At 44.7% G+C, this 71,348-nt stretch overlaps 2 protein-coding genes and 1 pseudogene across 4 annotated transcripts; 1 reads left to right on the top strand and 2 right to left on the bottom strand.

Annotated features, from left to right (window-relative positions):
• Positions 1-5,974: 5,974 nt before the first annotated feature.
• On the bottom strand, positions 5,975-6,478 carry LOC142428020 (large ribosomal subunit protein eL27-like; annotated as a pseudogene).
• Positions 6,479-13,061: 6,583 nt separating this feature from the next.
• On the top strand, positions 13,062-38,696 carry LOC142428018 (zinc finger protein 397-like). 2 transcript variants are annotated; one of them, XM_075533173.1, is made up of 4 exons: positions 26,419-26,505; positions 27,662-28,160; positions 28,744-28,885; positions 31,428-38,696. In XM_075533173.1, the coding sequence occupies exons 2-4, from the start codon at positions 27,747-27,749 to the stop codon at positions 32,303-32,305; spliced, it is 1,434 nt and encodes a 477-aa protein (XP_075389288.1). In that variant the 5' UTR covers positions 26,419-26,505; positions 27,662-27,746; the 3' UTR covers positions 32,306-38,696. The 2 variants fall into 2 exon arrangements, with proteins under 2 accessions (XP_075389286.1, XP_075389288.1); XM_075533171.1 differs by lacking the exons at positions 26,419-26,505; positions 27,662-28,160; positions 28,744-28,885; positions 31,428-38,696 and adding exons at positions 13,062-13,146; positions 14,095-14,319; positions 18,185-23,645.
• A 2,364-nt stretch (positions 38,697-41,060) lies between these two features.
• ZNF24 (zinc finger protein 24) lies at positions 41,061-65,166 on the bottom strand. 2 transcript variants are annotated; one of them, XM_075533175.1, is made up of 6 exons: positions 65,109-65,166; positions 62,299-62,788; positions 61,328-61,475; positions 58,207-58,593; positions 50,056-50,060; positions 41,061-46,594 (listed from the first exon to the last, which is right to left on the bottom strand). In XM_075533175.1, exons 2-6 carry the CDS (start codon positions 62,716-62,718, stop codon positions 46,274-46,276), a joined length of 1,281 nt encoding a protein of 426 aa, XP_075389290.1. In that variant the 5' UTR covers positions 62,719-62,788; positions 65,109-65,166; the 3' UTR covers positions 41,061-46,273. The 2 variants fall into 2 exon arrangements, with proteins under 2 accessions (XP_075389290.1, XP_075389289.1); XM_075533174.1 differs by lacking the exons at positions 58,207-58,593; positions 61,328-61,475; positions 62,299-62,788; positions 65,109-65,166 and adding exons at positions 49,185-49,332; positions 53,621-53,766 and having other exon boundaries at positions 41,061-46,812; positions 49,812-50,313.
• Positions 65,167-71,348: the final 6,182 nt, after the last annotated feature.

The following is a 71,348-nucleotide window of genomic DNA, read 5'->3' as shown; positions in this document are numbered from 1 at the left end:
AAATTGTATCCTCTGTATTCTGGCAGTGCAAAGGGAATTGACAATTACACAGGATTCCCACCCTGACGTGGAAAGCATGTCTGTGAAGTCAAGAGCACAGGTGTCAAGAGTAAGGGTAAGCCAGTGTGCAGTCCCTACTTACACCCATCCATTCCTTGGCTTCCTGATCAGTAATGTCATCATTCAAACCTACCTTATTAGCTAGCACAGATGATCAAGTGGCCCAAAGGTCCAAAGAGTCACAGGGTTTATTTGTACTGTTTCTATGGAGAATCTGCTGAGAAGAAGGAAAGGCCATGGTAATCTCCCAGGATCTTGCCCAGTGTACAGACCTATGCTTGGAACTTGGCTGTTAAGTACTATGGATATCTATCTGGTACAATACCTAATTGTACCAAAAGAGAAGAAGTATCCTGATTCTGGTGGATACACAATGCAATTGTGTGTGTGTGTGTTTATAAATCATTTTATTGGGGGCTCTTATAGCTCTATAACAATCCAGACCAAAAACAAAACAAAACAAAGCAATCCATACATCAATTGTATCAAGCACATTTGTACATATATTGCCATCATTATTTTCAAAATATTTTCTATTTGAGTCCTTGGTATCAGCTCCTCTTTTCTCCCTCCTTGACCCCCTCCCACCCTCATAAACCTTTGATAAATTATAATTTTATATTTTTTAATATCTTACACCATCTGCTGTTTCCCTTCACCCACATTTCTGTTGTTCTTCCCCCCTGAGTGGGGGTGGGGATGCAATTGTGTTTAAAGAAGTTTCTTTTTGTTCTCATTCCCATGTTCTTTCAACCACAAAGCAGCCCCAAATGTACCCCTCAATTTTGAGACATTGCTACAACCCAGAGAGAGACTGTCATGCTTCTGACACTTTTTGGTCTAGAGAATAAAGGCTGAGAAAACAAATTTCTTGACTGCTTCCCACAATTCCTGTCCCATTTCCCCTAACATATCTCCACTCATGCTATTGTATTCCCTATTCCTGAATGAATAATTTCAAAAATAATTTTAAATATATTTTATTATAATGCAGCTTACATTGCATTCTAATATTAAACTAGTAAAACTATATACTGCAAGTGTTAAAATCAGTTACCAATAAAGATTTATCAAATAAGACTTTTACAAAAATATTTTCCAAAAACACTTTCAAATCCATCTCATAGCGATCCGATAGGGTTTCTGAGACATTCCATCTTTATGAATGCAGATACCCCCATCTTTCTCCCTGGACTGGCTGGTGAGTCTGAACTGACAATCTAACCGTTAGAAGCTCAACTCCTGCTTCACAGTGCTACCAGCGGATTGGAGCAAAAGTAATACTCAAGGAAAACTATTCACTGTTTCTAGGAGTGGCAGCATTGCGGTTGATTTATGCTTTCTTATTTTCTGTATTATTAACATTCATAATTTGCAATAAGGGAAAACGAATTATTAAGTGATAGTTGTTCGTTTCTGTCAAATTGATTCTTACTCAGTGACTTGAAGTGTGCAAAGCAAAACTGTTCCATGGAGTTTTCAATGCTGTGACCGTTTGGGAAGCAAATCATAAGGCTTGTCTCTGGAGGCACCTGTGAATGGATCTGAACCAAGTGGGAACCCAACAGGAACACCATTTAACATGAAATCATCTGATATTGTCAGCTTAGGAAGAGGCAATTTACCATCCACTTTTTTTTTTTTTACCATCCACTTTTAAGATTGCTTTAGATTTCTCATTCTCTGGACTCCATGACAATCTCACACTTTTTGGATACAAACATTGCGCCTCAATTTCCAGATCTCTATTAGGCACAACAGCTAAATGACACTATCTAGAAGGGGAATCAGGAAACCTTAGAAGAAGAAACAAACATTTCTCATAAGATTATTTGCCCTCAGCAATTGTGGGTTAATTAAAATGATCAAAATTAGCCAAAACTTAGATGAAGGGGTAATTTGACAAATATTTGTTGTTTCAAGTAACTTATTTTCTATCTGCCTAATGATAAGGTGGATGTGAGGAATAGAGACACCTGGGAAGGCATACCTTCCCTCCTTGTATTCATGCGAGCTTCCAATTCCTTGAGCCTCATGGGGCTCAGACATTCCCAGGCCTCCAAATGTAGTTGTTTTCCTATGTCCATTACCATAGCCCACACCAAAGTCTTCCATCACATTTATTCTCCTGAATGCGTCAAGGTCTCTTAGGGCATTCCTGTTCTGGGATAGGGTATCTAAGTCAGTGATTATATGTGTGTGCTTCAAAAAGTTCATGGAGAAATGAAATTAAAATGTAACAGAATTTTTCCAAAATCTTTTTGAAATCCCCTTGAACAGGGATAGTATGAAATAGCCAACACATGTGCCTGCTTCTGATCAGGATCTAAGAGGAAAGTTTCCACAATAGAGAAGGTTCATGATGAAAAGGCATCGCCATAATCTTTCTTATCTCCATGCCATTGTACAGGCGTCCTCAAACTAAGCCCCGTGGGTCACATGTGGCCCGCCAAGGACATTTATCTGGCCTGCCAGGTATTTTTGCCCCTTTTTGTTTTTTTACTTCAAAATAAGATACGTGTAGTATCCATAGGAATTTGTTCATAGTTTTTTTAAAAAACTATTTCTGGCCCTCCAACAGAGGGACAGTGAACTGGCCCCCTGTTTAAAAAGTGTGAGGACCCCTGTCATTGCCCATGCAGTAACTTCTGTCTGCTATGTTGTGCTCTCCCTGCCTCCCTTTGACCAAATCTCTACCCACCTTTAGACCTCAACTGAGATGTCATCATATCCAGGAAACCAGTAGTGAGGGGCTAGCAGAGAAAGCTAGGTACTTCTGCCATGCTTTCAACAACCCTCGATTTACCCTATCAGAGCCCTTATGACACTTTACTGTAATTACCTGTTTAATAAATGTATGTCCCACTAAGCCTGATGGTAGGGCAATGACCAAGTCTGCTCTCAATGCCTAGTACAGAATAGGTACTCAATAAATCAGCAGACTTCTATCAGCTCCAATAGGAAAGCCACGGCAGAGGAGAGAACAGACAAGGGGAAAGAAAGCGCTACCATTTTCCAGGTACTATTAAATTGATCCAGAGCACAGTTCAATGTTTTTTAACCCTCCGTTCAGGTAGTTTAATAACTCTGTTTATCTGCTAAAATGCCCCCAGAAAGCAAACCTTGTCTTTAGAGGGATCACTGCTTGGTCTCTTTCAACATCTCTGCCATCATGCTGGGTTTCCTGTATCAGAGACCTACAGAGGTTATATCTGGGTTGGTGAGAGCTCTCACATAGAAACTACAGAAAATAGTTAGGAATCTAACGAATACCTACCATCCTCTTTTGAAAACCTTCCTTTAAATGCTCTTCCAGTCATCATTTCAATCAATCACATCAAAGCATCTTAGTATGGCCCTCCTCATCCAGGATGGAATCAGGCTGGAGGGACAAACACCTTGAGATCATAAAATGATCATGAAGTGAATGTGTTTCACAGTGATACAACGCTTACCCAGGGTTAAACTCTTGCGTGAGTCCTGTGATGCTGCATAAGGCCTGACCTATGCGTTTCTACATTCACTGAGGCTTCGCCCCAGTGCCGAGCCTCTGGTGCTGATTAAGGGCAGAGCTCTGATGGAAGGTTTTCCCACATTCATCACATTCATAAGGTTTCTCTCCAATGTGAATTCTCTGATGGCTAGGGAGCTCTGAGCTGACCCTTTTCCACATTCACAACATTCAAATGGTTTTTCACCACTAAGAATTCTCTGATGTCTATCAATATCTGAGCTAACACTAAACGGTTTGCCACATTGTTTACATGAATATGGTCTCTCCCCAGTAGGAACTGGCTGATATCTAATCAGCTTTGAGCTCTGTAAGAAAGCACCCCCCATTTTTTAAATTAAAAAAAGAGAAAGCTTTTCCACAATCAAAACACTCGCAGAGCTTTCCTCCAGTGTGAATTCTTTAACATTTGAGTTCAGATGGAGGAAGGGTCTGTGTCTGAGCAATTCCTTTGGTGTTTCAACTCTTCAGGGAGTTTCTGAGTTCATGGTACCTGGAGGAGGGGGAATGTGCCGAGACTAGAAACCCAGTTTTCTAGAGGCCACTTGCCAAAGAGCACAATATTGGAAAGTAAGCTGACTAAAAGGCAGCCTCTGTAAAATGAATGTATTTACAGATGACTCAGAATGTTTCTAGGATTTAAACTAGAAAATGTTAAGTATACCTGGAATAATTTAGACCCTTCACAATAGTATTAGGAACCTTAAGTAGTGTTTATAGATCACAGAAAGCAGGCAAAAACATCGTGGTATATTATTCTTCAGAATAATATTTTATAGAGTGCCCACTTGATGCCAAGCACTAGCTGGACATTTAGCATGAATTTTATCTAATTTCCTCAATGACTATTTGGACAATCATTGTTAGCCTTATTTTCCAAATTAGGCTATTGATATTCATAAGCTGACCAAACACACAGCCAGTTCTGGGAACGATGACCTTCTCAAGATCTGAGGGTGAAGGATGGGAAGGAGAGCCAAGGAGAACTGCTGTAAAAAGATGACACCTCAGTAGAGTGTGAATCAGATGCAGGAGGCCATTCTGGCAAACAAAGGAGGCTGAAAGTGGTTTAAAGAAGCCAGAGTAGCAGTCCCCTGTGACTACACCTCAGAAAAAGTCATGGAGCACAGGACACTAATTTAGGATCTCCTTGGGTTGCCCAATAAAGGGCTAAGTAGGTTGTTTTTGCACTTTCTTAATAACATACTTTGATGCACAAAAGTTTTTCAAATATATGGTACTTGTTTTTGTTGTTGGCTCATGTTTTTTATATTATCTAAGAAGCAGGTTTGCTTCTAAGAGTTTTATAGTTTTAGCACTTAGATTTTGATTTATGACCTATTTTGAGTTCATTTCAGTTATGCTGATTGGAGTTGAACTTCGTTTCTTTGCATGGGAATCTTCAATTTTCCCAGCATCACATATATGTTAGAATGGTTAATATAAAGACAACTCTTTCCCCCACTGAATTGTTTTGGCATTCTTGTTAAGTATCAAGTTTGAGTATAAGAGTTTGTTTTGGATTCTCAATTCTATTCAATAGTGTTTATGTCTGTGTCATTAACACATTATTTGATTACTGTACCTTTGAAATTGAGAAGTATCACTTCTCCAAAGTAATTCTTTTGTATCAAGAATTATTTTTGACTATTTCTGAATGCCGAAGCATTTCTGGAATTGTAGGATTGCCTTGTCAATTATCCAAAGAAGTCAACTGAGATTTCTATAGTAATTGAGTTGAATCTGCCACCTTAACAATATTAAGTATTCCAACCTGTAAATGTGGTATGTCTTTTCATGTTTCTTTCAACATAATGAATTTTTCCACAGTTTTGAAAGCTTTCCCTATAATTGATTGTTGTACGTTGATCTTCTATCTGAACCTCTGCTGAACTACTTTATTAGTTTTAATAATTCTTAGTGTACTCCTTGGGATCTTCATGTACAAGAATCATGTTTTCTGCAAAGATTGATCTTTCTTTCAATCTGGCTAGCCTTCTCCCCACCCCCTTTTCTATCTGCCCTGTCTAGACTATGTAGTAAAATGTAGAAAAAAATCTGAAGGAATAGACATTCTTGGCTTATCCCTAATTTTACTGGGAAAGCACGAAGTCTTTCACTGTTAAAAATGTGTTAGCTGTTTTTTGCAATGCCGTTTATCAAGTCAAAGACATTATCTTTTATATCTAGGTCAAGTGTTTCTATCATGAAGGGGTGTTACATTTTGTCAGATGTGGTTTTCCGTATTTATTAAAGTGCTAATATAGTTTTGCTCTTTATTCTATTACTATAAATTTGGTTGATTTTAAAACTAAATTTCAGATGTGAAACCAATCTTACAATCTTAGAATAAACATTCATTGGTCACAATGTATAAAGAACCAATTTTTTGGGGGGGGGATGTTTTTTTAATGATTTTGACTCAAGACTTAGAATCTCAGCTTCTGGAAGAACCACTTGTTTTTGCCTGTCTTGTACCTCTCCTCAAATTTGACCTTGGCCTCCCGACGGGCCTTGCGTTTAAGAGCAGGGTCTCTGAAGACATCCTTGTTGACGATAGTTTTGTCCAAGGGGATGTCTACGGAGTACCTCGTGGGCATGAGGTGATTATAGTTATACACCTTCACAAGACTTGATCTTCGACCTCTTGGCAATTTTCTTCTTGCCCATGGCGGCTGTCACTTTGCGGGGATATCGGTCGATTCCAGCCACCAGGGCGTGGCTGTAGGGGCGGTCCAAGGTGCCGTCGTCAATGTTCTTCACGATGACGGCTTTGCGTCCCGAATAGCGTCCCGCCAGGACTAGCACCACCTTCCCGGGTTTCATGAACTTGCCCATTTCGACGACAGGCTCTCAGGCCGACAACAGAAAGGAAGAACCAGCACTTCCGTTGACCTTTCACCACGGGAAGAAATGACCTCCCCAATTTTTTTTTTAGAACCAACTTTTTAGTGTGTTGATTTTTCTCAATTGCTTTTCTAGTCTCTATTTAATTTACACAAAGTAAGTCCAAAAGTACTGTTATAAAATCATAGAAACTTTTTTAGACAATAAAATTTTTCCTTTACTGAATTTTGCCTCTGTATAAAATCATGTCAGAAAAAAATAGCAAAATGAAATATTACAGTACCAAAAAAAGAAAGAATAGATTAATACTTTAAATTACATTTTTTAAGGAGAGAAAATTTACAGCCATATAATGGCCTATTACAGTAATAAGCATTGCCATTTCCATTTCTGAGCATTAACTTCTACAAATATGTTAGTCTTTGTCAAAACCAGTCTTCTTTATATATTTATGCTCCATAGACTATATATAATCTGTTATGTTAATGAGTCTTCATTCATAGTCAAATATATGATATGTCTATAATAGTCATAAACTTTTATAGACAAAAAAAAATGTGAAGCTACTGTTTCTTGACATATCCTCCATCTAGGTCTACTAGGTCTATATACTTTTGTAAGTGATGTTTCCATCTCTCACCTTTCACTGCAAAAATTTTGTGCTCTTAAATTTACATATCAAAATCGCAGTTTCAGCAACTTCAAGGGACTGAAACTGTACTCTCTTTAATGTTCTTTGAGCTTTGGGAACAAAAGGAAGTCTGAAGGGGTAAAATCCGGGCTGGGGGATGGTTGGATGGATGGGGTAAGATGGATTGTTGCAGCATGATCCTCAAAGAATGGGCAATGTATTTTGGTGAAGGACAATTCCTTAGCAACACCTTTTTTGTTTTTTATTTTATTTTACAGTTAGCCTCTGGGCCGCATTGCACCGATCTGAGTGGGTGGGGTGCTCCCCTGACGGGGTCTTTTCCAACTGATCATCATCTTGGGTTTTATAAAAATGATAGAAAATGCATGGTAGAAAATTCAGCTCCCAATTCAAGGAGAGCTAACAGGGTAGCTGGGGGCTTCTCGGTCCTGGCACCAGGACTCCTCTGGGCCCACCCCCCAGCAACACCTTTATTGGTCTGTGCACATTATAATTTTCTTACAACTTCATAGTAAGTTTCTGTGATTTTCCTGTGTCGTGCGAAAAAATCTATCAAGATTGCCCTTCTGGGATTAAAAAAATAATAAGTCACCATAACCTTTCAAGCTGACCTCTCTGCCTTAAATTTCATGGCCTCCCAGTTGATTCCGACTCAGCAACGCTATAGGGCAGGGTAGAACTGGCCCTGTGGGTTTCCGAGGCTTTTTCACTGGCGTAAAAAGCCCCATCTTTCTCCCAAGGCTTGACCAGTGGCTTTGAATTGCTGACCTTACAGATGACAGCCCAACTGGAAACCACTCTGCCACCAGGGAGAGTTCCCTCGGTTTAAGATATTTTTAAATTTCCCTTGTGATTTATATTCTGGCCTACAGATTTAGATATATGCTGTTAAATTTCCAAATACTTGTAGGTTTCCCAACCCTCTTTCTGTAGATTTCTAATTCAATATCACATAACCAGTGATACACTTGGTATGATTTCAGTGTTTTTAGATTGAGAAGTTTTAATGTCCTGGTCTAGAGTGTATTATAGAGAATGTTTCATGTGCACTTGGAGAAAAAAAAAGACTATTTTGATGTTGGTACTTCACTCTGATGGCATAGTGGTTAGAGATTGAGCCATAATCCGTAAGGTCAGTAATTCGAAACGGAGCTTCCTACTCCCATAAATAGTCTTGGAATCTCAGAGGCATTTTATCTTGTCTTACAGGGTCACTATGGAGTTGCAATCGATTCAATAACAGTGAGTTTATGTTGTTCAGTTGCATACATTATAAATGTAAGGTCAAGTTAATTGGTAATATTATCCTCTAATTCTTTCAAATTTTCTTCCCAGTTGTTTTATCCATTATTGAAACTGAAGTCTTTAAAAAAAAATCATTTTATTGGGGGCTTGTACAGTTCTTATCACAATCCAAACATCCACCCATTGTGACAATCACATTTACACATTTGTTGCCATCGTCATTCTCAAAACATTTGCTTTCTCACTTGAGCTCTTGGTATCAGCTCATTTTCCCCCTTCCCTCCCCACTCCCTCATGAACCCCTGATAATTTATAAATTATTATTATTTTGTCATATCTTACACTGTCCGATGTCTCCCTTTACCCACTTTTTGGTTGTCCATCTCCCAGGGAGGAGGTTATATGTGGATCCTTGTAATCGGTCCCCCCTTTCCAACCGACCCTCCCTTGACCCTTCTGGTATCGCCACTCTCACCATGGTCCTGAAGGGATCATCTGTCCTGGATTCCCTGTGTTTCCAGTTCCTATCTGTACAAGTATACATCCTCTAGTCTAGCCAGATTTGTAAGGTAGAATTGGGATCATGATGGGGTGTGGGGGGGTGGGGGGAGGCATTTAGGAATAGAGAAAAGTTGCTACACTATACCCTGACTGGCTCATCTCCTCCCTTTGACCCTTCTGAAAGGGGATGTCCAGTTGCCTACAGATGGGTCTTGGGTCCCCAATCTGTACTCCTCCTCGTTCACAATGATTTGATTTTTTTGAAACTGAAGTCTTAAGTATTCAACTATAAATCAGGTAGAATATTGGTACGTATGGCAGTTAGAATTTATGTCAACTTGAATTTGTGTGACCGTGTAGGGGCGGAGCACAACCTGTAAATCAAGTGGTAGCCTGATGACATCTCCTTGGGGATGTGGCCTTTTATATAAGAGTGAGAGGCATGGGAATTACTCTCTCTTGCCCTTTGCTTTCATTCTTGCTGGGACTCTGGGTCTGCATTCAAGGGCGACCCCATGTCAACCAATTGGTCCTGAGAACTGTTGGCACCCTGCCATATTTCCACTGGCGTTGGAGACACTAGACCAGTGATTCTCAACCTGCAACCCTTTAATACAGTTCCTCATGTTGTGGTGACCCCAACCATAAAATTATTTTCATTGATGCTTCATTAACTGTAATTTTACAACTGTTATGAATCAATGTAAATATCTGATATGCAGGATGTATTTTCATTATTACAAACTGAACATAATTAAAGCATAGTGATTAATCACAAAACAATATGTAATTATATGTCGTGAAATATTTATTTCTAATGACAAATAAATGAAATGTTGTCTTGAAGCACGGTGTAGCATGAGTCACAGTCTTCACGCCCGATACTCATATGTGGGCGTATCTGCATGTGGGCGGACCCACCTGGAGAGGGATAGCAGAGAGGTGTGTTGGTTTCTAAGACCATCAGAAATATGTGTTTTCTGGTGGTCTTAGGCGACCCCTCTGAAAGGGGTCGGGCCCACAGGTTGAGAACTGTTGCACTAGACTCTCTACCCACCAGCCTGTGATCTCCCTGCTTCACCTTTTGCAGTTATCCGCCTGCAGCTATGTGACTATGCAGAGGACCCTGGCTAGCATCAGAACTATGGACTTGAGTTGGACTGGGCTTGTGCACCTCCTTGATGTAAAGTTGCTTCTGGATTTAAAGTTCTTTCTTGTACATAGATGAGTGTCACTAGTTTGTTTCTCTACACAACCTAGCCTAACAAAGAAGGTACATGGATGATTTATCTTATAAGGATCAGCACAAAGCTGGTTCCTATGAGACATAGGTTAAAGATTTCCAAATGTCCAACTTCCACAAATAGTTGTACCACTCTCTGTCTAAAATCAAGTGTGGCCCCTCCCTTCAGAATTTGAGCTCGGTTATAGCTGCAGGGCCTCACAGAACTCATAAATGCATTTATAGTCAAGTGGTTCATTAGGCGAGTAATAATGTATAATTCAGGTTCAGTAATAACCCCGAAGTAGCAGGAACAATTCACGGTACAGTTCTTGATCAGGGGAGTTTCTTTTTCTTCCCCTCAGCAGCTGAGCCTGCTCAGGGCCTTGTCATTCAGCTAGGGCCCTTCTCTGGCAAATATTACCATTCTTAGCGCTGTTGTTAGCTACCACCTTCAGTCATCGCTCACTGGCCTCCTGATTCCTATGGCCTCATGCCACTGTGCCCTTGCTACACCAATGCCACCACATTGTGTTGCAGCTTCTGTCTTCTGTGTTACAGCTTCTCCTTCTCCTCTGTGTCTTCCTTCCTACCGGGATGGGAAAACTCACCAATCTCCTCATTAGGGATTTATACGCCTGATTTCAACGGTTCTATTCTCACAAGGGTCTATGCAAGTTATTTGTATTAACAACCAACTGTCCAATACCCTTTTCATGACTGACAGTCACTTCATTTATACAGTCCCACCTAATCGTTGCATGGGAATTACAAAGACGATCGCTCTTGCCCACTGCCATCGAGTAGATATTCAAACTCATCGTAACTCTATAAAATAAAGTAGAATTGTAACTTTTTACAGGAGCAAAAAGCCCCGTCCCGCTCCCTCGGAGCAGCTGACGATTTTGAAATACTAACCTTGTGGATCATAACCACTATGGCACCAGAGCTCCAATACTGTAGCTATAAGGGTCATATTAATCATTGGACAGCAGTTGGTCTGTCTCAATCTTGAGAATCTCTTATCACTTCCCATATGTTGTAGTTACATAATCTGGTGTCAATTTGAGGATTAAGAGTGTAAGGGTGGAGTCTAGCCTGCCAATCATTGTATAACCAATGAGGCTTCTGTATGGGCAAGGCCTGCTCCTGAGGATTCTGGGAATTTTTATATTCCTCCTTGGAGGCAGGAGACACTCTCTCGGCTCACTCCCTGCGAGACATTTCTGAGGGGAAGCCACATGAAGTTACCCTGAGGCAGTCCTAGCTGAAAGCGAAAGGAACCACTTGGAGACCCCTGCCAGCACTGAGATGCTTGCAACGCCACTGGATCCATAAGACTTCCAACCCACTTGCCTGTAATCTTCCTGTATTCGGCATCACTGCATGTGTTTTGTGAGTCTGAAGAGGACTTTATAGATTGATATCGGACATATGGGCTAATATAGGATTTATGGACTTGATGTGGACAGGCTGGGATGTTTTCTCAATATTAAATTGCTCTTGTATATAAACTTCCTTCATATATACATGAGTGTGCCTATGAATTTGTTTCTCTAGTCTACCCAGACTAACACACTATACCAGCTTTGCCATTCCTAATCTCTCAAAAGGCAACTAACTTCCTTTCATTTCACTTAGAGGACCTTCTTCAGCAGCAGCTGGTATGGACCAAAGTTGGGTTTAGGTTTGTTAAACTGTTAAAACTTCAAAGATGACTTCTTAGACTGTCACAAATAATATATATCTCTGGCAAGACTCCACAAAGCAACACCTCTCTCATAATCTGAAATTATAACCTGGTCTCCTTGGCCAAATACCCAAAAATGTTGTGTAAATCATCACTCTTGAGTAAAGTGTTAACCAAACACTTTACTGTTTTATATGAAAATCGACCTTTCATTCACTTTTTATTTTGTTCCACCGAAGGCTTGTTAAAAGTGCATGTCAACTATAATCTCCTCTCTGTCATCGAGTCAGTGCTGGCCAATAGCGACCACCACCAACACCACTGTGGGTTTCCAAGACTGTAACTGTTCATGGGCGTAGAAAGCTCGGAGCTGCTGGTATTTAAAACTGCCGACCATAGATTCCCAGCCCGAGGCAGAAGGACTGCGCCACGAGGGCTCCCCATGTCAACTACATTATTGGATAACATTATTTGTGGCAAATGACTCTTCGCCCATCTTAACCAGACCCCAAGGGCATTGTGCAACACTGATCTCGGTTCTCCAAATTTCACCTTTATTTCCCCAAACATTTCCATGGACACAGCAATATTCGTTCATATCCTCTTGCCCCATTTCGGGTCCTTCTCACTCTGGTGTATCCGTACAATAGGAGGGGGGACATTGGCAAGCACCTTCGGGAGAGACTCTCTGTTGGTTGCTAAGGAGATGAACATCCAGCTCCCCAATGTCCCAGGCATTTGCAAGCTTTACTGATCCAAAGCAAGAGCAATTAGGAAGGGGAACCCCCAGCCTCCCCACCCTACCCCCAATCCACCGAGTCAGAAACCCTGGACACAGGGCCCACCAAATCAGTGTTTGAAGCGGGGCCGCCAGGGAATTCTGATGCACGCAGGTAATTCCGGAGGCGGCCACGGAGGATACGAAAATAGTCGAATGGAAGCCCACCTGAGAATCAGCGAGCGAGCTGGTTTCAATCGGGCTGGTGGGGCGGGACGAGGGCAGGGGCCACAAGGGGTCCGTAACGAAGGAGTCCGTACCACGAGGTAAACAGAACCCCTGCCCAGCCCCACAGATAACGGATCTGACATTCACCTCAGGAACCAGCAGCGAAGTAGCAAGGGATCCGTCGAGGGCCACGTCGCTCCTCACTGCGGCTCCGCAGAGGGCAACTACGCGGGTTCTCAAGAGTTAAACCCTAGCGCCCTCTACTCCCTCCGCAGCTCTTCCCGCCCCGCCCCGCCCGCCAGCACGCATACTGCGCGTGCGCGTGCGCGTCCTGGCTCCTGTGCGTCAATGCGCGCGCGCTAGCGAACCATAGAGCTGAGCCGACCTCCGAGGTTCCTAGAGCGGACGAGGCCGTGGCCACCTCGCCGACGGTGGCGCTCGGTCCGGACCCGCAGGGCTCCCGGGGGTGCAGGTTTGTGGGCCCACGGTAGGCGGGGGAACCGGAGCCGCTTCCCAGGGTCTGCGCAAGGCAGCCAGGAAACCTTTCGCGGTTTCTTAATTGTGTGGCGAGTCAGGGCCGCCCTGAGCCGGGCTGCTGGACTAGGCGGTCGGGTTGGGGGTGGTGTTGGCCTCGGGTCAGGCCTTGGACTCCAATGAATGAACCCCTAAAGCTGGGGCGGGCGGCCGCCGTCAGGAAGTGGGGGTGGAGTCACGCACGTTAGCCGACCCTTGGGGCGTCAAACAACTTGAATGACAGGGAGGAAAGAGGCGAAGTAGAGTATCTTCATGATGGATCAGATGGAGTAGAGGGTAACGCAGTGGGCTGCTAACCGAAAGGTCAGCAGTTCGTAACCACCAGCCGCCGTGTCATGGAAAGAACATCAGACTTTCTACTCTAGTGAATATTTACAGTCTGGTCGGCAACCCACGGGCGCAGTTCTATAAACTCTGAGTCGGAGTCGGTGCCACTGAGAGAGTGGCAGAGAAGCAGTATTAACCAGGATGCAATCCTGAGGCTACCTATCGCAGCCTTATCTTCCGACTTATATCGCGGGTTTGGAAGCGTTTATTTCAATTATGCTTGAAGACCTGTAGACCGAGATTGGTTGCGCGTCGTTCTGCTAACTTCAAGGTCAGCAGTTCGAAATTCGAAACCACGGGAGAAAGTTGAGGCATTCTACTCTCGTAAAGATTTACAGTTTCAAAAACACCCCGGGTCACTTCTACCGTGTCCTGTAGGGTCACTATAAGTTGAATTGACTCGATGGCAGTAAGAAAGATCCTTGAGATGCGGAATATGTGTCAAAAACAGGATAGTGACTGGCTCCTGGATGATGAGGGCAGGAAACTTAATAAAATTTGAGAAAAAGCCACTTCAAAACTAAGATTTTTGTTTTCTTCCCTTCGTTTATATGTGGAGAATGCTTCCAGTGGTCTAGTCTCAGAAACTGCATCTCGAGTCTCCCCAAGGACTCCCTTCTAAACCCAGTGGGTACCCAGGTGTCTCCAGGTCTCAGACACTTGCGTGAAGAAGAGACGTTTACTGAGGAAATGGTAATTCTCCAGTTGCTCCCTGAGGTGTCACGTGTCCAGTTGCAGCCCATGGAGATCCAGTTCAATGATGAATCTCAAGAACACCTGTCAGGTGAGAAGCAATGTAATACAGCTAGTGGCTCAGGTGAGGAGGTTCGCCACTCTTGCTATACTCGTATCGTCAGTGCTATTGATATTCATTTCCCACACTTACTCTGTTCGGCTGTACTATCCCTTTAATGATCCAAGATGAGTCACTACTTTGATTTTAGCAATTGAATTCTGATGGAGGCCTGTCCACTCTTAAAGACCTCAAGTCATCCTTTTTTCCTTTTTTTCCATCACCATAACCCCACTGTTTCTGAGGTTTAGTGTTTGCCCTTTACATTCCTGAGGATATCTTTCTCATAGCCTATCATGGTGTACATAAGTGTGTCTGACAACCTGGATCTAAATACTAGCATTAACACTTATTAACTGGTTCTGTAAGCTTGAGTAAATTACTTTGACCCCCTCACCATTCTATTGTCCCACTTGGAAACTATTTATTAATTCACACCTTGAGTGTTATTTTGAAGAGTATCCCAATTAACTTTTATTGCCTAACAAAGTACCCCAAAATTTAGTGAGCAAAATCAAGAGGCATATTTTTAACTCTTAATTTTGAATTGGGTAAAGGTTTACAGTGAAGATTATCACTTTTACATTCAAATGATTCATATACTTTCTGTTCTGACACACTCATTAGAGTCCCCTTAAGGTGTCATCACCCACCCACTTTCTCCCCATGTTTTCTGTCTCCGTTCCTCCCCCCCACCCCAACCTTCTGAACTTTTTCCTTAGGCAAATGCTGCCATCTTGACCTCAAATTAACTTAAGGTGTGCACACGTCACTTTCCCTGTTGTTTGGCTGCAATCGAGCCTCGGGTGAGTTTAATTCCAGAGCCAAAGAGTGACCAGTGGCCATAGTCTTGCCAGTTATACCAATCTGAATTCAACAAGCAAGCCTGATCTCTTTCATGATTCTTCATGTGTTCCACCTTGTTCTCCCACTCTGTCCAGGACAGGCTAATGCACTTCCTTGCAGAGCAATTGGTCGTGGTCACTGAACACCAACTGATTCTGGTCTTTCCGTTTTGGAGACCAGTAATCCGTTAGTGGTCCATTTTCCACTGGACGATTATTTCCCTGTGTCTCCACTTGTCATCCTTCTTTCCTTCAGACAGGAAGAGGCCAATACTTGCAGCTTACGTGGCCCGAGTGTACAGACTTATGTTGAGAAACAATAGCTTCACATTTTGGTATTTTGTTTAATAATGGTTTCTATGATTCTGTAGCATTGTTTTTTATTTACCCTTTTAGAATTGCCAGGTTACATAGCAAGAACAGGCTAACATGAAAAACTGCTAGAATTTTCTAAAGTTTATGTATCATTTTACATTTCCCTCAGCAAGGTTTCAGTTCTTCATCCTTGCCAACACTTGATATTGTCAGCTTTATAATTTTAGCCAGTCTAATGAGTATTTTGAACCATAGTGGTTCAGTGAGTTAAACCACTAGTGAGTTAAACCACTAACCAAGGGGTCAGCAGTTTTAACCTACTAGCCAAATCTCAGGAGAAAGATGAAGCAGTCTAGTTCCATAAATACTTACAGCCTTGGAAACCATATGAGGCATTTCTACTCTGTCCTCTGGGGTCACTGAATTAAAATCCACCCAACAGCAGTGGGTTTGTTTGTTTGTTCTTTTGTTTAATGGGTATTTGCCAGTATTTCCTTGTGTTTAATGTACATTTCTCTGATGACTAGTGATGTTGAACGTTTTACCAAATGCTTACAGAATTCATATAACTTTAGTGTCTACTCAGGGTTTTTGTTCTTTTGTGTTCTTACTTTGGAGTTATAAAAGTTCTTCATAAATTCTGATTCAAATTCATTGTCATACATATATATTTGATCCATATTTTATTCTTTCATTTGGTTTAACTTTTTTTCATTAGTAGTATTCTGTTGAGCAGAGTTCTCTAATGTGGATGAGGCTTACATGATTCATGCTTTTATGATTCATGTTCTACCTAAAATCTTTGCCTTCCTCTCAAGTCATAAGTAAAGATGGTCACCCATGCTTTCTTCTAGACATTTTATAATTTCACATTTAGGTTTATATTACATTTCTAGTTAATTTTATACGATACCAAAAAAAGTCAAACTCTGTAGACAGGCTACACAATCATGTACAAGTGATTACTGTGTACATGGGTAACATGTACATGTGATTAAGGTGGACAAGTACTATTTTCCAGAAGTCATGGTATTATAGCAGGCTAACTTGTTTGCTTGCAAGTAGAATAAATTTTCAGCCTTTTACAATCCTTAACTGTAAAAAGGTAAGAAGGATGGGATGCTAAGAGCGACGTGGCTTTTGAAAGATGATGTATCAGGAACTGACAGGACTGAGGAAACTATTGTAATTGATGGTGAACATATTGACCAAATTGTATGGTGAACTGGGCATGAAGTGTGTCTATGTTGTCTGGCAATGAGGAGGAATTGGGGAAGTGTTTGTAAACTAAGTTCAGGAAGTTCAAAGACAACTGGCTAAATGATTGTTAACTCCCTTTCAGGGAGCCTACTCCCCTAATTCAGGAGTCAGCCTCAGGTTACTTCATTGTAACCACAAGTATAAAGATTCATCCTGGGTGGACAGAAGATTCTACCCTTTTTCAGAATACAGTGTCAGAGACATATATCTATACTGAACATAAATAGAGGGATATTTGTGTTTGCTATGGACATAAACAGACAAATTATAGAACTTTCACTTGTTGGGTGGGGTGCCTAATGCTTATGAAGAAAAAACAGCTAAACTATCTTCCTGCTCAGCCACTCCTGCAGTCTATATTGCCAAATTCCAACCACTTGGAAATAAGAGTAAAAGGTTTGAAAGGTTTTTTTGCAATGGGCCCAAGTTCTTTGTTGTTTCTTATTTGATACTACCCAATTATTGTGTGCAATATAATATCTTATCCCTTAATTCAACAGTTATTGTTTTGGAATATTTCAATTTTTTTAGTGGGTAGTATAAATATGCTTTAAGTGAAACCTTACAAAATTATATGAAATTACAAAGTTTCTCTTCCTCTTGCCTCTGGCATATGACTCCTACTTCTCTGCAGAAGTAATCACTGTTAGTATTTTCCTGGATATTTTTTCTACAGGCACTCCTTAGCCCTCTATCTGAGTGGCATTATAAACTATAATTTTTAAGGTGAATGACAGATGTGCAACATGATTTTCTCTTTCGAAGTCTAAGGATTTTTCTAACAAAAAAATCAAATACTTTATATACTCATGAATAAGCCAAGTTTTTTCAGCACATTTTTAATGCAGTTTTTGTGGTAAAATTAGGTGCGTTGGCTGATATTCGGGTTGGCTTATACTTGAGTATATATGGTAGTTGTATGAAAACTCAGGTTTGAAGTGCTTGCTATACCTAAGGTCTGAGATCATTTATCTCCATTTCTTTATTATAGAATATATTTGGAACCCAGTATAAATACTAGGTGTTAACTATCAATTTTTCTACATTTCTTAGATTTGAGGGAAGATACCTCAAGTAATTGAAGTACCTTTGACCCTCCTCCCTCCCTTCCTCCCTCCCTTTCTCTCATGTTTTGACCCAAGTACGTTGGCAGTGCTAGATAAATTCATTGTTTTAGATATTTATATATGTTAACAAGTTGTTTATATCTTTATTTAATCAGTTAAACTTTATTATTATTATATTAACATTAGTTAAAATGATCCATTACATCTTGATTCTTCCAAGTTTGCCTATGAGAGGGTATTTTTCAGTCTTTTTGAGCACTCCCCTATTATGATTTTTTTATACGTACCAGTAAATACTGATATGTTTCACCTGAAACTTTCTCACACTATGAAGAGCCCATTCTATTTGGATTTTGTTTCTTGTTCCAGATGGTGAGACTAAAACCGAGATTGGAGCATCACCTTCAAAAGAGGATATTTCAGCAAAAAGTGAGCAATTGATTGAAGGTTCTGGCAAACCCAAAGAGGATATTCTCCAGGATTCTGATTGCAAAGAATCCTTTGAATTTGGGGCTACATTAAATGAGAAAGCTCAGACCCTTCTTAAAAGAAGGCCACATAGCTGTGATGAATGTGGGCAGAGCTTTGCCTGGAGTGCAGGTCTTACCAGGCACCGAAGAACCCACTGGGAGAAACCCTATGAGTGTGACGAATGTGGAAAGGCCTTTCGTGTCAGCTCCGCATTGGTTCTACATCAGCGAATTCATACTGGGGAGAAGCCTTATCCTTGCAATTGGTGTGTGAAGAGTTTCAGTCGGAGCTCAGACCTTATTAAACACCAGAGAATCCACACTGGTGAGAGACCTTACAAATGTGATGAATGTGGTAAAGCCTTCAGTCAGAGCTCCGATCTTATTATACACCACAGAATCCATACAGGAGAAAAACCCTATCAGTGTAATTATTGTAATAAAAGTTTTAGTCAGCGTTCAGACATGGTTAAACATCAGAGAATCCATACCGGGGAGAAGCCTTATACATGTAATCACTGTAATAAACATTTTAGTCAGAGTTCTGATGTTATAAAACATCAAAGAATCCACACTGGTGAGAAACCGTATAAATGTGATGTATGTGGAAAAGCCTTCAGTCAGAGCTCCGATCTTATTTTACATCAGAGAATCCACACAGGAGAGAAACCATATCCATGTAGTCAGTGTAGTAAAAGCTTCAGTCAGAACTCAGACCTTATTAAACATCGAAGAATCCACACGGGAGAGAAACCTTATAAATGCACTGAATGTGGAAAAGCTTTTAATCAGAGCTCAGTTCTTATTCTGCATCAGCGAATCCACACTGGGGAGAAGCCCTACGCATGCGATGAGTGCTGCAAAACCTTCAGTAGACTCTCTGATCTTATCAATCACCAGCGAATCCACACTGGAGAGAAGCCCTACCCGTGCGATCAATGCAGTAAAATGTTTAGTCGCAGGTCAGATCTTGTCAAACATCACAGAATTCATACAGGCGAGAAACCCTATGAATGTGTCGAGTGTGGGAAAACCTTCAGTCAGAGCTCAAACCTTATCCTACACCAGCGAATCCACACTGGAGAAAAACCCTATCCATGTGGTGACTGCCCTAAAAGCTTCAGTCGTCGTTCAGACCTTGTTAAACATCAGAGAGTACACACTGGAGAGAAACCGTATACCTGTAATCAGTGTAATAAAAGTTTCGGTCAGAGCTCAGACCTCACTAAGCATCAGAGAATACACTCTGGGGAGAAGCCCTACCACTGTGATCGTTGTGAGAAAGCCTTCAGCCAGAGTTCTGACCTCATTCTTCATCAGAGAATCCACACTGGAGAAAAGCCATATCCATGTACACAGTGCAGCAGAAGCTTCAGTCAGAACTCAGACCTCACCAAACACCGGAGAATCCACACCGGGGAAAAGCCGTACTCCTGTAACGAGTGTGGAAAGGCGTTCAGTCAGTGCTCAGCGCTTATCCTACACCAGAGAATCCATACTGGTGAGAAACCATATCCATGTGTTCAGTGTGGCAAATGCTTTAGTCGACGTTCTGATCTCCTGAACCATCAAAGGGTCCACACGCGTGACAAGCCATGTGGATGTGGCATGTTGGAAACAGCCTTGAGCACCTGTACAGATCTCTCTGAACCCCGCAGGATCCACACTGAAGAGACACTTTTCCAGTGTGGGCATTGCAGCAGACGCTTTAGCCAGTTCTCTGAGCTCACTAGTCACGAGAAAGTCCATTCTGGGGATGGCGGTATGAATGTGCTAGGGGAACCTTTGACATACACACCAATTTTATTCAGTACCAGAGATACCGCACCAGAAAACAGTGCTCTGGGTGTTGCTGATTATGAAAAGGGCTGTAATCAGTGCTCACTTCCTGTGTAACCCTAAAAAGAAAGTCACAAAAGGGTAAGAAAACATTCATTTTCATGAAGAAATGTAATTCAGAGTAAGGACAGGATTGCATTCTAAGGAGATACAGAGACTACAGATTGTGGGGGAATCTTTGATTTAATGAAAATTTTACTCAATGCGGAAAATTTTTCTTTCTATAATGTAAGAAAAGTTCTAGTCTTTATTTTAGTCCTTTTTTTAATTTTTTCACTTCACTCTGTTATTTTTTCTGTTCTTTGTTTCCTTGAAAAGTTCTAGCCTTTCATGAAAATTGATGATAGAAAATTTTATCATTGTACAAAAATGTGTTAATTGTACAAAAATGATATTAATGCAAAACCTTATCAGATGATAGAAAAATGAATGTGGGGAGATAGTCAATCAGAACTTATAAAGAATTGTATGAGTGTTATAATTTCAAATCTTTAATGAGTCCAAATTATTGTACATCAGAGAAGTTATGGAGGCAAATATATGGAAAACTTAAATTTCCTCCATATCTTGATTGTTTTTCACTCTGATATCACATTTAGACAGTTCAGATATCCTATCTTATGCTAATGTTAGTTATCTAAGTTTCCTGTGTGTTAACATAATGTGCTATTCTGGTATTGAACTTACTAACTAGATAATTTTAACATATCCCCACTTTTTTTTCTTAATTATCTGACTCTGTCTTAATGGTCATGAGAACGTGAAAGGCTTTGTAAACGATCACAGCAAATATGATTTGTTTCACTATCAATGCAGCCCATGACCTCTAGTGGTTTGGAACCATGTCCTCAACACTCCCATTTAATCAACTGTAGGTAGCTTCTAAACAAAAAGGATTTCATATATTAAAGCATGAAGAACCCCCCATTACTGTTTATTTTACCATGTATAGACAGAACAAAAATTATAAGCTAAAGTAATATAAATGAATGACTAATTTGTATAGCATATGCTGTCGGAAAATTAAAGACATTCATTTTTTCAAGTGACAAAATTCATTATTTTCTTGGGAGTTTTGTTAATTTTTAACATATATAATGGGCTACATACATATACAAGGGGGACCCCCCCCAAAAAAAACAATTTTTCTCCCAAGCTATGTATTTAATTTTTTTTTTTTACAGAACAACCACATCACCTTCAAAGTGCTCTTTAGTACATTTAATACATTTGTCAAATCTGTAATTCCATTTTTGTAAACATTTTTGTAACTCTTCTGTTTAGATGGCTGACAGCACACCTCCCTCGTTTTTTTTCTTTATTTCTTCTAAGTTGTCAAATCGCTGTCCTTTCATGCCCCTCTTCATTCGAGAAAACAAAAAGGAGTCACAAGTCACATGGAGCAACGTCAGGTGAGTAAGGAGCCTGGGGAAATAGAGACACACTGTTTTTTGCCAAAAACTATACACTGAGATGGCTGTGTGAGCAGGTGCATTGCCATGGTGGCAAACCCAGTCTCCTGTCTGCCACAAACCAGGCCCTTTTTGGCTCACACTGTTCATCTTTTCAGAATCTCTAAGTAGAGCTTGATTAACAGGCTGGCCTGGTGGAACAAACTCCAAAGGCACTATCCCCCTAACATCAAGAAAACAAATGAGCATGGCTTGATCTTTGATTTATTTCACTTGATGAGCTTTTGGGGGGCGAGGTGACGATGGTGTCTTCCATTAGCTTGATGTTGGCTTTTGGGGTCATAAGAACAGCACCGTGTCTAGTCACCAGTAATGACCTTGGGGAAAAAGTCTGGGTCACTTTGGAGCTGTTTTTTCAAAGCGCAACATGTTTCCACTTGCTCTTTTAACTGGTCAGTCAGAACCCAAGACACAAAATTCACAATGACCCTTCTCAGTTCCAAATGTTCTATTAAAAGTCACTGAACTGAGATCCAAGATAGTCCAAATAAGTTGCCCATCTCTTCAATGGTCTATTGTCGGTCTTCAAGCATAAGTGCACAAATTCTGCCGCTATTTTCATCCACTTGCGAAGGTGATGGACATCCAGAACGACAACAATCAACATTTCACCTTCTTTTGAAATGAGAAAACCACCCATACACTTGAGTTTTTCCCATAGCACTATGCTTGTAAGCTGTGTTCAACATCATACAGTTTCTGTGGCATTTTTCCCAAGCAGGAAACAAAATTTCACAGCCGTGTGCTGTTCTCTGAAGTCAGCCATCACAAAAAACAAGGTTCAAGGGAAACTACTTTTACAAAAAAATTCACTGTGCCCAGAAAGAACCTTCCCAGGCAACACCATGGAGTGTACTAACTCAGAGTTGCTCAATGCTAGCCTAGTGGGGAAAATGTTTATTATGAAAACTCTGCCCAGCAGAGCTTCCCCCCCCCTTTTTGTACCCCCTCATATAATGGCCAACCCCTCAGAAGTTCAGGGGCACCTTAGAGCCATCAAGAAGAGTTTGAAGCAGAAAGCACATTGTTTGCACTTGGGGTCCCTGGACTGAGAACGTCCTAGACCCAGAAGAGAGTGCAGCGGCATGGGGACAGCAGGAGACCTTTCGAAGGGGGAGCAGGCGCAGCAGAGCTGCTCCAGTGTCTGAAACAGCTCTAGAAGTAGCAACAAGGACACTCACAGGATTGCTGCAGGGGGCTTGTTGGCCTAGGAGAGAAAACGACACCTGTGGGGAGGAGGCTTCCTGGAGGAACAAGGTGTGTTTCTAGGCACTCGGTGGAGCTTTCACTCGGCTCCATGCATGATATATAATGACGCCAGGGCTGAATAGAGCTGCCTCAGGATTTTCTAGGTTGTAATCTATATAAAGGAGCTCTGAGTGTGCAGTGGATTGCACATTGTTGGGCTGCTAACCACAAAGTCAGCAGTTCAAACCTAACCATTCTGTGGAAGGAAGATGAGGCTTTAGACTCCTATAAAGATTTACTTAGGAAATCCCAAGTAGTTCTACTCTGCCCTCTAGGGCCACTATGAGTTGGTGTCAGTTTGATGGCAGTTGGTTTGGGTTAATAATTTTTATGGGAACAGATCACTAAATCTTTTATGGAGTTGCCAGTGGGTTTGAACTGCCAGTTTATCAGCAGCCACTGTGTCGCCAGGAAATAATTCCAGGGTACCAATGAGGTGGGCCTGGAGTTCTAGCTAAGGTCAGAATTCTGCAGGGATAGCAGTATTTCATCTTCTTAATATCCTCCCCGCATTCACCCTGCTTCTGCATAAGATAAAGAACATTCCAGATTCCCATTTGACGTTTGCTCCAGACTATGGTGATGCCAGCCTTGAGAGCCAGCCTACCCACTGAGTGGGTGACGGCAGCTAGAGGCAGTTTCACTCGTTTCTTCAATTGGCAGAGCTCACAGTAAATGTCATAGCCTCTTCCTCAAGAACCAAAACTAAGCAAAGAAAACACTTATGAGCAACCTCAAGGGTTTTCTTTGACATTAAAGTAAGAGAAACAACTTAGTTGTTTAGTAAGTCTTTTTTTTCTGTTTGGATGCTACAAATAAACATTGTTTTGTTCTGTTGCTATATCTACTATCTATCTGATAATATAATGCTAAATTGATAACATGGTAACAATAATCAAATACAACAGTATAAGGGTTTCTTTAAATGTTTCCTGCATACTTTAAGTACTACCATTAATTATAGCATCAGTTTTCTTTCCTATGTATGTATTCATAGATCCACTAAATCTTTACACGATGCTAGGTCTTGATGAAGGAGTCCTGGCAGTGTGGTGTGTTACGTGTGAGCTGCTACCCAAGGTTAGCAGTTCAAACCCACCAGCCACACTGAGGGAGAAGGATGGAGCTCCCCACTCCTGTAAAGACTTAAAGACTTGAAACCCTACCAGGGTTTTCTACTCTGTCCTAGGAGGTGAACATGAATTGAAATTTTCGTGAAGACAGTGGGTTTGGTTTTGACTTTTAGGGAGGTCATGTTGGAGAGCCACAATTTTAAAAAGCCCCGACCTTGTGGAGCTAGTGGAGCTGTGAAGCATTAGGTGATGTAAGAGAGCGCAGGTGGTTAACACACTCAGCAGCTAAGTGGAATGTGGGAGGTGCAAGCCTTCCCGAAGGCTTCTCAGAAGAAAGGCCTGATCTCCTTAGAAAAAGCCAGCCGTTGAAAACCCTACAGAGCACAGTTCCACTCTGACACCCGCGGGCTCTCCACGAGTCTCCGTCAACTGCACAGCAACTAACGGTGGTGGTGAAAACAGCCTTGGCAAGACCTCCCCACAGCGAGACATGCGAGATAATCAAAAGGCTTAAACAAGGCCATTTACTGAGATTTTCTAATACTGCTTTCAGCTGAAAGCAGATATCCCCTCTCTCTTTCATTAGGTCCACTCCTAAAATAACAGACTTCTTAATGTAGCAAGGTCTTTTAAGTTGGTTGCAAAGCTAAATTTGCAAATCCAAATTTCCTCCGTCTCTTAAGTTCAAGCTGCTCCTCCCATAGAGTGGAGTCTGTTCCCCCCTTCCTTTGAAACTAATCATCCTGCCAATAGGATGCAGAAGCAGCGCTACAATGCCAGTACTGGCTCTAGACTTCAGAGAAGTGGCTGCATGGACACAGGGCTCCGTAATGACCTTTCACAAGTACTGTAGAGAAGAATCCACTCGGGCCGTACAACTTGAATTTAAGAAGATTTATCAGAAAGGCGAAAGAAATGATTAATTCCAGTAAGAAGGCACCAGTCCGTAAGTGGGGATAAAAATGATGGCAATAACAAATATTCTCACACAGATACAATTCATGGAACAAAAAATTATACTGTCATTTGCTTTAATTTGGGTTGAGGTCAAACAATGAGTTCGGGGTGGAGGAAAGGCTTCTATTGGATGATTGGATATGAAAATCATTGGTTTCAGGCACTAGCAACAAGGGTTCTCAATCATAGCTTTCAGGTGGGATCAAAACCGTCACTGGTGGATGTTTACACAGCTTTAACTAGATATATCAGGAGTATGTGAAGATGTATCTTGGCCCTGTAGCCTCATTTTTCCCAAATAGCTTGTTAATCAAAACTTTTTAAGTGTTGTGGGGAACTTCAGATAATCCAGTTTCAAGATCTTTTCAAAACATTCATTTATTACATCTTTGTCTAGAAGAAATCTTTCTTTGGCCCAATTTATAGACACGACAGCTGTGACAAAAGTTCCTTTCCTTAGTGTGTTTCCTGCATTGACCTAACCCAGTGGTTCTCAATCTGTGGGTCATGACCCCTTTGGGGGTTGAACGACCCTTGCACAGGGGTTACCCAGTTCATAACAGTAGCAAAATTAGTTATTAAGTAACAACAAAATAATTTTATTTTGGGGTTGGGGAGGTCACCACAACATGAACTGTGTTAGAGGGTCTCGGCATTAGGAATGTTGAGAACTACTGACCTAACCAACGAGGAAATTCCTTCTACTTTGTAACCCACTAAGGTCATTAGTGAATGCCACCACGAAAAGTTTGGTTTGAACAAAACCATTTTGATCTTACTGGAATAGATTTCTGATACAGTATTTGGGTGACCTTAGGCATCCTGTTGGACATTGAAGAAACGCGGTCTCTGGAGTCACCATCAGGTCAAACAATAGCCCAATCAGCAGTTTGGTGGAGACAATTGACTTTAGACATCAGGTTCTTTCAGAAGATTATAAGCGGCCAGTTTCAAGAAGCAGGAAATTTAGGGTCTGACTAGAAGCTGTTTTGAAATAAATGGGGGCTTTGGTCTGTAGCATGAGGAATTCACATAACAACCTATATAACAGCTCTCACTGTCCCTCCTCAGAGCATCTCCCCTACTCAAGTCCTAGCTAGTCACTACATATATTGGTGTCTCTCTGTGCACCGGAGGCTTTGACATCTCCGTCTGCAGAATGCGAACACACCTCGTGAATAGAACTGTCCTAAGGCTCAAATGCCACGCACGGGAAATCACAATGGGAGTGAGTGCGTGCGTGTGTCTGTGTGTGAGATTTGCTTTTCGTCCACCCGGTTTACCTTGGGGAGATCCCGGAGAACTGAAATTAGCGGGAAATCAGAATACGTTTCTGGAAAGGAGTGTAGGCTGGGCCCCGGAGTGACAGGAGACCAAGCATGGTGGGTGGGACCTGGAGCTGGGTCCTCGCGCAGCGCGACCGACTCCCCTACCCTAAGAGCGGAGGCGGGCCCTCAGTGGGGAGCGCGCACTTGGAAGATGAGCGGCCCGGCCGCGTCACGGAGAGGACTGGCCGCCGGGGGGCGGGGCTGCGACGAGCGCGGGCGGAAGCCCACGGCGCGCACTTCCGGTCTTTGTGGCTTCCCGCGCTGGGTGGGCGGCGTCGGCTCCGGCCGCTCGTGGGCTTCGCGGTGAGGGACCGGGACTTGCAGCGCGGGAGGGCGGGGTGGGCGCAGGGCGGAGGTCGGCGCGCCGCCGGCGGGTCGCGGGGCGGCTCGGCGCGTCTGGCGGACCCCAGGCCGCCGCCGCCGCGCCCCCTGCCAGCTTGCCCGCCGAAGGCTGCGCTCGCAGACGCCTGGGGAGAGGGTGATGCAGATAGCAAGGGCCGTGGTGGAGCGGGAAACTGTCACACGCGTGTGCTGCCTGACTCGAGAGTTACCCGTAACGCTAGGGTTAAAGTGTAAGCATGTGCCCCGCCGAGTGATTCAAGGACAAACCTGCCTAGCCCTCCATTCCTGTTGGATCCGAAAAGCAGATTCTGCATGGAGGGCACCACCACATACCTGCAGAATTGGATGGTTGCCATGGGCCACTTTCAAAGTTTTCATTCCCGGGGTCTTGCATGTTGTATGAGGCCTGAAGTTGTTCTTTTTACATCTTCTGGTTCTTTGTAAATATTTAATACGTCTGAACACGTAATAACCATGTAAGCAATACCTATGATTAGTTCCTCCATACACTGTTTGATCCTCTGGGCAAGGACATATGTATCCTACTGCCTGCAAAAAGGACTGAGCCTCAGTGTATTTTGAAGGAATTCAACAAACCCCAATTTTGATCCGTAGCAAATAATGACAGTAATTGTTGTTTACATCAACTCATGTTAATAGAATTTTTAAATGCTTTATTAATACCCGAAGTATATATCAGTATCCTTTTCCTTAGATAGAAACTAACAAAAAATAAATATATAAAAATCTTTAGCCAGGTACTATTCTCATAAATATGAAGCCTTTGTTCTTTTATAGAATTCTATAAGCTTACTTGCTGAAGACATACCGGCAGGCAAGATTTTCCTGCTTGATGAAGGAAAATTAAACATAATTTTCTGATTCCTGTTACCATGGTATCTTTCTAATAACACAGAAGGAATTTGACAAAATGGGAGACACTGAATTGGAGGTGACTGATGGTTACTTTGTAATCTGATTTTTGCTTAGTTACAGTCCCATCTCCCATTCAGTAAATTACTGGAGTGATTGATATTAACTATTTATTTGTTCTTAGAGATTTTTTTTCACTGCTATAAATCGACAGTCCTTTTGTATCCTCCCCCCCCCCTTCCAGGAAAGCCATTGAAAGAAGAAATACTAAAAGAAACTGAAGCACAGAACCCAGTTGTGAGCTTTATGCTAAGCTGTTTCTTCCAAGAATGGCTGGAGAGTCCAGAGCACTTTCAACCCTGGGAACTCAGGATCCCCAGGAACAAGAACTCCTACTAGTGAAAGTAGAAGAGGGCCTCTCCTGGGAGCAGAAATCTAAACAGGATGGGACTGCCCAGTCTTTCCAAGAAATGTTTCGCCAGCAGTTCAGGAAGTTTTGCTACAAGGAGACTCCTGGGCCTCGGGAGGCCCTGGGCCGGCTGCAGGAGCTCTGCCATCAGTGGCTGCAGCCAGAGTTGCACACAAAGGAGCAGATCCTGGAACTGCTGGTATTAGAGCAGTTCCTGAGCATCCTGCCCGAGGAGCTACAGATCTGGGTTCAGCAACAGAGTCCACAAAGTGGCGAGGAAGCGGTGACCCTTTTGGAGGATTTGGAGAGAGAGTTTGATGACCCAGGGCAACAGGTGGGCAAAGGAGATGTGATGTGTTAGGGCATGAGGAATGTGGTACCATCCTAAGAGTCGGATGGAATGAGAGTCGATGCTAGTAATGTGATAACAGGAAGGCCACATGAAATACCACCAGACTTTAACAAACACATTTATTTTATGCCAGTTTAGAGTAGAAGCCTGAATTCAGGTGCTAACTCTGGAGAAAGACTTTCTTTGTGGGCTCTGGAGAAAGCTCCTGGTCTCTTCAGAGTCTGTTTGCTATCTTGGGTTTGATCTCTTTCCCTTTCAAAGGAGATCCACTCAAAGTGCACCCTACTGTAATACTTCTATTAGAGTAACAAAGACAGCCCATCACCACGTGGGCAGAGGTTGGATTTCCAGCACAGTGTTAGGGAGGACACATATTAACTGACAATCACTGAACCATAAGCCTGAAGTGACTACCTGGACTTGTATAAATCTCCTGTTTATATGGTTCTCTTTCCCCAATTCCTCATTCCTGAAGATGATTATTGAGTTATTTTGTTGAAACTTTTACTAGTTTCTCCCAGGGATGCTCTCACAAACCTAAGCATATTTGATTTTTTGGTTTCAGGTTCCAGCGAGTCCACAAGGCCCAGCAGTGCCGTGGAAGGATTTCACTTCTCATGGAGCATGCCAAGACTCAATAAATGTCCAACTGCAGCCTTTAAAGACACAGCTGAAATCCTGGAAACCTTGTCGGTCCCACAACAGTGGTGAGGAGTTGAAACTCATATGGGGACTATATTTAATTACTGTGTATATATAAGTTTTCAACACATTTTGTATGTAGTTTTGTGGTAAAATTAGGTGACTCAGCTGATATTGAGGTCAGCTTATACCTGAGTATATCCGGTAGGTCTCTGGTTTTGAAGATATAGGATTGATTATATTTCTTTTTTTAGTTGAGGATTGCCTTTATTACTCTGGACCAGAAATTCTCACTTTACTAGCTTTATTTCTTCATAAATTGCAGTCAGCACTCTATCACTCTGCTGGTCATTTGTTCATTTATTCATTCATTTCTTAAATTTATAATTTAATAAGTACCATTAATGTTGAGTATTAGCTCTCCACCTTTGAGGATCTTTCAGGACTAAGTAGAGTGGTGGATGACCCAAAATGCATTGCAACATAGTGTCGTTTAATCTTACTCTCTGGAAGCTAGAGAGTCAAAGTGGTGGTTGACTGGTAGAATTCTCATCCTCCAGAGTTCATTTCTAGTTGAGTACACTTGAAGTCATCACCCATCTGTCAGTGAAGGATTATGTGTTGATCTGATGCTGAGGATCTTTCAGCAGAGCTTTCCCACTAAGAAGGACCAAGGAGAGAGTCTACTGATCTACTTCCAGTCACTGAAAACCTTATGTATAGCAGTGGGTACCATGAGGTATGGGTTGATTTGATGGCAGCTAATGACAACAAGTGCAACGGAAGCACATAAGATAGCACCCATCTACCCCAATCTTAGAAGTTCAATGAACACTTGAAGGAAAAGGTACCTTAGACCTGTTGTGTGAGTAGAATAAAGCCAGTAAAATGGAGGCGGATTGCCCCCAGAAGATCCAAAAGTCTTATGTGGGAATGCAGGCAGCTAATCCAGTTTGACTGGCATGGTGTTAAGAGGGAAACTTGGATCCAGGTAGTAAGACCGTATACACTTTCTTCAGTGTTAAAGAAGGACCCCTGGGGGCACAGTGGGTGATGCTAGAACTGCAAACTGGAAGGTCAGCGACTCCAACTTGCCAGCGGCTCCTTAGAAAGATGAGGCTGTCGGCTCCCCTAAAGATGTAAAGTCTCAGAAACCCAGAGGAATTTCTACTCTGTCTGTATCATAGAGTCGCTATGAGTCCAACATAACTCGATGGCAGTGAATTTGGAGAGTTTGAGTGGGGTACAATTAATGGGTTTTGGGCAAAGGGGTGACGGGATTGATTTTATATTTTATACCTTAGCTGCACAATGGAAAATAGATTTGAGGAAGGCAAAAGTACAGTCCTGGAGCCTTATTGGAGCTTTAGCCATTCAGGAGACCACCCTAAATAAATCAAAATGAATGCTATGCTTTTCTTACCCCAGGAAGGTCAATCAGGATTAAAAGTTCTAAATTTTACTTCAGTGAAATTGCTAAAAAAGGAAGGATAAGTGAGGAGAGCTTGAGACATACACAGTTTTCAGTCTTAAGCATTCTGAGTTTGTGGTGCCATTCATGTAAATGTTGTATGTTGTCAGTTAGAAAATGTTATCAACCAGAACACCCTTACCTACCCAGAAACACTTTGGAAGACAAGGCCTGCAGGCAGCTTCCTTCTAAAAACTATGGAGCCCAGTTCTGTGGCACCTGGGCTCGCCATGAGTCATCATCAAGTTAACAGTCACTAATAACAGTTCACTTAGGGAGAAAAAGACAAGCAGAAATAAATACATCTGATGATGTGTTTAGTGTGAGACATTTGGGGACATTTTTCCAGTTAGCAGTTAGATTTGAGAGTCTAAAACAAATTAGCATCTGGTGGGTTAGGAGTGGGGCCTTAGGGGGAAACACTACGCAAAATAATTGAAGCTTAAGAGGAATTGTGGCATAGATTCATAGGAGTCCAGAAGAGAATCCTGAGGAGCACTAATAATTCAGTGACAGGCCTGAAGGCTAAGAAGAAACAGCCACAGAAATCAGACAACTATTGTTGAAAGAGATTATCTTTCAAAGGAAGGTGGGGTAGCCCAATGTCAAATGCTACAGAGAGGCCACCTAAACAAAATTTGTAAAATCCCCATTGGATTAGAGTTCTGTCTGTGGAAGAACGCAGAAACCAAATTTCAAAATTGGGATGAATACAAGTATCCTTTGGAAAAGCTTTAACCTGATCGTGAGTAAGCTTGGTTGAAGGAATTATGTGAGGAAGGAACTTTAAATACTGATGGACAAGAGTTACAGAAATATGAAAGAACTAATATATATATATATATATATATATATACAATATATACATTAGTTCATATATATATGAAAGACCACTTACTGCCAGGGATTTGATTCTATTAGCAACCAAATATGAAAAAAAATAACAGGTGGAAATTGATCAGTTGACCTCTCAAAGGCAGAGAAGAGTAAAAATCAAAGGGTAAACAGGGCAGAACATTAGAAAGCAGACAGTACCCTAGTACAGCTAGTTAAATAAAAAGATGCACGTGAACAAATAACGCCTTAGTATTCAGAATGACTGAAAATGTAAAATCTGGCTTTTGCTATTATTTTAGATGGGGAGAACAGCGAATCGGCAACCAAGGAGCAGATTTTAGGAGAAAAATCACAAGGACTTCCTCTGGAATCTTCATTCAGAGAAGTTAATGAACCTGAAAACCATATAGAGTGGCATCAAGGAAATGCTACAGATGAGAAATTAAGAGCCCCTCCCCAAGGAGACCGCTTTAGTCAAGTGATCTTCACACACGAATCTCTAGGAGAGAGGGACCGTCCTGAGAATCATCGAAGCTTGATTCTGAGTACACACTCCATGCCATGTCAGAAAGTTCTTACAGAAGAGAGACCTTATAGATGTGACGTGTGTGGGCACAGCTTCAAGCAACATTCCTCTCTAACGCAGCATCAGAGAATCCATACTGGAGAAAAGCCCTACCAGTGTAGCCAGTGTGGAAAGGCCTTTAGTTTGAGGTCGTACCTTATTATCCATCAGCGGATTCATAGCGGGGAGAAAGCATATGAGTGCACTGAATGTGGGAAAGCCTTCAATCAGCGCTCAGCCCTTATCAGACATCGGAAAATTCATACTGGTGAAAAGGCTTGTATATGTAATGAATGTGGCAAAGCATTCAGCCAAAGTTCCTATCTAATTATACATCAAAGAATTCACACTGGTGAGAAGCCCTATAAGTGTAATGTGTGTGGAAAAGCCTTCAGTTTGAGCTCAAATCTCATTAGACATCAGAGGATCCACAGTGGAACGGAACCATATCCATGTAACGAATGTGGCAAAGCCTTCAAAAGGAGCTCAGCCCTAACTCAGTATCAGAGAATCCACTCTGGGGGTGAAGATTATATATGTAAGGAATGTGGGAAAGCGTTCAGGCACCAGTCAGTTCTCATGCGTCATCAGAGAGTCCACGCTGTAGAGTAACTTGTGATTACACTGACTCTGTAACTATTCTGGTCGATCCTTGTCTTTGTGAGCCAAAAGCATCAACTCTGGAACAATATTCCAGACAGTCTGCAATCTGCTAGATCGTCAGTCAATCTTAACTTGATGTGTGTAGCATTTCCGAAAGCTAATGATTATTGACTGTTGAAAACCTTTTCGGTGACTAATGAGAATGGCAGAGAGGAGAGCCATTACTTTCAGCTTTTCCTACTTACCATAACGAATACTCAGGAAATAGAGAGGTAATATTGCGACCTCACTTCCCATGAGGGCATCATGCACAGGGCTGGGGAGCCAGACTTCTTCACTGTGCCCGGTTGTTCCAGGCTGGAATGACGCGTACACTCTGAGGGGTTTGGTCACTCGTAGGAATTTGTAAACCATTCCCTGTCACTGTGGCAGAGCAGCAAGAGAGATAAGGGAAGTAGCTTTTTGTTAGGCAAGCAGAAATGTGTGAGAGAAGAAAAAAGGAATTTGGTGTGTGTGGGAAGACGACAGAGAAAGGGCCATTCCACAGTCTATGGCATCCGTTCCCAAACTTACTTGGCCTACAGTTCACTTTTCAGGGGGGGAAATTGTGTTGTTATTGTTACTCACCTCCCTGGCGTTTAAAATCTTCCACTCTACAGAAGGCTTTTGCAGCCTCCCTGGATTGTTACAGCGCCCCCTAGCAGGTGCGAGCACCCACTGTGGGAAACACTGATAGCTGGGAAGGGCAGGGAGGCACACTATGGCGTGATTGCTGCTGCCAGCCCCAACAGGAAAACCTGACCAAAGAAAGGCTTGGGGGAAATGCGCTGAAAGGCACGTCGGAGATAGCGAGGGGGTTATGCCAGGGAGACGCCTCCCAACAATCAAAACAGCAGATGAGGAAGATACAATGGCATCTATGTAAAGTAAATCTGGAAGGCCACTTTGTCTGAAGTTCCTTTTGGGAGAAACAAATGGAGCAAGAACATTTTAATCAATGCTTTGTGTCAAAATAGAGGCCAAAGGGAAAGCCCCTGTTTAACAAAACAAACCCTTGGACTATGAGGTATTCTGTAAGGTTGACTTGGTTTGGTGTGACCTCAGGGAAAGGGCCAATATGTACATTCCTTGACAAACCTGTAGGCTATGCTAGAAGGGCCGTGAGACGGGAACAAAAGCCAGCCTAGATAATAAGACTGTTGAAAGTTGTCCAGCTCAGTTTCCCAGTCACAGGGCTCCTTTATGTCTAAGATAGAGCTGCTTTCACATTCCTCTTGACTCCCAAGGCTCTGGGATGGAAGCTGGTGGCATTGCCATATCGTTTGTTCCTGGGGCTGTGTCTCACATTTCCTAGTACACCCTTGGGTTCCAGTACTCAAGATGAATCAGTCAGTGTCTCGGATTCTATGAGTGATGATTTTCTGATACCACATACATGGTGAGCTTTGACTTAACTACCGTCACCAGTTTTTCGCAATTTCTTTTGTGAAACAAAATCATAGTCATGACTGATCAAAAGATCCTTCTGAGGAACCTGCAGGGAAGTGCTTAGTGCAAGGCAAAATTGTTGTGGTTAGTCAGAAACAGACATGTTATTCAAAAGACCTAAGAGACTAACTAAGATCTTGCTCACACCAAATCTGATGGGCAGTAGAGTCCTGATTGAGTGCAGAGAATTAAAAAGCACCAGAGAAGCATGCTTCTGTAGGTCAGCACATAGGTTGCTGTCTGTTAAACAGTGAGCCGCATAAGAGCTAAATACTGGTGTTTGAAGAGGGACAATTCTCACTTGTCAAAGTAAGTAAAAAGCAACAAAATACTAGGAACCATTCAATTTGATTTCCTTGGTTTTTCTTTTTCACAGAGGAAGACTTATGGAAAATGATAAGGGCAAGATGTGTGTAGGAATAACTTCATGTTGTTGAGTTCCTTAGGTGCAGCTCCAACAATGAAATACAGCCCAGTCCTGTGGCATCCTCGCAGTTGATGATCGGTTTGTGCCCTTTGTGAAGCCCCAGAGTTTCCTCACTGAGGGAAACTTTTTCGCTGAGCCTCTACCAAGCATGATTCCTCCACCCCCCTCCCCCCCAAGAACTAGGTCCACCTGATGATGTATCAAAAGTACGGGAGACAAAAGATTCTTCATGCTCATTTCTAAGTCACATTCTGGCTGTAGTTCAAAGGTCTTCATGTTCATACTTCTGGCGGCCCATGATATAGTCAGTTCTCTAGCAACCCCACAATTGAAAGACATTGATTCTTCTCCAGTCTTCCTGGTTCACTGTCCAGCGTTTGCATGCATTTGAGGCCATTAAAAACAACCATGACTTGGGTCAGGCCCACCTGTTTTCAAGGCGACATCCTTGCTTTGTAAAACTAAAAGTCTTTTGCAGCAGATGTGCCTTGTGAGGTACGTCATTTGGCTGCTGCCTCTGTGGGCTGTGACTGTGAATCCAAGTAAAATGAACTCCTTGACCGCGTCCCTCCACCCTTTCTCCACTTACCGTTGGTATTGCAGATTCCGAGGACTGTTTTCCCCGTTGCTGTACAATCCACAGTGAAGGTTTTGGTCGTTAAACTTCATCAGTAAGGGTTTCAAGTCCTGCTCACGTTCAGCAAGCAAGGTTATGTCATCCAAATAGCAAAGGTGTTTTATGAGCCTTCCTTCGATGCTAATGCTGTTTTCTTCATATCGTCCAGTTTCTCAACTATTTTGCTCAGCATACAGATTGAATAAGTGTGGTGAAATGATTAACCGCTGATGGATCACTGCCCTGGTTTTAAACTACACAGTACCCTCTTCTGTTTGAATGACCGCCTCTTCTTGGTGTGTGCACAGGTTCTGCATGAACACAGTTAGGTGTTCTGGAGTTCCCATTCGTCACAGTGTTATCCATTATTTGTTATGATCTGCAGTCAAATGCCTTTGTGTAATGTTATGGGTTAAACATGTCCCCCAAAATATTTGTAAATGCTAACCCCTATGCCTGTCATTATTATTGCATTTGGAAATGTGTTTTCTAATGTGTTAATGTAGGATGTATCTTGAGGCCATTTCTTTTGAGATGAAACATCCAATCAGAGCAGAGATGGGGAAGAGCGTTGCCAAGCCTCATGAAGATCACCCAGCAGTAGCTCAGAAGAGCTAAGACCTTCCTCCAGAGCCAACAGAGAGAGAACGCCTTCCCCGCTGAGCCCATGCTCTGAACCTTTAAACTGTGAGCAAATAAATTTCGGTTTGTTAAAGTCACTTATCGTATTTCTGTTATAGCAATACTAGATTACTAAGACAATTTGGTTCAAGAAGAGGGGAATGCTGCTCTAACATGTGGATATGTTTTTGGAATTGGATAACGAATGGGTGAGAAGAGTGGCTTTGTCAGGGCTAACCATGAGGTTGGAAGTTCAAGACCAACAGCCAGTCTTTGGGAGACGGATGAAGTAATCTGCTGTTCCCAAATCCCTAGGATTTACAGCCCAGGAATGCTATCTAGGGTGACTGTAAGTTGGAATTGACTCCATGGCAGTGCTTTTGTTTGTTTTTATTTTTTCAATAGGAAAAACTTAGATTGCTTTAGAGAGGCTGAAGCATTATGGAAATTGGAGACATTTCTCGGGAGGGCTCAGAAGGATGTGCACAGAGCTATTGAGAATGTGGCATCTTAGAGAATACATATGGCACCAGGAACAGAATGCTGCTAGAAATGTGGACATTCCATGCACTTCTGGTGAGGTGTGAAAAGTAAATGATGAGCGTGTGATTGCACATCGGAGGAAGGGAATGCTCTTTGTGCAGTGGCAAAGAACTGTGTCCACGTGTTTGGTGGAGGCTAGAACTTGTAAGAGGTGACCGTGAATATCTGCTGAAGAGGTGTCTAAGCAAAAATTTAAAGGGATCACACAGTTCCTCTTCACCACTTGCATTAGAATTTGGGAGCCAAAAGACTGAAAAAATGCACAGTGCAAAATTACGGTAATACAACATTTGGAAGATGGTTCAAACTAATGGCATGTGTCCTAGAATTTTCCCCAAGGTCACAGGTTATGCCTGTGACCGATGGATGCCTCTTTCTGAGTTTTCCAGCAGAAAACTCATCAGCTTAGACCGAAGGGGCCTGGGGAGGAATAAAAACAGGATGCTGTTTAACTCTTGAAGTCCCCCAAGCAGGAAACAGGTCCCCATCTGTTGTCCTCCAAAAAAAAAGGCCCTTCCTGCAGAAGCACTGACGCAAGCACAGTGAGAAGGAACACAGAAAGCCGACCACCTCCTCAAAGGAGGGGCGACAGTCTCATGGCTCGTCATATGGGGCTGCCATTAAGGCATTGAGGGCATGGTGTTGGGACTTGGGGGCTCTTATCCAAAGGTGAAGGAGGGGGCATGGTTGTCATGCCCAGGTGGCTGGAAGAAAGGGCCTGCCAATGCTGAGGTGCTGGAATTGCTACCCAGGTAAGACTAGAATGGAGCTGCCCAAAGCCAAGGGAGCCCAACTGCCATGCAAGAAGGACCGAAGGCAGAGCTAAACTCCAGGGCTGAGGCGTCTCCACCCGGAATCCAGAGCACATAGATAATGCCAGAGTCTGGAGGGCAGGGCCATTACCCAGATGATCTCAGAGAACAGAACTGTTTTAAAGCTTTGATTGTAATTTATTCTGGGCTGTGGACTTGCTTAGGATCTGTTATTTCCCCCTCTGCCCCCATCCTTCTTCCCTTCAGCGTCTCACTTTCATCATGGTAATGTCTACCTCTTGCCTGCTCTATCACTCTACCTTGGAAACAGAAATTTGTGTTCTGTATGTCATAGTTCATAGCTGAAGAGGAATCTTGCACCTAGATGGTATATGCCAAAATCTCACCCATATTTTATCGAGAGGCTTCATAAGATGAGGTTTGGGACTTGGATTTGATTGAAGACTTTTGCAATGATGTAATGAGGTGAATGAATGTACTTTGCATATGGCAAGGACATGAAAAAATTTGAGGAGGCAAGAGAGCAAATGTTATAGATGGAATGTTCCCCCAAAATGTATTGCAAATCATAACCTCTATATTTGTGGTTATAATCTGATTTGGGAATCAGTTGTATTTGTTATGTTAATGAAGGATTCATGTATGGTATATCTTGATTCAATTTCTTGAGACATAAGAGGAATTAAACATGAGCAAAGTGGAGATTGGAAAAAAAGAGATGCCAAGCCACATATACATACACTATGTTATACACTCTGTAATAAATTACCCTGTGTGAGTCACTTTCTTGGTAAAAATTTATATAGAGAGAACCCTAATAGTGTAGTGGGTTTTGCAGTTCCCAAACACCAGTCACTTCTCCCATCAAGAGTGACAGTCTGAAGAAAAGAAAAAAAAAAAAGAGTCACAGTCTTTGAAACTCACAGAGGCAGTTCTACCCTGTCCCTTAGGGTTGCAGTGAGTCGACATCAACCTGATAAGCAGTGAGTTTTGGTTTTATATAGATATGTCACCATTTTGCTTCTCTAGATGTCTTATAGTAGGTTGGTGAGGTAGCTGTCTTCTAAATGTCTTGGAAGAAATAAGTGAGCTTTTCTAGCGTTGCTTAGGTGTGTCAGAATAGCTTAACTGTGGTTCTGTCAGTTCCCATAGCTTGTTTTTGCAGCTTGGACTTCAGTACCAGTTCTTGGCCATGCTACCTCTGTTATGGCTGAAGGTCTACCACTTCTTTTTGGTACTCTGACTCTGTGTCTGTATATAGAGTATTCAAAACAAAAAAGTTTACAAGTCAACAATAAAATGAAAACTTTATTTTAAAATGAGCAGAGAATTTGCATAGACACATTTCTCCAAAGAACATATATTCTGTTATAAAATACCCTGCATTATCCATGAAGTGGTCTATTGTTATTTGGAAGTAGACTTTGTTGTAAATTTCTATGGCAAAATCAGCAAGACACCTAACAAAATATTTTTAAAGTGTAATTGCTGTGCTAAGGGAAGATAGGAAACAAAATGCTCCATTAAAACCAGAGAATGTTAAAAAGAATGGATGACAGAAAAAGAAAAAATAGGAACAACAAGCAGAAGTAATGAACAGAGCACAGGTACAACTAGGGTACATGTTAATCCAATTATATCAACAATCAATCTAAATATGAATAATCTAAGTAGGCTGTGGTATTTGATCTTTATCAGTAGGAGTTTCAAGTCCTCTTCATTTTCAGCAAGTGAGTTGTGTAATCTGCATACTACAAGTTGTTAATGAGCCTTCCTCCAATCCCGATGCAATGTGCTTCTTCTGGAAGCATCTACTCAGCATACAGATTTAATAAGTATAGTGAAAGGACAAAAACCCCAAACACCTGTCCTGATTTTAAGTGACACAGCATTTCCTTGTTCTGTCTGAACAACTGTCTTGGTCTGTAAAAGTTTTGCATAAGTACAATTAAAGTTTTCTGGAATTCCCATTTTTCATAATGTTATCCATAGTTCATGATTCACACAGTTGAATGCCTTTACATGTCAACATGAATCAACATCTTTCTGGTACTAACCACAAGGTCAGCATTTTGAAACCACCAGTCTTTCTACACTTGTAAGGAGTTCATCTCGGAAGTTCACAGGGGCAGGTCTACCCTGTTTTGTAGTCGGTATGAGTCAAGATTCAGGTTTTGTTTCTAAAGGTCATGAGCATCCACTCCTGGGCAGAGACTTTAGGTGGTTGGTGAGCTGAGGAGGGGCGGCTGCTCCACAGAGAGGCGGGGATTACAGAGGCGTGCCTTGGAGTGGATCTGAAAGGATGGTTTGGGGTCAGTGGAGAGGTTAGGCTTAGGTAAAGCAGGGAGTTGATTCAAAGTAAGATGGAGGGAAAAAAGGAAGTAAAAGGTGAACAAAGAGGCCTGATGACACACCAGATAAATATTTAGTTAACCAAAAGCCAGCAGTTCAAACCCATCTGCCACGAGTGGGTAGAAAAAACTGGAATTGCAGATAGAGCCTAGAAAACCCTATGGAGCAATTCTAGTCTCTCCTAGAGGGTATGATACTTTGTTTTTTTAAAGTACTTTTCCATCACAATAATGGTGTGCTCAACGAGCAATTGTACATGGGAGAAATTTTTCCTATATATTCATAAATGTATATATATATATATTTTCCACACAAATAGATGGAAATTTGCTCAACTCTAGCCTCAATACTTTATCATGCCACTTCTTGGTCCTTAGACCTCTAATGGCTATCTCTTTCAGAATAAATATTAGTTCTACCAAAAACTAACCAGACATTCCATGATCTGGGTACTTTCTGTTTCATGCTAGACCCCATCAGCTGCTCCCCCCCCCACTCCCCTCCCCCATATGAACTGGTCTCCTTGCTGTTCCTAAACAAGGGCTGTTGAAACCCAGGCTTTGTTCCTGCTCCCTTGGCTGGGGCACTCTGACTGGGGTATCCCGACTTATTTCTCCATCCTCATTCACGTCTTTCCTCAACTTGCACTTTCTCAGTGATGTCGTCCCTGTTCCTATTACAATACCTTACTCCTTGGTATTTTGTCTCCTCTTCTGAGATTGATGTTCTCTTGACCATCTCCATGACAGAAAATGTCTTATTTTTTCTGGTTTGCTCATTTTCCACTGCTATTCACCTATCCCCCATCCCCCCATACACAATAGAATCCAAACCCCAAGAGTGGGGCATCGTTAAGTACCTAAATGTGTTGAACAATGAATATTTTCACAACTATTGGCTGAATGTTTGAAGGATCTCTTGAAAGGTATGATTGATCAGAAGTGACTGTGAACTTGAGCACTGCTCCGTTTTACCCACCCCATAGGGCTTGGGTCTACGCAGCTTCAAATCGGGCTGGCAGGAGTGTGGAGGCAATGGGAGGTGCCCCAAGGATTGGAGGGGGTACCCCTTTGGCAGGGAGTGCCAAGAGGAATGGCTGGAGGTGGCTGGAGCATATTCAGCCAGGTTAATATCCTGGCTGTCTCAACTTCCTGAAGCGGGAGGCAAGTGGAGAGTATACTTCAGGAGGTGACCATATAAACAGCTTCCCAGCTACAAGCATCCCTGTGAGGACCCAGAAAGACTGGCAGGACAGAGGCATGAGGGGGCTTCAAAAAGTTCATAGGGGAAATCCCTTTATCTTCTAACTCACCATTCCCCATGAACTTCAAGCCCTTTCATGAGAGGTCCTCTGATATTTTAGGGCAGATCAGGCAAAAGTAGAGCTAAATGGAGGGGAGGGCAGTTATGAGGGAGCCGGCAGATGGCCGTGACAGGTGGGTTTTGGACAGGCACACTTTGGTGTGGCAGGAAAATCTGCTACAAATAGTACGGTTTGGGATGGATGGATGGATCTAGTACAGAACACGTAGAGGGAGGTTTAACATCTCCTGGGAGCCAGAGAAACCTCCAGAGCAGGTGATCGCTCTGCTTAATTGTAAGGAATTGGATGGTTTCCCAAGGAAACAAGGGAGTCAAATGGGAGTGAGAGGGAGGCAGAATTCTGAAGAAGAGCCAGATAAACAAAGGCAGACACAATACGAGGCCGATCCAGTGACTGCTGGGATGTGAAGTGGGTGGGGTGGTGAGGGAAGGAACAAATGGCAGAGGTGGACAGAGGCCAAACCATGGAGGCCATGCTGACTTTATTAACTGATATAGTGCATAAAGTAGTATCATTCTAAAGTAAGCAAATAAGAGAACTGAAAATTACAAACGTTTTTTCTACAAGTCCATAAGAAAATACAAGTAACTATGTTAATCAGGACAGAAACCCAATTCAAATAGTCTTGAAACAAGAAAGGGACTTTATTGGCTCACAAAACTTTAAAAGTCCAGAGGTAGGGCAGGCTTTAGGCACAGCTGGATCTAGGGCCTCGAGAAAAATGACTTCAGGACTTAGTTCTCTTTCCACTTCGAGCCTCTGAGTTTCTTCTCAGTTGGGCTCTCTTCACATGGTACACATTCAGGCTCACACAGTTCTTCGTCCCTGGGATCTCATTAGAACCTTCTTATAAACAGTTCCAGAAGTTTTGTTGAGATTCCCATTCACCTGACCTGAGGTATAGCCCATTCGTTAATCACTGTGGCTACGGAGCCAGGTGACTCAGAATAGCTAGGCCGGGTCATTTGTTCACCCTGCGTGGGGGCTGGAGGAGGGTGACACCATCTCAGTCACAGAGAATGGGTTCCCCACAGCAAATAAGGGTCTCTGATCAGAAAGTGGGGAGAGAAAGGCTGAAGAAACAAACACATCAGATGTCTGCACACAATCCAATACGAAGGCAGGTAAAGGATATGAACAATTTATGGGTAAAAACACAAATGGCCAATAAACACAGAAACAGCCCTCGCCTTACAACTAACTGGGGAGACACAATTTTTTTTTAATTCCCCCACCAGATGAAAGCTATCAAATGTACATATGGCGGTGTGGGGAAATGGGCACTTTCCATAGTTTGTACAATGTGGAAGGCTAAGGCTGTTCTGTTAGAAATGACATCCTCTGACCCAACATCGCCCATCTAGGGCTCCCTTCGAAAGAAACATTCACACACATGCACAGATATAGCTGAGTAATATGTTTACTTCAGCACTGTAAGAGAGAAATAAAAAAGGCAATAGTTCAGCAATGGTATTTTTAAAGAACTAAGTTCTATGGAGCCAGTAAAGAAAGTCAAGGATCTCAGAATATCTTTGAGACTTCACCCCAACCCCCTCGAGAGAGACTATCTTTACCGTGGTTTGTATGTGCACCTGTGTGCTTATGGAGGTAGGAAAGGGGGAAGAGAAGGACGCAGCCTAAACTGGGAAGTGGAATGTGATTAAGTGCCAGAGAAAGGGGTCTCACTTGACGGTTTTACCTGTGCATCACTGACAGCTTTGTACAGTGAAGCGGTAATCATCCATATGTTCATAATGAAAAAATTTACAGAACAAGAAATGCAAGTGGCCGATAAACATGAAAAGGTCTTCCTCATTAAGAAGCAAAGAAAAGGTCAAATGAATTTTTACAAGAAGGCGGCAAAACAGGTGCAGGATTCGTGGCGAGTGTAAGCAAACTGGCGCTTCTCCCCGTCCGTTGATGGAGCTGTAATTGGGTGGAGTCGTTTCTGGTGGGGCTTCCCAAAGTGTAAATGTGCACATTCTCTGACCCAATAAATCCTTATCCAACTCGATTCCTTACGGAGACACTCACAAACGTAGCAAAAATATATATTAGGAGATGGCTACTACTATAATAAAAAAAATCAGAACTTTACCCATCCGAAAGAGGTTGGTTAGAGAAGTTACATTGTATTCATGCGATGGGCTGGTAAGTAGCCACAAAAAACAATGCCTACATCACTTACTGCCGTCCACTAATTCTGACTCATAGCAACCTCATAGGACAGAGCAGAACTGGCTCTGTGGGTTCCCAAGGCAGTACACCTTTATAGTAGTAGAAAGTCTCATCTTTCAATCCCAAGGAAAGGCTGATGGCTTTGAACTACTAACTCGTGGCTAGCAGAGCTCCTTTTGTCTACATTAGAACAAAACCAATCCACCAGTCACTCCTGTCACGTCAATTCGGACTGACACTATAGGACGGAGCAAACTTGCCCCTGGGGGTCTCTGAGGTTGTAACTCCTGATGAAGAGTAGAAAGCCTCGACTTTCACCTCTCCTAGGAGCGGCTGGTGGTTTCAAACTGCTGACCGGTGGTTAGCAGCCTAACACGTAACCCACTGTGTCACCAGAGGTTCCTCCCGACACAAAAGCGGGGGGGGGGGGGGGGGGGAGGCATGTCTTAGTGCAGTACACGTAAAATGGGGATTAAAGTACCAACCTCATATGGCTGCTGTGAGGATGAAGTCAATCCACTGTAAAGCACTTACAACAGTGCTTGAGCACAGCAAGCCCAAGTATCGTATATTAAGACATTTTGCAAATACATGTATAGTATATATATATATATATATATATATATATATATATATATATATATATATACGCAAGGTCCAGAAACCTCACAGACCCACTTTAAGTCTGAGAGTGTGCGAGGGCGTTTCACTTCAGTATGCATGTGTTGTAGAAAATGACCAGCTCGACCAGCTTTCATCCTTCTAGCCATCAAGGATAAAATCATAAACGTACCCAAATTTGACAGCCCGGACTCATGGCACAGTAAGACTTTCTGTACTTGGTGTTCACAGAACTAGATTTGCGTTTTAGCTCCAACTGTCCACGTGCAAGGAACACACTGACTCCTTTCCTCTTCCACAAACCTCAGTGTGATAGGTAGTGTCTACTCCAACAGCTGGCCCGCAGATTATTTCAAAACATGGAACCCTACCTTCGGCTCACATCTGTATGATAGACAAATTGCTGAATGATCAAGTGTCAACTGGGTGTGAATGTGAGTTTAACCGCTAAGAAAGCCAGAAGGGGTGGGGGCTGGGATTAGCAGCCACCAGCACATGCTCAGTGGCTATTCAGCAGGTACCAGCATCCTGCAAGCACCAAAGGGAAGGCTCATTTGCTGACCGGCTGTGCTAAGCATGGCAATGTATGGCAACTGCCTGGTCATGGGCTGGATCTACTCATTACTCACCAAGCAGTAAGTTTAGATATTTGCCTTGTTCTAACCAGAGGTGGCGAGTACGCAGGCACACAGACCACCACTCCCCTTTTTCTTGGTGCTTTGACTGGGCTGCTAAGGCCATCGATCGCCTCTTCTCTCAGCAAAGCGTACCTTACTTCAGCCCCGGAATCCTTTCTTAACAATGTCCCGGTTATCAGACAGGGCAAGGCAAAAACCTATTAGCCAGTTCTGCTATTTCTTCTAAGCTCTCACATTACCAAACGTCTTTGGCATTTAAGTCAAACGTACCCCGGGAAGCTCCTTTGTGCACAGAAACGAAAAGATCTGAAGACTCATGACATTGAAGTCAAAGAGAGGCCCCCTCTCAAAATCAACTTGGAGAAAAGCCAGTTATAAATAAACCAATCAACCTGAGATCGTTTATCTCAGAGCGGAGGAGTTTGCAGCTTTATTGGACAATGAGATTTGTTTCCTCAGCCACATAAAGAAAGACCCAAACAAAAGTCCCAATATTTTGTATAACTTAAAATACATTATATCATTGCTACATATTTATACTTTAATAAATCTTAATCTATAGAGCACATTTCTTACCATTGTTATCAGAAAATCTATAAACAAGCTCCACTCTGTACCACCTTGTCTGCCAGCTGGACGCATGTTCCTTACTACCCCTGTAACAGGCTCACGCACATCCACCTCGCTTTCCATGTTTGAATTTGATCCCAGCACCGATGGAACCAAAATCTCTGCAACTGTGTCTGTATTAAAGTGGGACATTTTCCACAACCAGGATACCCATTCTAAAAATGCCCTTCCTCATAGACTCTTCCAGTTTCCTACCGAATAGTAGAACCACAGAACTTGGGATTCTCAGCCAAGGAGTATATAATCCTACTGCTACAATGTATTACCATAATACATTTCAAAAAATGTGTTAAGATTGGAAATTTTTTAAAAGTCCAGTCAATTCTGTTAATGAACTAGTTAAGAAGCTAGTGTTTATTTTTAAAACAGAATAGTTCACTCAACTCAACATATAGGTACAACCTCAATGCTACAGAGGTTGTTTTCATGAAAGACTCAACAAACTTCCAAACTCTGATCGAGTATCTGACTCAGCTCTGAAAAACTGTTGGGGAGTTGGACAGCTCTAAGCTGTTAAGTCTCTACACCCTCTTCCCCTGAACCCTGGCCCGAAATACAACATCCGGGTAAGAGAACTATGGTTCTGACGATCTCAGAGGGGAGCCCCCCCAGGATTGATCAGACGGGGGAAAAACAGTTTCGGCTGACTCCCAATGAGTTACAGTGGAAGAAATACCCACCTATTCATGGCAGGAATACAGATACAGTACCTAGCACAGTGCCTTGTCAATAGAAAACATTTCATAAACACATTGCTGTTGTTTTTTAATCTTGTTCAACCATTGTGTAGGCCCCCCTCCCAAAAAAAGAACAACAAACCTGATATTTGATACCCACTGGTCAGAGAATGCTGTCCTCAACAACGATGAAGGCAATTTAATCACAAATTACAACTTTGTTAAGACGTTTCCAAAGCCAGACCAGTACCCTTGCGTTCACATCTCCCCTTCCACACTGCCATTCACTACAATTCCTCCCTGATGTGTCTTCCTTTAGTTGTAACTGTAGCTTGGACTGCCCACTTTCTAGAGATGCACGGGAGAACATTTATTTTCATGAGCGGGACGCCTCCAAAACACATGCAGGAGGGCCTTTTTGGCGCTTTCCTGCAGGAAGGTACACAACACAGGCAAATTCCTTGATATACTCCCATTTTCAGAGCAAAGTGTGTATCTTCCCCAATCTTGCGTATTCCCACTCACTTTTTTTTTTTGATGTTTTTATCGCCACCACCTCCTCAGCTGAAATCTCAAGGTTCATTTTACCCAGTGGCACGAGTCATCCTGTAGCTCGGATTTCCTGACATGCACGGACTAGGTAAAAAGAGGCCGAAGGGTAAACTTTGGACAGGTGGTGGTCCAGGTAAAGTTTATACTGCCCATGCTTTTAATGCAGAAGGGATGTCTCTGTGAAGATGACTTAATGAGCAATATGAAAATAACCTACTTGTCTAAAAGGGAACTTAAGAAAGGATCAAGAACCAGCTCGTGATCTGGAAAAATAACTGAGTATAAACATCACAGGGATGACTTAGGCATTGACACCTGAACTGAGTGTAATACCTCCATCTTGGCAGGTATGACGACACTACTTCTCTCAAGACAAACTATTAATGCTGAGTGAAGATTCGCTACACTTCCCAGTGGATTTTTTTTCCTGCCAATCAAAAGGGAGACAAAACGATAGTGTATTCTTTTGTTTTCATGTTGTCTTCATTTCTGAAGAAAAAGACCTGAGTGCTAAATTTTTTTCCTCGCCCAAACTTCTTAAACTTTCACAACATTCAGAAGTTTTTCTGCATTGTGTCTTCTCTGATGTCTAAAGAGATTTGAGCTCTGACTGTAGGATTTCCCACACTGCACACATTCGTAAGGTTTCTCCCCAGTGTGGATTCGCTGATGATTAATAAGCCCAGAATTCTGGCTAAAGGCCTTTCCGCATTCCAGACACTTGTACGGCTTTTCTCCAGTGTGGACTCTCTGGTGCTGCACAAGGATGGAGCTTCGGCTGAAGGCCTTCCCGCACTCGACACACCCGTAGGGCTTCTCGCCACTGTGGATCCTTTGATGGAGAATCAGGGCCGAGCCCTGGCTGAAGTGTTTGCCACACTCGTCACAAATATGCTGTTTCTTTCGAGAGGGATTGCGCTTCCTTTCAAACCTGCCCTTGGGGAAGCAGGCTTCTCCGTATTTAAAAAGCTGAGGGACACCAACGCTGAGAGCGCCAGGGGCCTCCTGCGATCCAACGGCGGAAGGAATCTCCTGCTTTGGAGCGAGGGCTCCATTCTCAGTCCTAGCATCATCATCTGAAAGAGACAGAAAACAGCTATCACTGCCTCTGGGGAAAAGGAAGCTGCGTGGGACACATTTTTAAAACAGAAAGTAAGAGTGAGGAGCTGGCCCCATCTCATAAACAGCCCTCTGGAGAAGGGTGTTAGGGTTGGCTACTCTGAGCCTAGAGTGAAGGAGATGAGTGATTATGAGGCCGAGGCTCGGCATGGATCAAAGTGGGACTGGAGGGGAGTCAGACAACAAAGGGCGTAAAGATGGTAGATTCCAAGTTGCTCAGGAAGCTGATATGGCCACTTCTGAATGAACCTCTGTCACAAAGGAAAACTGCGCACTCAAAAAGAAGTACAATGGCCTTTTGCTTTCCGTAAAGGAGGATTTACAGAAACATGCAAAGGCTATAAATAACAAGCAATCTGATAAAAAGTGACACTTCCTGCCGTGAGCAAGACAGACAGGTCACAGTCAAGATCTGACAAAAGGCAGTCTTGGCAGAGAGAGGCCCCACCAGATGGGGCTGAAGATAACCTGAGAGCACACGAAAAGCAGACACGCTCCTGCCTTAAGGAGTACAGGTTTTCATGGGAGTTGATCCCACTTCGCGTTTGTCATGGTAAGTGGAAAAGTGAGACATTTCTCAGCCTCAGATGAAAAGCCTGGCCCGCCAACATGCGGTGAATCACCATCCCCTACACACAGAAATATGAGCAAATCCAACCAACTCGACAAGACCAGCAGGCACCAGTGCTGAGGCCGAAGATGAGGGGACAGGGAAACCAGGTGAATGGAACTGGAGACCCAGGAGGAAATAGGGAGAGTGCTGACATGGAGGGGATTGTCACGGAACAACCGTGCATGACACACTGATGGGAAACTATTTGCCATGGAAGCATCTAAAGCACAACAGAATGTGTAAAAAGCACATTAAAAAAAAGCATATCTCATTAACAGACTTCAAGTCTTACAAAGACAGGCATGCAGTTCATGAAGGTTAATTAGCAGCACTTTAAAAAGTGGTAAAGTTGATCAAGAGGTAACAAGGGTCTGGCCAGGCAGGAAGGCTGACAAGGAGCGAATGAATAGAGGCAATTAGCAAGGTCTTGCCCTGGGGACAGGTGACACACTAAGTGGATGCTCCCAAGCGGGAGAAAAACTAGATTACTGAGAAAAGGTTATCTGAAAACAAGTGAAAACTAGTCTCAAATTCTGGCAGGGGAGTAACTTTCTGGCCAAGACAATGTTCCCTCCAAGGTCAAAACGTGGAGTTCTCACACTATTCTGTACAGAAGGACATCCCACCACGGCCCATACCATCAGTTCTGACCTACAGACACTGGCCACTGGTGGGGGAAAAATAAGTAACTCAGCAGATCAGGGTATCTCCGACTATTCCCAAAGAGTCTCAAACAAAATTTCAACTTAATTTTTAAGATTTTGAAAAACAAACCAAGCAATTTTACGTATATGTTAGGCTATGTTAAAGTATACAACTAGGTAAGTGTTGATTTCTAATATATTGGAACAGACTAAAGTAAGTGAATTATTCCAACTATAAGCTTTTAATTTACTCTTTCTGTACTTCAAGCATATTATCACTTTCTTTTACATAAAACTTGGAAAAAGTGGGGAATTTTACCCAGATATCATCTCTACAAAGGAAACTCCGAGTGCACAACTTCTTTTAACATATTTGAACCACGGAATTTTATCATATGTGAATTTTATGTCAATAAAGTAGTTAAATATTTTTTTAAAAAGCAGTTAAAATTTTTAAAGGAAAATAAAGGTAGGGGAAGCTTCTTAGGAAAAAATGACTTTAGGTGGGATGTTGAAGAAAAAAACAAAACAAAACAGCTAGCTAAAAATTTAGAAATCCTTCTGTTACACTAAACAGAGTGGTGAAGCCAAGCTCTGTACAGGTAAGACTGAGCAGGAGATGGGCAGTAAAAGGGTGTGAAATAGACTTTAAAATAAACAATGTTGTTAACTTAGAGCCACTTGGTGGGTCTAACTGCCCAACAACTCCTGGTTAGAAGTGCTTAACCACTGCACTACCAGGGCTCCCAGATAAGCCACCGCATGCAAAATGAAAGCTTGATTTTTATACAGGTGCTGGCCCGGGGTAAAGCAAATGCCAACCGAGAAAGGGCAAGTCTTCAAGAAAGAAGCTGAAGGGGACAAAGAGGCTGATGACATGACTGTCTCGCAATAAAAAGTGTGAAGTCAGCAGATCAAGATCCTGCAGTGTGTCCAAGGACTCGCTTACTAGTCACCGCCCCTTCTTATGGGGAGAACAAGCTGCGAGGTCTGGACAAAGCTGATGAGGCCCCTGAGACATCCTCGAGTAGCCAAGGCCCACACGCTCCTGCTCCACCCCACACGTTCTTACCACAATGCCTTAGGGAGTGCAGCTCCCAGGAGGCCCATTTGAGCTGGTTCTCCACAGCATCCAGCTCAGAACTGGGTAACCCCTGAGCTTCTTCTTGAGACACCACCTCCTCGACCAGCACTTCCCGTTTTCGCCGTCGGAGAGAAACCTGAAAATAATGGGATGTGGTTCAGCTGGGAAGGAATCTGGAGGAGAACCAGAACTCAACACATGGGGGAGAATCGTGTAAAACTCCCTGGGAGCCCCTGACGTAGGACACTCTAAGCTGGTTCTCATGTAAGTTGAGCTGTTCAAGTTTACATCGTTATAACTTTTTATTCTCAGCACATTGCACTTTTGTCTTTGGGGGCTGAAATTATCTATAAACTTACAAACAATGAACAGAGGGTCATAGCGTAGTCTCTCTAATTCCAAGAGCTCTTTGACTTGAATGTGTCGTCAACAGTAAATGGGGGACTACCTGTTTGCCACAGATCTAGGTGGCAAAGCAGCTCAGGGACTGGGAGCAGTGGGGAAGAAGGCAGGCTCACAATGCCACTTACTGCAGCTGCAGGAGAAGCTGTAACCCAGCAGCTCTGCCCTCTAAGCCCGTATTTCCCACCCAGGAAGTGACCCAGGCAGGCTCACCGGTTGTCCAGGGTCATCCAGCTCACTCTCCAGATCCTCTAGCACCGTCACCGCTTCCTCTCCATTTTCGGGATGATGCTCTCGAACCCATGTCTGCAGCTCCTTGGGAAGGATGGCTACGAACTGCTCCAGCACAACCAGCTCCAAGATCTGTTCTTTTGTGTGTGTCTCGGGCCTGAGCCACAGACGGCAGAGTTCTCGGAGCTGGCTCACAGCTTCCCGGGGACCAGGCGAATCCTGGTACCCAAACTGCCGGAACCGTTGACGGAAAACCTCTGGGTCGGGAAGATGGTTCCAGGGGATGCTCGATCCCTCTTCACCATCAGGATCCTCCTCTAACTTCACTCTCAGAATTTTTTCTTCCTCCTCTGGAGTGGGGATGATAAGTACTGAATCTTCTTCCACTGATTGTGCGGACATGCTGAACTAGAAAACTTCAAGAAGAGATAACCAGGGCGGGGCACAGGCCTCAGGGTAAACCCCGTTTTCTTCACAGGCACTCCTGAAATATAAGGAAAAATAATTACTCACGTGACTGCATAGCTGATTAAGGTGGTGGGCAAACGCTAGTGAAGGAAAACTAGCGCATTGCAGTAAAAGGCATTTGTTCTACTATTTGAAAACTTCCCATCGATAACTTACATCAGAAGCCAGCAAACCACAGCTTGCCATCTAATTAGGCCTTCCAACTTTTGCGTGGCTCTGATGCTGAGACGAGTTTTCACATTTTCAAATGGCTGGAAATATCAAAGAACACTTCATAACACAGCAAATGAACTTCAAAATCCTGTCCATAAATAAAGTTTTATTGGAACACATCACACTCATTTGTTCTAGTTTCCTACTACACAGGTAGTCACTGTGACACTGCCTGAAAATGCTGTTTGCCAACTTATGAGCTACAAAATGAACAAACTCTAGTAACAAGAAGAAGCTCAGTAGAACCACAACAGGCCCATGCTCCCTCTCATCCCCCATTGTCACGGAACAGTCTGACTCAAGGGGACCCCATGTGTGACAGGGTGACAGGGCAGAACTACTCCATCGTTTTCTTGGCTGTCTCCACAAGCAGATAGTCCTGCTTTTCTCTGTGAGACTGGTTTGAATCACCAATCTTTTAAGTCATTTGAGCAGAGTGTATTTGAACTTGTCACTGTTAGCTGCCACTGAGATGCCACCCTATGTGCACACAGAACTGTTCCATAGGGTTTCCAGGGCTGTGATTTTTCAGTGTAACCTTGGTGGCTTAGCAGTTACACATTGGGCTGCTAACTGCAAGGTCAGCAGTTCTAACCCACCAGCCGCTCCCTGGGAGAAAGATGAGGCTTTCTACACTCTGAGAAACTCGCCAGCAGTTCTATCACCTCATAGGGCCGCTGAGTGTTGCAACTGACTCGACGGCAAGGGGTGTGGTTTGAGTTTGAACCTTTCCGAAGCAAATGTTCACTCAGGCCCATTTCTGAGGTGCTTTGGGCGGGTTCAACCAACCTCTTGGCTAGTGGTTCTATCACCCAGAGACCCCGGCATTGGACCCTAGAACCATGCATTTGCAATTCAGGCAGCAGTTCTCCACCTGGGAGTCGAACAACCCTTTCACTGGGGTCGCCTAAGACCATCGGAAAACACATAAATAATTCACAATATATCATTACATATTGTTTGTGATTAATCACTATGCTTTATCAGATATTTAGATGATTCATAACAGTAGCAAAATGAGTTATGAAGTTGCAACAAAATCATTTTATGGCTGGGGTTCACCACCACACGAGGAACTGTATTAAAGGGCCGTGGCATGAGGAAGGTTGAGAACCACTGAATTAAGGCCTGGTCTTCTTCAGCTCACTTGCTCAAACTCAAAAGTAGAGACTACTGTTGGGTGAGCAGCCAGGCACCTTACCAGGAGAACTCCAGGGGAAGTTACAGGATCAGTGGCCAGAGATTCGGAGAGAGGGGAAAGGCGTGGCCATGAGCAGCCCAGGACATATTTAGGGCAGTGATGGGGTTTTGCCCTTCATGGTAGGCACATGACACAGGCCCACAGAGCCACACGGAGTAGCGCGGGTGGTGGTGTGGGTTGCGCAGTGGGCAGCTAACCAGTCAGCAGTTACTGCTCAGGAGAAAGAGGTGCTTTCTACTCACTGGAAGAATTACAGTCTCGGAAACCAACAGGGCAGTTCAGCTCTGTCATTACAGGGTCACTACGAGTTGGAATCAACTCAATGGCAATCCCCCGCCCCCTTTTAAAAATAGAACCATTCACGATGAAGAGTAGGTGCTCTAGAAAGAATTGTAGCAACATTTAAGAATATGCCCTATCTTACTCATTCGTACATGAAAAAAAAAATCATTGAGATGGTTTATTTTTGTGAATACTGGCAGGGGGTTAAAGTGGGAACTTTATTAAAAAATACTCCATTGCCCAACAGCGGGCCACACAATATTGAAAAAAGCTACACCAGGTGCCATACAAATATTCTGTCACCCAGAACACCGTAAGTACATTTAAATTTAGGACAGACATTGAACACACAGAAACAAGAACCCCCAGAAACTGCCGCCCTTTAGGACCCAGAAGATTCTGAGTAAAACAGGACCCCAAGGCTTTCTTTCCCAGGCTGCAAATCTTGACAGAGCAGACTGCCACATCTTTTTCCCCAGGAGGAAATGATGGGTTTGAACAAGCAACCTTAGCAGCCAAGTGCTTAACCACTGCACAGCCAGGATTCCATGCACAAGCACCACAAACTACCTGAAGAAAAAGCTACTGTGCAGAAACCAGTCTAATGAGGCAGGAGTTTACCAAGTGCGATTCCTGATCCTGCTTAGTATTGCACAGTCATGTCTGAGGCTCTGTATGTAACACAAGTAATAAGCCAAGTCATCACCGTGGATTTCAGGCCCAGAAACGGAAAAGCCGGGAACTTCCAGAAATTCACTACAATCCTCAAGATGGAGGCGGGGACGCAGAGAACCCCTTGGTAGGAATGCCAAGGCGTTTCCAAAAGTTCGTGGAATAATTCCAATCCCATTTAATCCCATGAACTTTCTGAAGCCTTCTCCCGCCCTCCTTAATCCAGGATTAATGAAGGACTCTGCAGTGTAGTGGCCTATAACCCGGGTGTAGCCAACACATTCCGCTGTCCTTCAGGAACCCACTTTGTCAACCAAACAGCTCTCCATGAAACCGGTGCCCTTCCTTTAGGTTCTCAGGACAAGGTGCCCGCGGTACGTGGCGCGCACTTGGCGGTCAGGCAGCAGCGTCTCGGGGGAAGAGCGCCGGCCCAGCCCACCGCGCTCCTGCACGGCGCGCTCGGATCCCGCCTCGGGCCCCTCTCCCGGCCACTGACGGGGTCAGGTTCCTGAAGAGCAAAGGCTACCCGGCGACCACGGTCCAAACTGCGGCACTTCCGGCCGGGGCTGGTGGGACTACAAGTCCCGGCAGCCCTCGCGCCAGACCCTCCAGCCCCCACCTCCGCCCCCAATCTAGTCCCAGAACCCTCCGCGAGATACGCCAGGGCCTCGAAATAGAACAAAACCGGCCGGTGGGGGAGGGGGCAGGCGGGGACCGCCGGGGGGACACGGGAATGGACGAGGACGCGCTGCAGGTGGCGAAGACCGGCGCAGGTCCCCTGTCTTCCCCTCCCGTCGCTTAGCTGCTGGTACAGAGTACGCGACCGGTGCCTTACGCCCCCCTAGAAGCGGAGGAAGGTGCCCCGACCCGGTTCCGTCACCCGCTCCTTCCACGCGGACCGCAGCCTTGGACCACGCGCCCCCTTCATACACCCTTGCCCCGCTCGGACGCACACCTCCGGCTCCGGACCCGCAGCCGCCTCGCTGTCCACGGCCGACGCAGAAACGCCGCTCCGCAAGCCCTTCCCAGAAGGCTCCGGCGCGGACTGCTTCCGGTCTGCTGGCCCGAAGGGGCGGGGAGAGGCGAAGCCCCCGCGTTGCCATGGAGACGCACTCGGGCAGGGGGAGGGGCGGCGGGATGACAATGACCGCATTGAGTCGGCGCTTGGCCGCGGGCCTCTGCGGACAGCCCAGAGTTGTGTGTATCACTTCAAAGGAAAAGGACGAAGTAAGTGCACCGCTAAGACCGCCTACAGTTTAACGAGGCCGTTCGCAGTCTTTATCTCGTGTGGCTCTTAGAGTAACCCGCAATCATTGCGTCGCGGGGAACTGCTCTTCATACCTTCCATGTATTAATCAGTTTAATTTTCACAACAACCCTAAGACAGCCAACCAAAACCAGACTCGCTTTCATTAAGTCAGTCAATCGATACCAATTCCTAGTGACAGGACTCTAACTCTTCACAGGGGGATAAAGCCCAGTCTTTCTCCTCGTGACCGGTGGTGGTTTTGAACTGCTGACCTAGCTGTTAGCAGCCCAAGGCGTAGCCAGTACACCACCAGAACTCTTTACCTAGCGACAGACACTTTTATTGTCCCCATTTCACAGATGGGGAGCTCTCGGGGGCCCAGAGGGTTAAGCGTTAAGCTGCAGTCAGATAAATGGGTAGTTCAATCCACCAGCCCACTCTGCAGGAGAAAGGCAGGGCTTTCTATCCCTCTCAAGGTACAGTCTCTGGACCTCTGAGGGCCAGTTTTGCCTTGTCACCGTGGGCTGGCATGGACTTGATGAAAGTGAGTTTGATTATGCTGGGATGTCTTTGAGCTCCTGTCTGTGAAAATTGACTCCTATAAAGAGTGAACGTCTTGGGAACTCACGGGGGCTCCCCCCACGGCCGTGAGCTTTTTCACAAGTGAGATATCTGGGGCACAATCATAGAACTCGCCAAAATGTCCTTGTAAGTGGGGACCAAGGTTTGAAACCAAGGCAGGATGCCAACCTTTGAGGTTCCTGTCCACTAGGCTGCAGAACGCTTACTATGACCGGTGTATCCTTGAAGGAAATAAAAGGAGACTGATGAAGAGCTTTGGTAAAGGTCTCAGGGTGGATTTGCAGAGCGCAGGGTCATCTGTTGACTTCAGTTTGAACTCCAGCATTTTATACCACAAAGCAGCTGAAAAGACATTATTGTAAAACAAATCACCATTTCATTATATAAAGGCGCCCAATGGGTCTTCTCCGCCTTCAATGTGACATAAAAATTCCCGTGGCCTGCCCTCTCTGACCTCAGCTTTTAGGCTTATGTGACCCAGAATACTTAGCCTCATTACTCTTAATAGCATGTTTCAAAGTGATCCTGTTTATTTATGTATTCATTGGTGGAGGGGGACGGAGTTGGTTGATTGGTTTTCTTTTGTCTGTAAATTCCCTAAGAGCAGGGACCCTGTTTGTCTTGTGCCCCAGAGTATCCCCACCTGGTCCCAGGATGCTGCCTTCCTGGTACAGAGAACTCAATATTTATTGAATGCATTCATGAATTCTGGGATGGCCACATTGCTGCCCTGGCTAGGTCACATGTCAGACTTCAGAAACCACACAAAAGGAGCTCTGTTGCTATTTAAGATCTATGTCCACCCCCACCCCCTACCCCCAGGGTTATTCCAGGATCAGTTTTCCACCTCATTCCGAAAAGTGCCCCTTGCGAAATGGCCTCTTGCTCTGCTGGATGCCTGAAAGAGGGAAGCAGTGAGCAACTGATGGTATAAAACAACCTCTCACTCTGATCCAAATGCCCATCTCGCCATGTCATTAGGTGTAACAACAGAACGACCCCATAAGAATTCCCAGGAGTCAACTCGGTGGCATTGAGGGTTTTGATGTTTTTGGTTTAATCTTTGTAGGAACAGCTCAAAGCGGCTGGTGGTTTTGAATCGCTATACTATAGATTAGCAGCTGAGCATCTAACTTCTCCATAACTGCTGCTCACTTGAATGCCCTTTCCCTCCCAGAAGACTTCAGAATCCAGCCTGCTCATTCTCCTACTTAGTGACTGCCACCAATCAGCTTGATTGTTCTTCTCAACTTCTCTTTTGTGCTTCATAAAGGCTAGCTTCCATCCAATGAAAGATGTCCAAAAGAATGTGGAAATTATCAAATAAGGTTATCTATAAATAAAGTTTTGTTGAGGATTCAAAATCAGTTGCCGCAGGACATCAACAGGGAACTGTAAGAAATTTAATCAGGCTTCAGAAGCAGACAGAGAACATGGTTGATGGATCTTGGCTGAAAGCAAAGAGTACCAAAGAGATACATAACCTGTGTTTTATTGATGACAAAAGAGGAGTTCAAAAAAAAAAAAGAAAGGAAAAAGGCATTTGACTGTGTGGCTCATGGATATAAACTAGGGACAAGATTGCAAAGAATTGGAATTACAGAACATTTAATAAGCTCCTAAGACCCTACAGGACAGAGTAGAAGTGCTCCTGTGTTAACTTTTTATGGGAGTAGAAAGCCTCATCTTTCTCCTGTGAAAGAGCTGGTGGTTTCAAACTGTTGACCTTGTGGTTAGCAGCCCGATGCATAACCCACTACACCACCAGGGCTCCTATCATTCTCATGCTGCCGAAGAAACTTCCCATAAATAAACAGGAAGTCATGTTAAGGGATCTGTGAGGCATCTGTTGCTTTGTTGGGTGGCTTGTTCCTCCTCTTAAATTACAAACAGAATGAACCTCAAATGAAAGACTCCTACATTTTTAACAAGAGAAAAATATACAAAGCCCAATGACTATTGACATTCACCAAAGCTGTGAAGTGCAATCACAATCTGAAAATTATCTAAGCAAAATGTGCATTCGGTTTTCCCCTTACTATATTTATCAAGCATCTTAGCGACACGAACACATTCACCCTGCACTTATTTCTGGAGTGACCCTCAGCACCTGCTAGCATTGTACTTTCTGAGATCACCATGGTTACCCTACATGAGGAGTCCAGTCAGGCACAGTGCACGCTATGAGCCTCCTCCGCCCCCTTTCCTTCCAAGGCCTTTCATTTCTGATGTTTTTCTGTATCCTGTAGTGGATACCTGTTGCATTATGGGAAACACAATCATATAGTTGTAATGAATAACCATTTTAGGAAGAATGTGTGGGGAAAAGAGCCTAAGCTATACACTATCAAAGTAATTTTAATAACATACAAGTCAGTCATTTTATCCTGAAACAGGGATTGGATTTATTATGAGCAAAACTTCTTGTTTATCAAGGCAATCTAAAAATGTTGTCTTAACACTTATTGACGAGAATGGTTAGACTTGACAATAGTTTGTAAGGGACTGCAGCGTGCTCTTTCAGTTGCAATTGAGTGATTTCCTCAGCTGTACAGGAGTTTCAAAAAGCCAGAGTCTCATTTCATGACAACTTGTCTCAAAAGTCCTCTTACTGAGAACTCAGAAGACCCTGAAAAAGCTATGTTTTGATGCCTGAAGGATTCAAAGCTGATTTAACCTGTGGGACGCCTCGGCTGGTTGTCAGCTGCTGCGTTAAACTGTGGCAACGTCTCCAAGGTGCTCTGTCTTTGCAGTGTCCCCAGATCCAGGCTTCGTCAGTCTCCTTTGAATGGTCTTGTTCTCCTTCGTCTTTCTCCTCCACATTGAGCTAATCATCAACCTTACAGCCCTCAGAGAGCATGCCTTTAACCATTCAAACATTCCTATGTTTAGGCCACTCCCTGGAAGCACATTCTTCATGTCTCAGTGCTTCCAAATCATGTTGTAAAGGCGATTATTATTTTATCCTAAAAGGAAAATTAATGTCATCAATAGTGAGGAGAGTTTTGTGGACTTTCAGAAGAGATGAGATCCCTTAATTTACCTCCTTCCATCACGACAACCCGGGAAATTTCAGTGGGGCTCTGAAGGTACATATTATTTGAGGTCTCTCTAATTCTAGTTTTACATTTGGAATCTAGTAACTGAAGGCAGAAGAGGAAAAAATCAGCGAATAAACAAAAAACAGCACTGTAATGGTTGGCCTTTAGGTTTTCAATGCTCAACTATGAAATGGAGGTGAATAACTATTTTCCTGCTGAGTATAACTCACTCATCCCTTCTCAACAGAGGAGAAATGCACTTGTCTGACAAGGACGATACTCATTAGTATTTGTGTTAATAATGAAAACAGTAGCACCTGTCTGAGAATGGCTTTCCCAGCACTGCTCAGAGATGGAAATTTGAGTCAGGCTTTGGAATCGCAGCCATGAGAGCTGACCCTGCATGGCTGAGCAGAAAAGCAAACAATAGGGACGTTCAGTACCCTACGCTCTCCCCTGTGGCTTTGTTGACCTGTGAAGGAAGGCGGTGGGTGTCCAGTAAACCACCGATTTTTACCCAAGGAAAGTTTCTGCCTGGTGTCTTCTTCTTGTTGGAAAAAAACAACACAACCACAAACACTGAGGACATGCTTTGATTCCCTCATGACACTGTCGGGACCTGTTCCCTAATGTGTCTCTTCTTATGTCGGAAAAGATTTGAGCTCTGACTGAAGGCTTTCCCACACTCGTGGCACGTGTAGGGCTTTTCCCCAGTGTGGGTTCTCCGATGCTGAACAAGGACTGCGCTCCGGCTGAAAGCCTTTGCACACTCGCTGCAGGTGTACGGCTTCTCCCCGCTGTGGATCCGCTGATGGAGGATGAGGGCTGAGCTCTGACTGAAGTTCTTCCCGCATTCGTCACACTTGTGCTGTTTTTTCCTAGTGGGGTTTCCTTGTCTTCTTTCAAACCTGGCCGCTTGTCCGCAGGTCCCTCTAAGAGTGAAACTCGGCACGGCATTCATCCGGAGGGCGGTGGAAGCATTGACGTGCCGCTCTCTGCCTGGGGACGCCTGTTGCTTTGAAGCGGATTCCACACTTACAGTTTGGGGATCTGCATCTGAAATAAGAAACAGAGAAGTACAGGCTTCTAGTTCTCTGCTCAGGGAGGGAAGAAGAAGAAGAAGGAGAGGGAGGAGGAGGGGGAGGGGGAGAGAAGTTGAACGATCTAAGTGAAAATAGACAGGAATTGATTACTAGCAAGCAAGGTCATAAAACAGCATCACCTGGTGAGGATGGGGTAGCTAAGAGAGAGAGTTAGGAGAACACAGGCCAGGGATGCAGGGCTCTGTGGAAAAGGCGGAGTCGTGAGGAAGTGTAAAAAGACACTCCAGAGGCAGAGGAGAAGATGGAAGAAAAAGAGAGTCTAAGGGATGAGAGATTACTGAAGAAGTAGAAGAGCCATGGATTGAGTCGCCTGTGGCAGTCAGTGGTGGTAATAACCACAATTCAGAATAGAGCATCCGCAAATAGACCCAAGGCTGGATCATTCACTGAAGAAGAGGGTCGAAGAATACCAACAGGTCGGAAAGAAATACGGAAAATACAGCTTAGGCAAAAGACCACAAAACAACCCAAACTTACTGCCCTTGAGTCAATTCCGACCCCCAGGGACTCCATAAGGACAGGGCCAGGCTGCCCCTGGGGTTTCTGAGACTGCGGTTCATCTGAGAGAGCGGCTGGTGGTTTTGAACTACGTTAGCAGCCTAACGTGGAAGCACTATGCCACCAGGACGCCTTAGGCAAAAAGAGGGAGGATAAAAGACTAGGATAACTGACCGTTCACCGGGGACTAATGCCGTGAACCCCGTCATGCTGCGTGTGCTCCTTAGCACTAGCTGGATGGCCCAGTGCACTGTGTCATTTTGCTACATGAAGTGTCCATGAACAAGTACACAGCTGTTTATTGGCTTCAGCCATTCTGACTGCACACAAATCCGCTTAGCTAGAGGGCCTTTGGCCTCAGGCTACCAGGCCCCCTGAAGCTCCAATAGCACCCATAGCTTGGGTGTGGCTCATCAGACTTCATGTGGACATCTGAACAGATGGAATCACTTCAGTTAGCCTCAGGGCGGGATCGTGGGACAGCAGTTTACACTGAGACGATGGTGGGGGAGCACAGCAGTCTTTTCCAGGGCTGTGGACATGAAGCAGCTGAAGCTGAAGATGCCCTCATCTGAGATGACTGCACAGAGTCTGAGGGAACCCTGAAGTGCTGATGACAGGAGGCAGTCTGGGTCCTTTCAGGCCTTGTCCAGAGGTCGAGGTGAGGAAGGTGGCTCAGGAGGAAGAAAAGGCAGGGGCAGAGTGATTTCAACTCCCCCTCCCCCAAAAAATATATGAAATTAATACAAAATAAATGTACCTCTTATATTTATTTATAAGTATGGTACATTCATTTATATTCATTCAAGTAGAAACAGTTTCAGAACTGGGAAGCTTTCTGTCTCAAACTCATTATCCAAAGTGACCTAGGTGTGAAGTCACTCTGAAAATCCTGAAGTCATCAGTTGATGACAGAGACCAAGGTCATATGCAGGGGCTTTGAAAAGACATGACCACGGACCACAGAAATCAGGCAGAATGGTCTGAAGAAATGGTTCTGTTATCAGAGCATGCAATTCTAGTTTAAAACCCTCAGCCATGTGCTGCAAGACCCCGAGACCTTCTGCTTCCTGTTTGAAATTGCTTCAAAACAAACACACTCACTGCCATCAAGTCCATACTGTCACCTATAACAACCCTATAGACAGGGTAGAACTGCCCCTGTGAATTTCTGAGACTGTAACTACATGGGAGTAGAAAGCCCCATTTTCTCCCGTGCATTAGCTAGTGGTTTAGAACTGCTGACCTTGCAGTTAGCAGCCCAATAAGTGAGTAAGCACTACACCACCAGGGCTCCTCAACATGGCTACACATCTTTAAAAATGTGGGAAAGGCCCCTGTGAGGGCATTGGCTGGCAGAACACTTCTTGCCAAAGCTAAGTCGCTGCAGCAGTTAACAGCGCGCAAAGCCTCTGAAGCTGGAGTAGTTTCCCTCGCGGTCCATTTCTAGACTGGGAGCTGTTAAGAGACGGTAAGGGAGTAGAGGCGCATGCTCAAGGCACTGCAAGACAGCAAAGTCTCTGGGCAGTACTGAGGGCACTGAGCCAGGAGTTCCACAGGGAAGCCACGCTGCAGATCTGTGGTCTTTAAACTGTGTACCTTGGAGTCCCACAGACGGGCCTCAGAGGCCGCGGGAAGGGAGAGGAAGTATCAGAGCAATTCTGAGGCCAAGTGGGAGGGTGGGGGCTGGGGCTCGGGCTGGGTGTGCTTGCTCCTACTTCAGCCAAAGTAGCTGTGTCAGCGTGTTTTTTTAAATCATTTTATTGGGGGCTCCTACAATTCTTATCACAATCCATACATACGTCAATTGTATAAAGCACATTTGTACATTCGTTGCCTTCATCATTCCCAAAACATTTGCTCTCCACTTAAGCTCAGTGTCTATTTTCCATATTGGAACTCCCAATATAAGATTTCACAGAAGAAAAAGGGTAAACTGCTTAAGCCTGCTTTGGAAACCCTGGCATATTTAAATGGCCAAGAAAGATTCTAAGTATCTGTGAGGAAGAACCAAGAACAACACAGTGACACGGGGTAGGGTTCGTTTGGCAGGACAAGTGGCAGAGGGAGTTCCTGCCCTGAGGACAAGATAGGAAGAGAGATTCTCGATCTCTTGCAAGCAGCAACTCAGGTGTGTGTGATGGGCTGAAATGCCACCTGTGTCCACCACGGCGGATCTGGCTCCTCACCGTTTTGTCTTAGGGCGTGGAGCTCCCACGATGCCCAGGGGAGCTGCTTCTTGCTGGGTTTGAACCGATTACTCGGTAACTCCTGCCTTACTCGCCATGGTGCTCGCGCCTCTGCAAATGCGTTTTCTCTTGGTCCGAAACACAAGACCTGACAAAAGTCCAGTGTGACTGAGGTTAAAGAAGGCGAACCTTAGTTGAGTTTCAGGGTAAAACAACAGAGAAGAAACATTGTAGAAAATGCCCTGGGGCAGGAGAGAGCCTCTCAGAGTGCAATGTAGGAACCATGAAACATACAACTTGCCTCTAGTAACTAACTGCTTCCTCCCCGCCCCCTATCATGATCCCAATTCTACCTTACAAATCTGGCTAGACCACAGGATGTACACTGGTACAGATGGGAACTGGAAATACAGGGAATCCAGGGCAGATAATTCCTTCAGGACCAGTGGTGTGAGTGGCGATACTAGGAGGGTGGAGGGAGGGTGGGTTGGAAAGGGAGAACCGATTACAAGGATCTACATGTGACAGACAACAGAAAAGTGGGTGAAGGGAGATGTTAGACAGTGCAAGATATGACAAAATAATAATTTATAAATTATCAAGGGTTCATGAGGGAGGGGGGAGCAAGCAGGGAGGGAGAGAAAAAATGAACTGATGCCAGGGTCTTAAGTGGAGAGCAAATGTTTTGAGAATGAAGAGGGCAATGAATGTACAAATGTGCTTTACACAATTGATGTATGTATGGATGCTGATAAGAGTTGTATGAGCCCCTAATAAAATGATTTTTAAGAAAAAGAAAATGCCCTGGGGCAAAGGAAAGGGACGAGAAGAAGGAAGCAGAATGGGGGACTATTTTCTGGGATACCTATGAGTCCACTGCCAGCCAACGCACCCAATTGAATCACTCTAGCCCTCAGTGACCAGCCACTGCCCCTGACCTGGTCCTGCATCCCCGAGAATGTCCTCCTTACCTGTTCAGCTGGTGCATCAAACTCTTGCTCCACCTCCTCCAGCACTGTCACAGCTTCGTCTCCATTCTCCGGGTGATGCTTCTGCACCCAGGCCTGCAGCTCCTCGGGCAGGATGGCCAGGAACTGCTCCAGCACCAGCAGCTCCAGGATCTGCTCCTTGGTGTGCACCTCGGGCCTCAGCCAGAGATGGCAGAGCTCGCGGAGCTGGCTCAGAGCCTCGCGGGGCCCAGGTGCATTCTGGTAGCCATAGTGCCTGAACTGTTGGCGGAAAGCCTCTGCACTGTAGCGGTTGGTCCAGTGGAGGCCGCAGTCCTGAGCACAGGCCTGCTCTTCCCCTTCCATCTTCACGATCAGAATCCTGCCAGACTCTGCTGAAGTTGGTGGAGGGGGTGTTGGTGACGTTCTCAAAGTTGCAGACATTTTCACCTCGAATAGCCCGAGGCAGTTAGGCTTTAATCCTCAAGGAAGTGGAGCTCTCCTGTGAACACGCCTTAAGGGATTAAAGAACCAAATGGAAACAAAAACAAAGGAAACAGGTGTCTTAGAACCGCCAATGCCTTTAGGATAGAAACATTGTATAGACCTACCTTAATCTTAACGTAAACCATGCTTTAAAGAATAGATCTCTAAGTGAGTCAAGAAGCTATGATTCATTCATTCATATACAGGAGTAATTCCCAAAGGGCTAATTAAATCCCATCCTGCCCTTTGCACAGTTTGAAAAAATAGTTTCATCAACAACTACTCTTTAGTGGATTTTTTTCTGTTCTCCTTTTTATTAACAATTGAAACGATTATTTTGACCTTAAAGGAAACATTCACAAGAAATCATATATGAGGGAGTACCCAAAAAACCCGGAATTTTTTCAAGACTATACAATTCTTATTATTATCTTTTTACAAAACTTTAGCACCTTCAAAGTACTGTCCCTTACACTTGATGCACTTGTCAAATCTTTGACTCCATTCTTGGAAACATTTTTCAAACTCATGTTTGGATAGCTGACAGCACATGCTTCCCTTTTTTCTTCACCTCTTCTAAGTCATTAGATCACTGTCCTCCTGTGCCCCTCTTCATTTGAGAAAACAAAAAGAAGTCTCACGGAGTGAGGTTAAAGGCAAAATGGCGGTGCTGGGGTGTGGATCCAGGCCATCTATCCATCCATCATCAACTATGCTGGGCTGTCAGGAGGCTGGCGGTAGGAGATGCCCCTCAGTAGCAACCCTTACCCAACCTCCCGCAGAGCCCTGGGGGTGGGGTGGGTGTTAGGCTGCTAACTACAAGGTCAGGGGCTCAAACCCACCAGCCATTGCACAGGAGAAAGTGAAGCTGTCTGAGAAACTCCAGGTAGTGGTTTCGAGTTATGCTATTAACTGCAAAGTCTGACGTTCAAAACCACTTGGGAGAAAGACTGTGCTATTCCCATAAAGATATACAGTCTCCAAAACCCACCGTGAACGCTAGCGTCACTACGGGATGGAATTGACTTGATGGCAGCGGGTTATGTAAGCACCCTAGCACTTAGGAGGAAGCCACTGGGAGCCAGAGCATGGACAGTGGCTAAGAACAAGAAAGAAGACTTGGAACATGTTGATACCACCAGTGTGGAGTTATTCGGGGGCATTCCTTTGGAAGGAGCCTCATATTGCAGTGGGTTGAGCCTTGGGCTCCTAAGGAAAGGTTCGTGGTTGAACTACTCAGCTGCCCTGCAGAGAAAGGTGAGACAGTCTCTTTCTGTCAAGGAGCTGTTCTACTCTGTTCTGTAGGGTGACCTAGAGTGGGAAGTGGACCTACTGGGGTTTTTTTGTAAGGCCCAAATCGGGGCATTCTGGGGCACCTGGTTGCTAAGCAAAGGGCAGGGCTTGGACCCCACTGCTGGGGAGAGAAGTGTAGCAATCTGTTTCCTGCTAGGGGCCAGCCTCGGAAGCCTTATGTATGGGCAGTTCCACTCTGTCCTACAGGGTCGCCTTAGTTAGGTGGAACGGTCTTTTGGAGGGCAAAGCAGCGCCTGGACCAGAATGCACTCCACGTGGTCCACACCAGTGGCAGACCCCGTAAGGTCTCAGCTTTGCTCTCGGCTCTACCCCAGGGCTCTACCCCAGGGTACCCACTGCAGTCGGTGGATCCTAGTGAGGATTCTCGAGGCTGTCCGTGGGGCAGCACGCCGCTCCTCTTCCCCCAGAGTCTGGTGGGTTTGAACCTCTGACCTTGAAATGAACAGCATGGCTCAATCCACTGTGCGACAAGCCACCACCCCCACACAGCACGGAGCTCAATGCCACACAGACTCCTTGGGATGCACGGCTTCCAGGTCTTTCCCGGGAGGTACCCCGCTTGTTTCACAGTCTCTCCCCAGGGATGGCTCTGCGCGGGTGGGCGGGAGGTTGCCTTCTCCAGCACCCACCTGGGTGCCCAGCCACTGTCCCTGGTTGTCGCCCCTCTCTGGTTGGGCACAACCTCTGCGAGGTGGGGACTGGGGAAGGTGGGTGCCGGGGAGAGAGGTGGGGGTGAACGGGGTGGGCTGTGTGTCGGAGGGGGGGTCGGGGGGGGGCGGGGAGTGGGGTGTGCAGGAGCAGGGGGCCGGCACCAGGGTTGCGCAGGGCAAGAAGGGGAGGAGGCGGGTGGAAGATGGGTGGCGGGGTGAGTGCAGGCGCTCCCGATGGTGGGGGCAGGGGGGGGTGCGCAGAGGCAGAGGCTGGCCCCAGGTGACGCCGAGCTTTGAGGCCATCGACTCCTCCTAAACCCCGAGGTCGGACCCTGGACCCCCAAACCTAGGGGCCCCCTGGAAGCGTAGCCTCTCACCGCCCACCTGCAGGCTGAGCCGGACGTCCCCGCACGGTCTGGTCCTACAGGAGCTGGAGGAAACGCGGCCGAAGCTGCTTCCGGTCTTGGCCGTGCGGTGGGGTGGGGGCGGGACCTGGGTGGATGGGTTGGGGGCGCTTAAAGCAGTTGCCATGGAGACGGGCTGCCACCGTCGCCTCTGGCCTCCTGGAGTCGGAGCCAGGCTACCAGCGGTGGGGTGGGGTGGGGTGGGGGATTCACCTCAAGGGTGGGAATCCAAAGGCTCTGTCTCACAGCTTGAAGGAACGACTCTCATCACCACAAGCTCTCTCTGTGACATGACATCATGTCCCCGTTGGTGTCCCGCTGTGCCCGTTGTACCGAAAACTTGCCCAAGATCACAGAAGGGAGAGTTTTGTGCTTTCTGCTTCGATTCCCTTGTCTCTAATACCTTCAGCACGGCTCAGGTGCTGCCCCTGCACGTTGGGTGTTTTAAGTCTGACACCCCCCTCCCACCCCCTCGCGTTCACAGGAGCTCGTCTTGCCGTGTGGTCAGGTGCTAAGGAGCCGGCTCGGCCCCAGCATCCCTGTGCGGGCACACAGAGGGAAGCACTGTGCCAGCCCATCCTGGTCCCTATGCTACTGTGTGCATTCAGCTCGTCAAAGGCCTTACCCTCCTTCACTTTCCCTCCATTTTGTCCCTCCATCTTTCCCTTCTCCAGGGACTGGTCTCTCCTGACAAGATGTCCAAAGTATGTCAGACAAGTCTCGCCATCCTTGCCTCTAAGGAGCACTCTGGCCTGTAGGGTGACCTAGAGTGGGTAGTGGACCTACTGGGGCTTTTTGGTAAGGCCCAAATCGGGGCATTCCGGGGCACTTGTTTGCTAAGCAAAGGGCAGGGCTTGGACCCCACTGCAGGGGAGAGAAGTGTAGCAATCTGCTTCCTGCTAGGGGCCAACACGGATCGGTTTGTCCTTTGAGCAGTTCCAGCTTCTTCCCCAGCACCACAATGCAGGTGCAGCGGTTCTTGTGCGATCTGGCTTAGTCCATGTCCAGCTTTCACCTGCAGAGGAGGCAGGAGAAGACCATGGCTTGGATCAGGCACACCTTAGTCCTCAAAGGAACACACTTGCTCTTCCATGCTCTACAGACGGTCTGTGCACTAGGTTCCCTCCAAATGGTAACAACCACTCACGTATTTGGCTCCTAGCATGTGTGTATACTGGTCTCCCAGTGTCACAAACTACTGTCACTCCGCTACTAACCTGCACGCTGGCAAATGGAACCCACCCCACTGCACAGAAGAAGACATGCCTGGTGACCTGTTTACGTACAGATCACAATCAAAATGAGCAAGCAAACAAATAACCCGAACACCCTATGGAACAGAACCGATCTTCTCTCCACACAAAGTCGCCACAAAGTGGAATCAACTACACACACACTCTCAAATATGTGGAGCCCTGATGGCGTACTGGTTCTGCACTGGATTACGAAGCGTAAGGTTGGCTGTTGGAAACCACCAACCACTCTGTGGGAGAGAGAGAGAGAGGAGGCTCTCTACTCCTGTCAAGAGTAGAAACCCACAGGGGCAGTTCTACCCTGTGACTTGACAGCAGTGTGTCTGGTTTCGCAGATACTTAAAAAACTCACTGCCATCAAATCAAGGTTGACTCATAGTGACCCCGTGAGTTCCTGAGACTGGAACGGTTATATACTAGTATTCGTCTACGGCCTCAGATAACATTGAAAAATACCTGGGCTAAATGAACTAGAGGCCACAGTCCCCCATCTTGACTTCCATCTCCACTGTTTTCCTAGGGACCCCTGGAAAATACACTTGAATCAGGACATGGGAAATTAGGCAGGAAGAGGGTAGAGATACTTGCAAAACCATTAGCTAATTAATAAACACATAATAAGTCATTTTTGTATATTCTCAACAGAAGAATAATGCTGTTCTGGAGAGGTGAGAGAGACAAGCTTACTCAGCTTATGCCAGACTGGGGGGTTTAAGGAAGAAACTCACATTTTAATTATTGCACCGTAGGAATGACATCGCATTGGGAGAGATTCCTGCCTGAGGCAAGGAGCTTTCGCAGCCAGGAGGTTTTGCAGGACTGAGGTGTGTTGCTGGGGCAACTGCCATCACAAATAGCTCCAGCCTTCTCCCAGTGGGAGAAGGGAATGTGCTCACAGGGATGGGGATGGTGGGTGGGTTCTGACTCAGGGCAGTGAGGAATCTAACAAGGGAAAAACCCAAAGCCAAAGCCACCAAGTCGATGGTGCCAACCAGGGCAGCCCCAGGCAATTGTGTGAAGTCCTAGAAGGTGACTTCAGCAGGAAACGAATAGCTGTCTACAAGGAGAATGAAGAACTGTGAAAAGTCATGGAATTTGGCAGAAGTTAGAGATTAATTCATGGGTAGAGTCAGGTTTCCATCAATTAGCCAGACCCCAGAGGCTAAAGTAAGAAAAAAATAAAAAGGAGGAAAAATCTAAGATAATTAGTCTTGTGAAGTTTGGGTTGTCCGCGGGGAACTAGTACGCTCTGAACCCAGGGGATTTGTTAGCTTCTAGAGAGACACACACACACGCATGCACACACGCACACACAGCAGCAGCGAAGAGTTAAGCCACAGGTTTATTAAAACATAGAGTCACTTCAAAAGAAACGAAGCAGGTCCCTCTGAGAGTTGAGAAGGGCCACCTTAAGGACAGTGGAGGAATGCTTGCTCCGGGAGCTAAGTGGGGCCCCCTCTCTAGCTGAGATGGGAAGACTTCCAGTTTGCATATGGCCCTCCCAAAGGGGAGGGGGTTACTACTCTCCAGAGAGTCAAGCGACTTTCTATTCAGTTACTCGCTTCGTCCTTGGTGTCATATCGCTTCTTTCAGTTTTATCTCAACTGCTGCTCCAGGACACCATGTCTCAGAATGATCTCTGAGGACAGTCCTGGGCCAGAATTTTCCTGGGGCCTGGCTTCAAGGTGAAGGTGTCTGACAAGCCGGTTCTCACTGAGTCCCTTGTTCAACACTTGTTTCACACAGTCCCTGGTTCATCTCATGAGCATTCAGGGCAGAATTCCCTGGTCTGTCCCTGTCAAGTCTAAACATTTTGTTTTGCAACAAGGTAGCTAGGGCCAAGTTACACTTTTTATTTGTTTGCTTGCCTGATGCATTTGTGTGCATATTTTAATGGTTGGGGGTGAAGTGGCAAGAAATGAGCAGGAGCAAGGCCCCAGTGGAGCAATGCCCCAACTGCTACATGCCGGATGCATAGGAAACGTGGAAGTCAAACCTAGGAGAGAGGTTGTTGCCCCCTTGGAACTGATAAAGTAATTAAGAGGGGAGACTGACCACTACCCAGGTGTCATTTCACTTTGTCATACTATGGTGGCTTGTTGATGGCTTCAGGCTTGGAAGCTATGTCACCAGTATTTCAAATACCAACAGGACTGCGGGTGGATATTTTCAGTGGAACTTCCAGACTAAGACAGACTAAGAAAGAAGAAGGAAAAAAAAAAACTTCCAAAGAGGAGCCAATGAAAATCTTATGGGTCACAACAGAACATGATCCTACTTGCAGCTTTGGTGGGGGGGGGGGCGGGGGGCTTCCTGCTTGGTGAAGCAGAGGGTCCTCGAAGCCCAGGGAGCCCCCCAGTGGCATGGATCGGCACCATAACCGTCAGGTCTGCCTGGAGCGGGTTTGGTGCTTGTGACGGTGGCCCAGGAGCAGGCAAGGTTGTGTTCTGTTGTACGTCTATGGGATGCAGGGTCAACTTGATGACAGCTGTCTATCTGGATAAATTGCCCACGTGGCCAGTGCTCGGATGAGATCATCAAAACTCAAAACCAAACTCACTGCCATCGAGTGCTCTGATGAGATCGCCAGAGGATGTCATAAAAGCACAGCGAAAGGGAGGTGCTAGGGAGAGGGACTGAGAGGCTGCTTGGTGCTGAGCATTGGAGGATGCTTTCCAAAATGAGGGACCAGTGTGGATGTGAGATTTGCTGGGTTGCAGGATGGCAGGACCTAAGTGACCGAGGATGAAGAAGAGCAGAAGCCTGCACAGCTGAACCGAGGTAAACGGTGTCACTAAGTTGCACACCAGAATAGGAGTGTGTTGGTAAATGCCATGGAACAGATGGGGCACCCTGGTGGTGTGATGGTTACACGGTGGGCTGTGATCCACTTGGTTGACAGTTCCAAACCAAGAGTAGCTCCTTGGGAGAAAGATTGGGCTTTTTACTCCCATTAACAGTTACAGTCTTGGAAACCCACAGGGGGTTACCGTGACTCAGCATTGACTCGATGGCAGCGAGTTTGTTTATGATGGCATATGTAAGATTTTTTACAATGGCTATATGTGGGTAGTGTGTACATAAAGGAGCCGTGGGGGCTAAGAGGTGTCTCGTTGGGCTGTGATCTGAAAGGTCTACAGTTTAAAACCACAGCTGTACTATGGGAGAAAGACTGGACTTTCTACTCCCCTAAAACAGTTGCAGCCTCAGAAAATCTCACGGGCAACTCCACCCTGTAGGGTCACTATGAGTTGGCATGGACTCGATGGCAGTGAGCTTGTGTGCATATATGCATGCATGTGTTTATATGTAGGTGCCTATGAGTATAAGTACATATGTGAGTGTAATATGTTGCTAGCAGGGTTCCAGGTCATTCATCCCCAGGTTATTTCAAACGAAATGTCTTTAAGCATGTCTCTGCCATCTGTGGGTGCTAACTAAACCAAACTCACTGCCATCGAGTCGATGCGGCTCACAGCAGTCCTGCAAGAGGGGTTGGGGTAGAACTATGGAATGGCGGTGGGTGGGTTCAAACAGCTGGCTCTGGGCTTAGCAGCCAAACCCAAATCACCAGGGCTCCTTAAACAAGACACGGGATGCCACAAATCTCAGGATTTAACAGACGTGAAAAGGGTTCGCATCATAGTTTAACAAACTCTTGTCCCCTTTTCCTCTGCTTCTCTCTCCCCTTTCTGAGCCTGTGAAGCACAATCCTGGTGTTTGTTTCACCGGATAGATCTCTCTGTGGGTTGGAACCCACAGCAGCGTCTTATCCAGGTGCTTGCTGGCGGCGGCCTGTTTCAGGAAACAGTCTGTCCTTTGATAAACCCTGCTTTTGTTGTTCGCAGGGGAGGAGGCTGGTGGTTCACTATGGCACATATTTGGGTTCTTGCCCCTTGTAGGCACGACGAGGACCACTGCTTGGGCATTTGTGGACACATTTCTGTGTAGTCATATGACTTCCATCTTGGGTGGGAATTCTCTAGGAGTTGAACTTTTTAGCCATATGACAGTTTTATATTTAACTTTGGGAGGAAATAGCAAACTGTTTTCTCAAGTCACGGCACTGTTGTATAGTCCCAGCCATCTGTGTCGCTGTGGAGAGTTGCCATGCAGTTGTTTCTGACGCCTGGTGACCTCAGCACAAGGGAACAAAAGCACCCTCCTTTGCACGGTGGGTGTGCTCCCTCCCGCCCGCTTGTGGATGAGCTCACTGTGTTTTGTTTGTGTTTCCAAGCTAAGCCCTCTTCTTGCAGCATGAATCAAACACTACTCTGTTGTGATCCACTTGGTTTTCATTGACTAATTTTTGAGTGTAGATCACCAGCCCCCTCCTCTCCGACCTCCAGTCTGTCTTAGTCTAACATGGATTCCCAAACTTATTTGGCCCACCTCTCCCTTTTCAGGAAAAATTAGTCAGTTCCTCCTTGGCAATTACAACCGTTGTACTGAGGGTATCACCGGGGACAGAGTGGAAGTATTGCTCCGGCAGAATAGCCCACTTTGGGAAACACTGGTTCAGCAGCTCCACAAAACCTGACCATCGTGGGTGACTCTATGGGGCCTTGAAATACTGGGGGTCTAGCTTCTCTATTGGTTTGTGACTATGGCAACAAACCAGCCACGTGCATGGATTGTGTGTTAGAGTCAAGGCCACACGGAAGCAATATCTAAGGAGTCCGATTTCCCCATGTCCTCTCTGACTAAAAACAAGCCCCCTGGGACCATGTCCTTCCTAAACTCATCGTCACCCTATAGGACAGAGTGGAAGGCCCCAGAGACTTTCCACGGCTATCAATCTTCACAGAAGCAGGGTGCCACCTCTTTCGCCCAAATAGCAGCTGATTGGTTTGAACCTCCGACTTCAGGTTTGGCAGGGCACACTTTGACCACTTGACACCACGGATCCTTCCATCTGCCCCAACACTCCTCACAACACCCGACACTTGTTAGTTTCTTTTCCAAGT

Source organism: Tenrec ecaudatus, chromosome 15 (assembly GCF_050624435.1).
Source record: "Tenrec ecaudatus isolate mTenEca1 chromosome 15, mTenEca1.hap1, whole genome shotgun sequence".
NCBI lineage: Eukaryota > Metazoa > Chordata > Mammalia > Afrosoricida > Tenrecidae > Tenrec > Tenrec ecaudatus.
This window is presented reverse-complemented; position numbering and strand designations above follow the sequence as displayed.

Excerpts from the sequence above, each read along its gene's own strand:
- LOC142428018 (XM_075533171.1), top strand. The coding sequence starts at position 14,226 with ATGGTAATTCTCCAGTTGCTCCCTGAGGTGTCACGTGTCCAGTTGCAG. Across the intron at positions 14,320-18,184 it reads ATCTCAAGAACACCTGTCAG|ATGGTGAGACTAAAACCGAG; the intron begins GTGAGAAGCAAT and ends TTCTTGTTCCAG.
- ZNF24 (XM_075533175.1), bottom strand. The coding sequence starts at position 62,718 with ATGTCTGCAACTTTGAGAACGTCACCAACACCCCCTCCACCAACTTCA. Across the intron at positions 61,476-62,298 it reads TTGATGCACCAGCTGAACAG|GTCTTGTGTTTCGGACCAAG; the intron begins GTAAGGAGGACA and ends GACTTTTGTCAG. Across the intron at positions 58,594-61,327 it reads CCACGCCCTAAGACAAAACG|ATGCAGATCCCCAAACTGTA; the intron begins GTGAGGAGCCAG and ends TTCTTATTTCAG.